At 40.6% G+C, this 60948-nt stretch overlaps 1 protein-coding gene across 4 annotated transcripts; it reads left to right on the forward strand.

Moving 5' to 3' along the window:
• Positions 1-7443: 7443 nt before the first annotated feature.
• On the forward strand, positions 7444-60729 carry si:ch211-247n2.1 (calcium-activated potassium channel subunit beta-2). Of its 4 annotated transcripts, none has more exons than XM_060941570.1 (6): positions 7444-7512; positions 51618-51716; positions 53370-53540; positions 57124-57319; positions 59275-59555; positions 59657-60727. In XM_060941570.1, the coding sequence occupies exons 1-6, from the start codon at positions 7469-7471 to the stop codon at positions 59739-59741; spliced, it is 876 nt and encodes a 291-aa protein (XP_060797553.1). In that variant the 5' UTR covers positions 7444-7468; the 3' UTR covers positions 59742-60727. The 4 variants fall into 4 exon arrangements, with proteins under 4 accessions (XP_060797553.1, XP_060797552.1, XP_060797555.1 ...); XM_060941569.1 differs by lacking the exon at positions 7444-7512 and adding an exon at positions 34853-35402; XM_060941572.1 differs by lacking the exons at positions 7444-7512; positions 51618-51716 and adding an exon at positions 34853-35402 and having other exon boundaries at positions 59657-60729.
• The last annotated feature ends 219 nt before the right edge of the window (positions 60730-60948 follow it).

The following is a 60948-nucleotide window of genomic DNA, read 5'->3' on the forward strand; positions in this document are numbered from 1 at the left end:
GTTAATTTCTGACGACATGCTCAGAGGACGTGTCAAAAGAGCTCTGGGAACTTGTGGCAGTCATGATGCATGTGTGGAAGTGTACATCACACATGCGTTCAAGTATATTCCAGCCCTAAGGGGGTTTAAGGGGGTGCTGTTCTACAACATTGACAGGTTTAAATCACACATTATCCTCAAGGGGAGCGGCACGGTGGTGTAGTGGTTAGTGCTGTCGCCTCACAGCAAGAAGGTCCTGGGTTCGAGCCCCGTGGCCGGCGAGGGCCTTTCTGTGCGGAGTTTGCATGTTCTCCCTGTGTCCGCGTGGGTTTCCTCCGGGTGCTCCGGTTTCCCCCACAGTCCAAAGACATGCAGGTTAGGTTAACTGGTGACTCTAAATTGACCGTAGGTGTGAATGTGAGTGTGAATGGCTGTTTGTGTCTATGTGTCAGCCCTGTGATGACCTGGCGACTTGTCCAGGGTGTACCCCGCCTTTCGCCCGTAGTCAGCTGGGATAGGCTCCAGCTTGCCTGCGACCCTGTAGAACAGGATAAAGCAGCTAGAGATAATGAGATGAGATGAGATTATCCTCAAGGGTGGCTGAAAGAAGTGGATGACCAAAAATACAGCATTGTACTGATATTTTCTCAATAAGCAAACATGGTCATTCAGTTAATACTGAAATTGTGCACATCATTATTCAGACCTGAGGTGTTGGGTATTCATTTGGGATGGAGATTTCCAAAATTAGATCCAGGTCCCAATTATCCATGATTCTGACCTTGGATTTCAGTAGATTTTCCTTGTGCAATATCTTCTCAAGCAAGGAGGTATATTAGGTTCAGCCTGACTGTCTGACAGTTTGATATAACCACAATGTTGTGCTGAAATTCATATTTGGCTTGGAAATACCTTTGAAATGTATTCTTTTTGTTTTATAGATAAAATGAATCTCACGTACTTGAGGTGGGCTGTAAGTGTAGTGGATGAGCACCAAATTAACAAGAGACTTCCCAAAATAGCACATTTAAAGAACATTTCCTGCTTAAAATTTGATGTAGCAGTTATGGTTAAAAATTTACGGGTACTATATCATCCTCCAGTAATTTGAATATTGGACCAGAATTAGTTCTCTACTGAAGGTGTGAAATGAGTAATGTGTCGACATGTGATGATTTTGAACTGCAGCAGGTGCAAAATGTTTCATCTCAAAGCCCGACTCAGATTGATGAGGATGGATTCAGGATTACATTAACAAACCTCATGCATAGCCTTTGCTTGTTAGAAGTGAAAGTCTGCTAATTTTAGCTTTTTAAATAAATTATGTACATTTGGGTTCAAATATAATATGCAACTAAAGTATTTCTACAATATGAAACCGGCAAGTTCAGTAATTCAGGTGTTTGTTTATCATTTATATTTTAAATTACATAAAATTTAATCTCTAATCTCTTCAGATTTTACTCACAAATTCACTGCTATGTCCATGAACATTCTTGTGCTTATTGAACCTGTTAATGAGAAATATGTAAGATGTTTAACAAATAAAGGCGCTGATCAGATCATCGTATGACATAAGACAACATACAGATGCTAACCTACTCCTTATCATAAGCTAAATCTTCTTAACCGATCATATGAATAGTCTGTCAATAATGAGGAATATTTAAATAATATTGGCTCGCGTTGAGTGGTATATCAGATATATTCCATTCAGCTAGCATGATATTGAACGAGTCGAAGATGAGTTCAGTATCATGCTAGTTGAATGGAATATATCTGATATACTACGAGAAAAGCCAGTCATCATCTCATCTCATTATCTCTAGCCGCTTTATCCTGTTCTACAGGGTTGCAGGCAAGTTGGAGCCTATCCCAGCTGACTACGGGTGAAAGGCGGGGTACACCCTGGACAAGTCGCCAGGTCATCACAGGGCTGACACATAGACACAGACAACCATTCACACTCACATTCACACCTACGGTCAATTTAGAGTCACCAGTTAACCTAACCTGCATGTCTTTGGACTGTCGGGGAAACCGGAGCACCCGGAGGAAACCCACGCGGACACGGGGAGAACATGCAAACTCCACACAGAAAGGCCCTCGTTGGCCACGGGGCTTGAACCCGGACCTTCTTGCTGTAAGGCAACAGCGCTAACCACTACACCACCGTGCCACCCCATTATTATTATTATTATACATACACATTCGATGGAACAATTATAGATTTGTTTACAAATGGTCACAGTCGCTCGCTAGCACGGAAATTTTACGTGTAATACGTATCTTATGGCATTTTCAATTCACTGGGACAGTTTACTGTGGGCGCCGCTGGCGAACAAAGAAATGCTTTTGCACATGCAGCAGAAAACTTTCTCATTGAATATTCACATCAGCTCCGACGTGTGGTCATGTTGACTTGACAACCACGCAATATCGTAACCCATATTCAACGCTCATTCTTCATTGGGTAGAGTGACGTAATACACATAGGATAAGCGATATGCTAACAATATTCCCTGCTATCAAACCAAATGAATGAAATCCGCGATAAGGGAATAGAACACGTTTTTATTCCATCGAAAAAGTGTCCTGTATGTATCATAATTTAAGATAATGTAATGCATTGCTTGTCCCTTTTGTAACACATTTTCGAGTATTTTAAATGGCTTGCAAACAGGTATTTCTGGCTCAGTTTTGCTCAGTTGAGTGCCCTCTTTGAGACACAACATGTGTACATCATGATCACTATTTAGTTTGCCAGTTTTTCTGAGTTAAACTCCTTCTCGGAGCATCTCAGCTGCTTCTTTCTCACTTGTGTCATTACAGTTCAGGTTACAGTCTCTATGGAACCTCTACTACATTCTCTCTCTCTCTCTCTCTCTCTCCCATCCCCCTCACTCACTTGTTTAAACCACCATGTCTGGACGTTTTAATGGTAAACAGGAAATTGTATAAGGATTAGTGTGTGGTTGTATGCACATGGGCCATGTATAAAGATTACACTCCTCCTTTATACTACATGGGCTGAAGGGACTATCCCAGACACAGCACAAAAAAAATGACTGCATATTCTGCCTGCTTTCTGTACGTTAGTGTTGAATGATACTATAAAACATCTGTGTATATTATAAGGGTCCAGCCAGCAGGCTATTTTTGCCCTGCTCCCTCTGAGCAATGTGGTTAGAAGTCATGAGGGATTTGGAGATCGCTCTATCGTTGTGTGAAAGAAGATTGCTGACTGGATTTGTAGGGACAGAGCTAAATAGATTGATCCTGTCTCTCCCTTAACATCATGTCTCGTTCGCTGTTGGACTCCGTCTAGAATCTATTGATTAATGTCTTTGACAAAAGACACATTTTAGCCTTGTGTCGAATCATTATCTATAGTGTGGGATGTTTTGCTACTTTCCAAGCACAGCACCGGTTGAATAATCAAGCCATGTGATTAATCATCGACTCTCCTGGGCACTCAACATAATTACTATGTGATTCACACTAAGTAAATGTTTAATAGTAGGAGCAGGTTAGAACATGCCCTTATAGAAAAAACAACAACAACAACAACAACAACACAAAAGGGTGCCCTTGAATGATTCTGGGACAATGTGATGCTTGTACATTTATAGCAGTTTGTATGGATTATATGATTTATATGAAAAGTTATGAAGATTAATGTGAAGGGACCAACTTAAAATTCATACCTTTAATCACATCATCATTCATATGAAATCGAACCACAACCTTACAATCTCTCTCATCTCATCTCATCATTTCTAGCCGCTTTATCCTGTTCTACAGGGTCGCAGGCAAGCTGGAGCCTATCCCAGCTGACTACGGGCGAAAGGCGGGGTACACCCTGGACAAGTCGCCAGGTCATCACAGGGCTGACACACAGACACAGACAACCATTCACACTCACATTCACACCTACGCTCAATTTAGAGTCACCAGTTAACCTAACCTGCATGTCTTTGGACTGTGGGGGAAACCGGAGCACCTGGAGGAAACCCACGCGGACACGGGGAGAACATGCAAACTCCACACAGAAAGGCCCTCGCCGGCCCCGGGGCTCGAACCCAGGACCTTCTTGCTGTGAGGCGACAGCGCTAACCACTACACCACCGTGCCGCCCACCTTACAATCTATAATTTCAATTCAAGTCTAGCCAGTAGATGGAAACAAATATTCCTCCCACGAAGCAATGTTTTTTTTATTTGAATGATTAAATGTACCTTGTATAGAGCAAATTCTGCATGCACAGGAATAAACCGTGTGTCAATTTATATAATTTTGCGATTTATTTCAGCAAAATATTCAGCAATCCCTCAATCTCTGATTGAGATACCAATGGGTACATTTCCATTTACAATTCCAAGTAAATTCTTTCAAGAACCATGTATCACTCAAACAAAAGAACACCCTGAATCAAAATAGAAGGCCAAACCCAAGGGAACATTGCTCAAGAACAGGAGAGAGAGAGAGAGAGAGAGAGAGAGAGAGAGAGAGAGAGTGTGTGTGTGTGCAAGATAGAGAGGTAAACAAGGTCCATGGCTGTGTTTCTATGGAAACAGAGACACCAAATGGCAGCCTGCATAAATACAGTCTGCATAGTGAATAAGGAGGGGGTGAGGGGACAAACAAGGAATTTCAAAAAGTGAATGAATGAATGAATGACACCACTCTGGACTAATCTCTGTCCATAAATATTGAACGTATTTGAATATTTATGATATCCATTCTACAGGAAATGTGAAATAATGTTCTATAGATTTTTTTAATGATGGTGTTGACCATGTGAGATCAGAATCAGAATGACTTTATTAATCCCCAGAGGGAAATTCAAATTTGCTCGCAAGCTCCTGAATCAGAGAAGATGTAAACATGTCTAAAAATAGAAGAGAAAATCGTCTGGAAAAAAAAGAATAAATAAAATTAAATAAATTTAAATAAGTCCAATCACTTAAGTAAAAACAAAATGAAGTGATTTTATATACAATGATTCCTATACACATATATTGCACCTGAGTTAAGGATACAGTATACATGGTAAGACAGTGTACCACAGTTATACAGATGTTTTTTTTTTTAAACAAAAGGATTTACTGTAGCTTGGAAGAAATTATATATGTTCATACCAATTATATTAAAATAACATCTTAAAAAACTGATTAGACTAGCTAACAAGACCACTTCATGTAAGCATGCTGTCTTATGCTGCAGGTAATGTTGTTTACACTAAAATGGAAAGTATTGAATATCTCAATACTTACACCTAGTGGCAGGAAGTGGCCATGACTCTAAACATTAAAGACCCAAGCTTACTACGTGGCCCATAGCAGGAGTATTAATATTACTCATTGCTAAGTCAAGCTGACAAGCGCACCAAGCAACTGAAACCTAGGGCAATGTTTACATATCTGTAATATAGCCATAGCATTTGTAACTTTATAGAATTTACTTCATTCTCATCTCATCTCATTATCTCTAGCCGCTTTATCCTGGTCTACAGGGTCGCAGGCAAGCTGGAGCCTATCCCAGCTGACTACGGGCGAAAGGCGGGGTACACCCTGGACAAGTCGCCAGGTCATCACAGGGCTGACACATAGACACAGACAACCATTCACACTCACATTCACACCTACGGTCAATTTAGAGTCACCAGTTAACCTAACCTGCATGTCTTTGGACTGTGGGGGAAACCGGAGCACCCGGAGGAAACCCACGCGGACACGGGGAGAACATGCAAACTCCACACAGAAAGGCCCTCACCGGCCACGGGGCTCGAACCTGGACCTTCTTGCTGTGAGGTGACAGCGCTAACCACTACACCACCGTGCCGCCCCTAGTTATGTAATATTGGATAATTTTCCTCAATAAATAAATGACCAAATATAATATTTTTGTCTCGTATGTTTAACTGAGTTCTCTTTATCTACTTTTAGGACTTGTGAGAAAATCTGACAATGTTTTAGGTCATATTTATGCAGAAATATATAAAATTCTAAAGGGTTCACAAACTTTCAAGCACCACTGTACAGTTTAGTGGATATGTAATTATGTAATGTTATAACTGTGTAATAGCTCGTGCATGGCGTTTATCTCTTATTAGATGCACAATTTCATACTATCAGCCTTTTTTCCCCTCCTTCCCCCCTTCCCCATATCTTATTCTTTTTATATTTGTATATGTAAATAATTTATTTTAATTTATCTAGAAGTTTTCTCTATTTCTTTTCTCTGTTTATCTGTAATGATGCTGCTGGAATCTTAATTTCCCTGAGGGAACCCTCCCAAAGGGATCAATAAAGTTTTGTCTAATCTAATCTAATCTAATCTAATCTAATCTAATCTAATCTAATCTAATCTAATCTAATCTAATCTAATCTAATCTAATCTCATCTGTGCTGGATTCACAACATTTGAATAATCTCATTGTGCTATGTGTCATCCATCCATCCATTATCCGTACCCACTTATCCTGTTCAGGATCATGGGCAAGCTGGAGCCTATCCCAGCTGACTATGGGCGAGAGGCGGCATACACCCTGGACAAGTCGCCAGATCATCACAGGGCTGAGACAATTGAAATATTAATATTCACTATTAATTTAAATATTAATTGAAATATTTTTTTTTCAGAGAAAAACAAATCCCTTATCAAGAAATAATTATTTTCAACAAGAATGCATGTGCAACAATTATTGGCACCCCTGCATTTAATACTTTTGTACAACCTGCCTTTGCCAGTAAAACAGCACTGAGTCTCACCAATAACATTTTATAAGGTTAGACACAGTTAGTCATGAATTAAAGCTTGAAAGTTCCTACACACTCCATTCAACTCAGAAATGTACAATTTAAATAGGAAACATGCTTCAGCTACATTGTGCTCACTATAATTTCCAGGGGTGCCAATAATAGTGGCATACATGTTTTTGTTGAAAATACTTATTTATTGATAAGGAATTTGTTTTCCTTTGGATAAATGTATTTCAACTAAAGGTTGGATTTTTCTCATTTTTTCAGTGTGAGATGAAATGACTTCACCAAAAGGTGGATTTTTCCCCCCCAATCCTTTTTAGTAATCTTTACAAGGGGTGCCAATAATTGTAGAGGGGGCTGTACATGTTGTGTAACATTACTACTTTTCTGCCAACGTTGATTTTCCAAACTTTACTGGAACTAATCACACTAATGTTGCATGGAAAATGACAATTTTAGAGACAATATTTCTTTCATTCGGGTTTTTATTTAATTTTAGTATGTCATTTCTTTCAACTTTTTTTCTTCCTAGGCTTTTTTTTTTAATAAAGTTTAATTTGTTCGGTGAGATGTTTGTGTGAAAAGTTGGTTGTTTTCACTCATAGCTCAGACTATGAACTTCCTGTGCCAGTAGAACATAAACACTGGCAGTTCCTTCCACTCTTTCCTCCTTTGGACAAGGACAAAAAAGCAGCAAGGGCCAAAAGCACAAACAGGGCACAATGCTCCATGAGAGATATGTGAAAAGATCTGTGAGAAAAGACAGGTAAGGTGTTTTTTTCTTCTATCTCTTTGTCTAACCTTTGTCCTTTTGAACTCTTGTCTTTTTTTGCATTCATTTCATTTCAGCTGATCTTTATCAGGTTGTTCCTGTGTGAAATTCTGCTCAGCTCAGAACTACACTGAAGCTTTTTTTTCTGATGTTTACTTTAATCATGTTCGTAATGTGCTGTGTGATCATTTATATGTACATAGTAATGACTGTACACTTCGAAAATATAACCGAGTCCTACAATGAACTGAATAGATTCATTTACATTGGAGATTTTAGGATTTGTTTTAAAAAAAAAACCTTAACACAAACATACTGTATGCACACTCACAAAGACACACGATGGGAGACATACCAACAGTAGATGAGGGATGGAATAAAAAGTCAGTTAAATTCCAAACTTAGAGTCAAGGAAGGCAAATAACAGTCATTAATCACTTTCAAAGGTAACAGCATCATAAAAGAGATGCCTGGATAGACACAAATGAGAAAAAAAAATAGGGCTGTGTGTAAGTGTTCTCCAGACAGCAGAATCCTCAAATACGTCTACGAGGAACACTGACTGGACTTGTCAGAAGACTACATTTTCAGCACAATCAAAGCTGAGTACTTAATTCCACAATTAAAGAAGTGAAAATCTAGTCAATTGTCATTTGATATCTTGTCCTCTAGATGGCAGGTACATCCCAGAAAAACAAAGTACTGCTTGACTACTAGAGTTTGTTAGAAGAAATATCTCATCTCATCTCATTATCTCTAGCCGCTTTATCCTTCTACAGGGTCGCAGGCAAGCTGGAGCCTATCCCAGCTGACTACGGGCGAAAGGCGGGGTACACCCTGGACAAGTCGCCAGGTCATCACAGGGCTGACACATAGACACAGACAACCATTCACACTCACATTCACACCTACGGTCAATTTAGAGTCACCAGTTAACCTAACCTGCATGTCTTTGGACTGTGGGGGAAACCGGAGCACCCGGAGGAAACCCACGCGGACACGGGGAGAACATGCAAACTCCGCACAGAAAGGCCCTCGCCGGCCCCGGGGCTCGAACCCGGACCTTCTTGCTGTGAGGCGACAGCGCTAACCACTACACCACCGTGCCGCCCTTAGAAGAAATATAATTCCTCTAAAAAATTAGTCATAGTTATGTCAGATGAGGATTGCTTGCACTGGTATAATCATGTAAAAAGTAACAAAGTGTCTATAATCTGTACTGTTACACTCCATCCAGATGTTTTTAATGGATGTTTTTTCCTGTGCTTGTCTCCATAACATAGCTGAAGTGCATTGGTCAGGCCTGAATATTAGGGTGGCTCTGGATAATTGATTCCTGCCTTTGTTTAAATGTGTAAGTTAATGAGGGGGGGGGGGGGGGGGGGAATCAGTTTTTAAGCTGTTAAAGACTCAAAGCTTGTTTTAAAGCTTGTTTTAAAGACCATTTTTTTCTGCACTGAATAATCACTTGCTTTGGTCAGACAGCAAAAAAAAAAAAGGTATAAAAATGCTAACACATTTATCCACAGCGGCACGGTGGTGTAGTGGTTAGCGCTGTCGCCTCACAGCAAGAAAGTCCTGGGTTCGAGCCCCGGGGCCGGCGAGGGCCTTTCTGTGTGGAGTTTGCATGTTCTCCCCGTGTCCACGTGGGTTTCCTCCGGGTGCTCCGGTTTCCCCCACAGTCCAAAGACATGCAGGTTAGGTTAACTGGTGACTCTAAATTGACCGTAGGTGTGAATGTGAGTGTGAATGGTTGTCTATGTGTCAGCCCTGTGATGACCTGGCGACTTGTCCAGGGTGTACCCCGCCTTTCGCCCGTAGTCAGCTGGGATAGGCTCCAGCTTGCCTGCGACCCTGTAGAAGGATAAAGCGGCTAGAGATAATGAGATGAGATGAGACATTTATCCACATCAAGAAATCAAGATTCTGTAAGTATACAAATCGCAAACAGCTCCAACTCTATAGATCTCATACCCTTGGTAAACCAGTGCTGAACAGTTTGTATAAATTTGCAATTTGGAACATGTCTAGCTTGAGTTTTATGACTCATTATACCATGGTGTTATTCAATTCAATTTCATTTATATAACGATTTTAAGAGTGGACATAGTCACAAAGCTGCTTTACAGATAAACATAAATTTTAAATTTATAAATTGATCCCTAATGAACAAGCCAGAGGTGACTGTGGCAAAGAAAAATTCCCTGAAACGACATGAGGAGAAACCTTAAGAGGAACCAGACTCAAAAGGGAACCCGTGCTCATCTGAGTAACACCGGATAGTGTGATTATAAATAATTTCTCTTTCTATAACTATATACGATATAGTCAAAAAGTGCAATTGTGTAAACAGAAACTTAGGAGCAAGTTATGAGTATGTGCATCAGTGCCATTTCTGAATTCATTATAGTTATAACTTAAAGTCTGATTAATCATCATTCACAGTCAAGGCTGGCAAAAGGATGTGAACCCTTGAATTTAATCACTTTTTGTAGCAATAGCCTCCACCATTGTACCCTTGTACTATTGCACCCCAGTAACATACGTACCTCAAACTTGACTACATTTCTGGAACTACAATTCTGGACTACATTACCTCAGACTTGACTACATTTCTGGATCACTGTGAATATTCTGGGAACTGTATGCCCACTGTCTGTCTATATGTTGTGTTAATTTGCTTATCTGTTGATGTCTGTGTGCACTTTTATGTTTAGTTGTGTGTCAAATTTTTAATACCGCACATTTGGAGTTTGGGGAAACGCAATTTCAATCCTCTGTGTAATTCTGTTACATGGTCTGATCATGGGCGCCGCCAGGGGGGGAAAGGTTAGAACAATTCTAGGGGCCCAGCACTGCCATGGGGCCCTTTAAGGGGCTGATAATATGCTTTTAATGATTTTAATAAGACTTTTGAAATAACAACAATGCAATATTCCATCTGGTAAAAATGAGCTAATTGAACAAGGTTGTCTATTTCTTGAGTTCTTCAACATATTGTCATTTAACCCTCCCCCTTTTGCGAAATGGTACGGTCCAGTTCTGGTAGAAGCGCGATGCGTTAAATCTGTGTGCTGATCAGTGCAACGCTACTTACTGCTGTGTCGCAGTGCAGCAGCCAGCCAGCCAGCAGTGGAGTGCGTACAGTCTATGATCGCTAAATATGAAGAGTGGCTGTCAAAAACGTAAAGAAAGGCAGCTGAAAGCTGAGAGGGACCGGAGAGGCAGGCAACTGGTCACTCAGTTTTTCCCAAAGAAAGGTAGCTATCGCTCACATGTGTGTTCAAAATATTAGCGAATGGTAAATGAACAGTATGAACGTGGTTGGATTAGCCTATCAAGAGAACACTTTTACAGTTTGTACAGTGACATTTTTTCCATTTTAATAAATGAACTGACTTGTGTGATAAACAAGATGAAATATTACGTTATGCTGGTGCTAATAACTAGTGCTAATAACCAGTTTCATAACTAATGGTGTGCCCTAAATATGCACAGATTCAGCCTCAGGGGGACCTCCGCCCTACCAAACCACTGAACCCCCCTTTGGAGAAGGAGGTAAGCAGCAATACAACCCATAAATGCTTTAGGATTGCTGCTTTTGTTGAAAGTTGGGGGGCCCAAAACTCTAATCTTTCATGGGGCCCAAAATTTCTGGTGGCGCACCTGGGCCTGATTGACAATAAAGTTCACTTTGACTTTGACTTTGACCAAACATCTCCTCGTCAGACTTGTACAATGATTAGATATGCACAATGGTGAAGAGGCATTTTAGACCACTTCTTCTGTGGTTGAGTAAAACAAAAACAAACTTAAAACTATTCAGCTCCTTGAACTTTTCCACATTTTGTAGTGTCACCTGGAACTGAAAAGTATGTGGACATTGGACCAATCACGCCCATATGTGCTTGTTGAACATCCCATTCCAGGTTTAGTCCCCTTTTTACTATTACAACAGCCTCCACACTCCTGGAAAGGCTTTCTACCAGAGTTTGAAGAGTGTCTATTGGAATTTGTGACAATTGAGCCAAAGAGCATTAGTAAGGCTGTGAATTGATGATGGGCAGGCCTGGGCCACAGTCAGTGTTCCAGTTCATCCCAAAAGTATTCAGTAGGGTTCATTTCAGGGTTTGGGCTACTCAAGCTCTTCCACACCAAACTTGGAAAACCATGTCTTCATGGAGCTCTCTTTGCACACAAGGTCCTTGTCATGCTGGAAGAGGTTTGGGATTCTTATGTGCTTTTTACATGGGCAATGGGAACAAGTTGCGCCCACTTTCCTTCATGCTTACATGCTCACTCTCTATCGGTGGCAAGCTGGAGGTTAGACATGTAAACAAAAAAGTGCACATATGCAAATCAGTGATCAGAAGCTTGTTTTTAACTTGCTTTATTGTTCTCTCACTGCTTGTTTCTGTTTAAATGCTTAGTGATTCAGCAGTAAATCCAACTGTCACTTCTGGATACTGACTCACTCCCAGTGATGTGTCATTCAGGGAATGAATTGACTCTTTGAATCTGCTCTTTTAGATGAATTTTAAATCGAAAAAACAAACAATGATCTGCATCTCCCCACAATTGGATGAGGGTAAGAACTTCTTCTTTAGTCTAGTTATCACTGTGATTGGCTTGGGAATCACTTGACTTCATTGTTTAAAGGTGGAGAAGTTTGACACGGAAAAGCACTCGAGAAGAACTGACCATTGAATTTGTTGTGGTTTTGTCCGGATGATAAATGACCTGGAGGAACACTACCGCGCGCACGTAAGCTCTCCTACTTGCCACCGATTGTGTTGAGGCAGTAAGCAGGAACAAGTTGCATCCCCTTGTAAAGTGGAGCAAGTTGCGCCCACCGGTGTCAAACTGTTCTGGAACAAATTGGGATTAGACGGGCAGTTGCACCAATGCAACTTGTTCCGGAAACAACTTGTTCCAGGCCAAGTTCCTGTATAAAACAGCTTTAGTTACATTGAAGGGAAATTGTAATGTGAAGCAAGCAAAGACATCCTATACAACTGTGTGTTTCAAAATTTGTGGCAACAGTTTGGGTGTGATGGTAAGGTATCCACAAACCTTTGGCCATATCATAGATTCAGATCATGAATCTACACAAAATAGCCCATAATATTAAATCTGGAGAAAAATCTATGTAGTTTGCAAAATTATTTCCAAATTTAAAAAAATTCTGTGATTACAAAAGTATTCAGCTTCATTACATCAGTATTCAGCTTCGAGGCGGCATGGTGGTGTAGTGGTTAGCACTGCCGCCTCACAGCAAGAAGGTTCTGGGTTCGAGCCCAGTGGCTGATGGGGGCCTTTCTGTGTGGAGTTTGCATGTTCTCCCCATGTCTGTGTGGGTTTCCTCCGGGTGCTCCGGTTTCCCCCACAGTCCAAAGACATGCAGGTTAGGTTAACATGGGGTGGCCTTGGGCTGAAGTGCCCTTGAGCAAGGGACCTAACCCCAACTGCTCACTGGGTGCTGTAGCATAGGTGCCCACTGCTCTGGGTATGTGTGTGTGCTCACTGCTCACTTGTGTGTGTGTGTGTGTGTGTGTGTGTGTATGTGCATGTGTGTGTGTTCACTACTTCAGATGGGTTAAATGCAGAGGATGAATTTCACTCTGCTTGAGTGTGCATGTGACAAATAAAGGCTTCTTCTTCTGGTGTGAAACCCATAAATTAATTTTGGTGTCACGTCATCACAGTATTAATACAGCTGTTCCTGAAAGGCCCAGAGTTTGTTAGAGAATATAAATTAACAAATAGTATCATTGAGACAAAAGTGCTATTAAAACAAAACAAAAAAATTTAACATTTCATATCGCACCATGAGGGTGGCACGGTGGTGTAGTGGTTAGCGCTGTCGCCTCACAGCAAGAAGGTCCGGGTTCGAACCCCGTGGCCGGCGAGGGCCTTTCTGTGCTGAGTTTGCATGTTGTCCGCGTGGGTTTCCTCCGGGTGCTCCGGTTTCCCCCACAGTCCAAAGACATGCAGGTTAGGTTAACTGGTGACTCTAAATTGACCGTAGGTGTGAATGTGAGTGTGAATGGTTGTCTGTGTCTATGTGTCAGCCCTGCGATGACCTGGTGACTTGTCCAGGGTGTACCCCGCCTTTCACCCGTAGTCAGCTGGGATAGGCTCCAGCTTGCCTGCGACCCTGTAGAACAGGATAAAGCGGCTAGAGATAATGAGATGAGACGAGATATCGCACCATGATTAAAAAATGGAAAGAACATGGCACAACCATGATTCAGTCAGTGACCGGTTAAAAAGGTTATTAGCCAAGGAAGCAACCAAATTATTTTGCATCTAAAAAGACTACCTTATAGTTAGTAAGCCTAATCATAGTGTGCTATGTAGACATGCAGACAAGGTCTAGCACACAGTAACACTATAGTAATGTCATCATCAAATCAAATAAAAATTGAAAAAAAAACCCCAACCCCCCCCCAAAAAAAAAAAAAAAAAAACAACCAACCATGCTGTATTCACACATTTAACCCACTAGTACGAAGGTTTTTTGTCCCCATAAACACATGCATACACTCACATACAGTGACTAGCTAATTTTAAGTCTGGGAGTGAGTCTATTGTGCTTGTCACTCCTATTGCACTACATGCTATGTGAACTGTTTTGAGCATGTAGGCTTATACCCATCATTAGCACAACAAAGTGACTCTCGGCTAAACTGCTGCTGACACCAGGAGGTAGGACAAGTTCCTTGGCATGGAAGTACTGAAACAGCAAATTAATAACCAAAACAAATTGTGTCCTGAAATGTTCCTTTTCTGTCACAAGTAATTTGCCCTATTAGATTACTCAAAAGCTTGAGGTGGAGCTTGTGGTTTTATAAAAACATGGTCGTGATGTTGATAGTTCATTTGTTAATTGATGCAAAGCTCTTGAGTTATTGTGGCATAAGTTCACAAAGAATGGGAAGATTATTTCTGAAATGCTGTAGCGTGATGGCACAGACTGGTGGGTTTGGGTTTTTTTTGAGGATTACATGAAATAAAGCACATTGCACATTGTTACAATCATGGGTTGCAAAGCTTTAGTGAAGTAAAAATATCTCATCTCATCATCTGTAGCCGCTTTATCCTGTTCTACAGGGTCGCAGGCAAGCTGGAGCCTATCCCAGCTGACTACGGGCGAAAGGCGGGGTACACCCTGGACAAGTCGCCAGGTCATCACAGGGCTGACACATACAGTAGACACAGACAACCATTCACACCTACGGTCAATTTAGAGTCACCAGTTAACCTAAGCTGCATGTCTTTGGACTGTGGGGGAAACCGGAGCACCCGGAGGAAACCCACGCGGACACGGGGAGAACATGCAAACTCCGCACAGAAAGGCCCTCGCCGGCCACAGGGCTCGAACCCGGACCTTCTTGCTGTGAGGCGACAGCGCTAACCACTACACCACCGTGCCGCCCCAAGTAAAAATATGTTTTACATTCATCAGGTTTTATTATCAAGTTTTATAATTTATAGGGTTTCTTGTTTGCTTTTCTTAAACTGAAGCTTGTAATTATTTTTGCAGTTAGGCACTGACTGGTGCTGGATTGTTGTGGGTGTTTGAATAAACGTTGTCAGGAAAAAAAAATTCTCGCCCTGAGACAAAGTCTTTACACACCATTAAATTGTACTTTAAGTCTCTGTTTACCAAACTTCACATCATTTTTACTGATAACTCTATATCCTCATTGAGTTTATGTAACATTCAGTATAACTGTGCTTGACTGATGCACTCATTTAATGATAGTTTAGTTCTGGTGATTTAAAGAGAATTTAGATTAAAATTTAGAGAACATTATACTAATGACAAATGGCTTTATTGACCAGGAAGACATCCCTGCTAGTCTGTATGTATTTCTGAGTACACATCTATTCACATGTATATCTCCAGCGCTTTCTTATTTTGCCCATCTACCCTGAGCTTTAGTCCTATTCCAGCTATGGTGTCTGACCTTCAGGTTGATCAGCAGGAGCCCACCCTCCCAGCACTTCTGCTTGATGCTAATTTTAGCACTATTACACTGTGAATCATGGCAGTACGAAGCACAGTGACATCCCGTTACCAAATAAAACAGCAGGCAGACTGTTGAGTTCGAAATGATGAGTACATTAAAGGTCCCATGGCATGAAATTTTCACTTTCTGAGGTTTTTTAACGTTAAAATGAGTTCCTCTGACCTTCTTAAGTCACCCCAGTGGCTAGAAATTTCATAATGTGTAAACCAAACTATGCCCAACATTTGAGAATGGCGTGTCAAAATGGAGCGTTGATAAACTCTTCCCTTGCCTACGTCAGCAAGGGAGATGATCCCCACGCCCCCCCTCTGGATTCCCACCCACTGTATGGATTGCCCGCCCAGCTCAAAAGTTGCCACCAAACATGGAAATTGTGCTGTACATGGATGTGACAACACAGAAAAGAGTCTGTTTTTACTGCCGACGGGAGAGCCCCTGAAGACGCAGTGGCTTAATTTTATTTACTCCAATAATACGCCGTCGAGTCTACCTAAGACGGTGTATGTTTGTCGGAAGCATTTTCCTGATGAATGTTTCCACAACTTGGGACAGTACAGGGCAGGTTTTGCACATCAACTGTCACTGAAGCCTGGGTCCGTACCAAGCATCCCTGCCGCATCAGCAACAAACACCGAACAAGTAAGTGTATAACTGTTAAGTCGTTTTGCCGTGTTTTAAAATCGGTGCCATGTTAGCCTTGCAATGGCTACATTAGCTGTGCAGCTAACCGCTTCCTGCAGTTAGCCAGGTACTCTGCGCTACAAAACCAAAAAGCATGCAGCATGCTCTGTTATAATAGCCAATCAAAATAGTTTTTACAAAGACACCCACATTCTTTTTTTTAAGTCACTCGTTCATTTTATTTGTTTGTTTGTTCAGTAAAAACCCAAACATTTGTTGAGTTTATTTTATTTCCTCGCGTCGCACCTTAATGACGTCAGCGCGCGGTATTTTTCCCTTCGCGGTTTGTTCCTTCTCTCTCGCCATAGTAAGACACCCACATCCGCTTGTTCTGACCCACTGGAGGTAGCGTCACAGTGCTGTTAGCCAATCAGAGGTAACACGTTTACATGTCATGAATATTAATGATAAGACCCGCCCCCACCCTGTACCCTTCCCCGCCTCCTGCTTCTCATTAGCAAAATGACGCACTGGGAAAAGCGCTGAAATGGGGCTTTCTCCCAGGAGGCTACATCTACGTGCCGAGGGTTCATTTCGAGAAAGGCTGCGGATATAACATCCGGAAACCTCCACGAGCCCGTTTAAAGCATCAACAAACCACCATGCCATGGGACCTTTAAGGAATCTATAAGTGTGTTAGATAACATATACTATTTCAGATCCTTGTTAAGACTATTGGATTGTGTAGGACTCTTTTGGTAATTGTAAGAATGGCAGCTATTTATCCTGGATCTCCACTTTATCCATGGCTATAATATAATTAGATCTTGTTGGGTATGGGCTCAACTATATAGAGCAGTTCCATTATACTAAATGATCTGTGTTTCTCGTTCCATGCCTGTGCTATAATAAGACTGATCTGTCCCAAAAGTTTACAAAAGTTTGCGCCTTTGTCTAGTGACACAATAGAAAGCAGATTTGTGCAAGACATAAGGTTTCATACAGCATTTTGGCTACAGTTACATTACAAGCTTGACGTAGGACAAATCCATTTTCTAAATGGGACAAATCTGACATTTTTCAAAGTGGCTGAATTCTGAAAAACAGCCAGAAATATAAAGTTCTCATCAAAATCCAGCTTTTCCTGCCAATAATATATTTTCTACTTTAAGAATGCATACAAATGTTTTTATTTAGGTTACTTTCTAACTTGCTAGCTGCCTCAGCATTTTGCCTGCAGGGATTGCAGTGGAAATGTTAACTACAGTATAGGAAATGTGGAGACACCAAACTCAAGCAAAACACATTTACCTTTATTCAGATTCTTAAGAACCAAGTAGCATCTTGACCAGGTCAACGTAACCACTGCCTTAAAGTCACTTACAGAAAATATTTATACACTGAAAAAAGGATGGCATATGCTGAGAAACATTTTTCCATAGACGATGGAAGCTGTCATCTGGCTCTTATCTCAAGTGTGTTAAAGACTAAGAATGCGTTAATACATGGGGAAAACAGGAAGTGGTCTCCTTCTCCGTCATAAAACAAAGTGTCAAAGAATGTGAAGTCTTAGGCTGTAACTCATCATGTGGTCAGTGAAGCATAAAAAGCATTGTTCCTTGTACAAAGTTAGATGTAAACACACAAGTTCACCTCGAGTACTAACTCATACAGTATACACAAAAAATATAATAAGAATAAAGTATATACCGATTTTAACTTGACTTACTTTCATTGTTGATGATACTGATTAATGATTACTAACTACAGTGGCATGCAAAAGTTTGGGCACCCTTACTGAAAATGTCTGTTACTGTGAATAGTTAAGTGAGCAGAAGATGAACTGATCACCAAAAGGCATAAAGGTAAAGACGAGACATTTCTTTTCAGCGTTTTCTGCAAGATTTGTGTATTATTTTTGTTTTGTGCAATTGGAGAGTGAAAAAAGAAAAGGAACACCTTGCAAAAGTTTGGGCACTTCAATACATTTGAGTTCTCAGGTAACTTTTACCAAGGTTCCAGACTTTAATTAGCTTATTGAGCTGTGGCTTGTTCAAATTCTTCGTTAGGAAAGGTCAGATGATGCAGATTTCAAAGCTGTATAAATTCTCTGACTCCTCAAACTTGTCCCTAAAATCAACAGCCATGGGCTCCTCTAAGCAACTCCCTCACATTCGGAATAATAAAATAATTGATGCTCACAAAGCAGGAGAAGGCTACAAGAACATAGCAAAGTGTTTTCAGGTAGCCGTTTCCTCAGATTGTAATGTTATTAAGAAATGGCAGTTAACAGAAACAGTGGCGATCAAGGTGAGGTCTGGAAGATGAAGAAAACTTTCTGAAAGAACTGCTCGTTGGATTGCTAGAAAGGCAAATAAAAACCCTTGTTTGACTGCAAAAGACCTTCAGAAAGATTTAGCAGACCCTGGAGTGGTGGTGCACTGTTCTACTATGCAGCGACACCTGAACAAATATGACCTTCATGGGAGAGTCATCAGAAGAAAACCTTTCCTGTGTCCTAGCCACAAAATTGAGCATCTGAAGTTTGCAAATTAACATCTAAATAAGCCTGATGCATTTTGGAAACAAGCCCTGTAGACTGATGAAATCAAAATAGAACTTTTTGGCCACAATGTGCAAAGGTATGTTTGGAGAAAAAAGGGTGCCAAATTCCAGGAAAAGAACACCTCTCCAACTCTGAAGCATGGGTGTGGATCGATCATGCTTTGGGGTTGTGTTGCAGCCAGTGGCACAGGGCACATTTCACTGGTCGAGGGAAGCATGGATTCAAATAAATACCAGCAAATTCTGGAAGCAAACATCACACCATCTGTAAAAAAGTTAAAGTTAAAAAGAGGATGGGTCCTACAATAAGACGATGATCCAAAACACACCTCAAAATCTACAATGGAATACCTCAAGAGGCACAAGCTGAAGGTTTTGCCCTGGCCCTCACAGTCCCCTGACCTAAACATCATTGAAAATCCATGGATAGATCTCAAAAGCCTTAAAGTCACTTACAGAAAATATTTATACACTGGAAAAAGGATGACATATGCTGAGAAACATTTTTTCATAGACGATGGAAGCTGTCATCTGGCTCTTATCTCAAGTGTGTTAAAGACTAAGAATGCGTTAATACATAGGGAAAACAGGAAGTGGTCTCCTTCTCCGTCATAATACAAAGTGTCAAAGAATGTGAAGTCTTAGGCTGTAACTCATCATGTGGTCAATGAAGCATAAAAAGCATTTTCCATCTGTAAAAAGTTGAAGTTAAAAAGAGGATGGGTCCTATAATAAGACGATGATCCAAAACACACCTCAAAATCTACAGTGGAATACCTCAAGAGGCACAAGCTGAAGGTTTTGCCCTGGCCCTCACAGTCCTCTGACCTAAACATCATTGAAAATCTGTGGATAGATCTCAAAAGAGCAGTGCATGCAAGACAGCCCAAAAAACTTGTAGAACTGGAAGCCTTTTGCAAGGACGAATGTGTGAAAATCCCCCAGGTAAGAACTGAAAGATTATTAGCTGGCTACAAAAAGTGTTTACAAGCTGTGATACTTGCCAAAGAGGGTGTTACTAGGTATTAACCATGCAGGGTGCCCTAACTTTTGCTTCGGGCCCTTTTCCTTTTTTGTCATTTTGAAAATGTCTCATCTCATCTCATTATCTCTAGCTGCTTTATCCTGTTCTACAGGATCGCAGGCAAGCTGGAGCCTATCCCAGCTGACTACGGGCGAAAGGCGGGGTACACCCTGGACAAGTCGCCAGGTCATCACAGGGCTGACACATAGACACAGACAACCATTCACACTCACATTCACACCTACGGGCAATTTAGAGTCGCCAGTTAACCTAACCTGCATGTCTTTGGACTGTGGGGGAAACCGGAGCACCCGGAGGAAACCCACGCGGACACGGGGAGAACATGCAAACTCTGCACAGAAAGGCCCTCGCCGGCCACGGGGCTCGAACCCGGACCTTCTTGCTGTGCGGCGACAGCGCTAACCACTACACCACCGTGCCGCCATTTTGAAAATGTAAAAGATGAAAATAAAAAAATTGTTTTTGCTTAAAATATTAAGGGAATGAGTCATCTTTAACTTTATGCCTTTTGGAGATCATTTCATCTTCAACTTGCTTAACTGTTCACAGTAACAGCAATTTTGACCAGGGGTGCCCAAACTTTTGCATACCACTGTATGTGTATGCATAAGTATGAATAAATGTTCAACTAAAAGAAAAAGAAAACACAGCGATCACAAATTTATCACCACAAGATAATGCTGTGACCTGGCCACTTGTCCAGGGTGTACCCCGCCTCTCGCCCATAGTCAGCTGGGATAGGCTCCAGCTTGCCTGCGACCCTGTAGAACAGAATAAAGCGGCTACAGATAATGGATGGATGGATGGATGGATGGAAGATAATGCTGTGTAAGGAGCCAGTCTAAAAAGAAATGCAGCAATAAATGGCGAATAATAGTAATACTAATAATAATTTGCCGAAAAGTCAAATTGAGTTTGTCAATTTGCTTAAAAATGCCCAAAACTTTGCTTGAAAGGTGTACTTTTTTCACAATGTGATGATTGATAACTTACTGCATATGCACATCCACATATCTCCTGGCAAAGAAGTGGCAGCAACAGCTGAAAGCCTCTACTTTCATCCATTATTTACCTTGGATGAGCTTTCAGCTGTCCTTTACAGCACATAATGTCCTGATGTTTTTGTCATTGTTCTATTTTTTTCACCATGTCAAAAATAGATTGTCAGTAGATTGTCACAAATATGCCATTTGTTGTTTTTCATGATTTATTGTATTGGATATTGACAGGCAGAAGTCTACTAACATATATGAGTCACTCATGAACACCAATGTGAGCTGTCAAGGCAGTAAGGCCTAATCTGAGCAAAAAGAAAAAAAAATCTAAACTGGAAAGCATGTAATGCGAATGTAGCTCTTGTTTTCTCCCTTTCACCCTCCCAGTTGTGTGCATTGTGCAAATGGGCATTTGAAGTGGCACCTGAAGACAAACAGGCCTGATTGCACTACATGCAATCTAAATCTCTCTCAGTTGAGGGCATTATGCTTTCCATTCTTGTTCACTTTGGCCTTCTGATATCCTCTGTGTGCTTGAGATGAAAAGAGCACCATTGAAGAACTGAGCATGTACTTACAGAACAAGCAAAGTAGCACTATTTATTCATCAAAATTTCTGTGTGGCAAGGAATTTGTATTACAGTATTTACATCCAAAAAGTCCATGAAAATGTTGAGATTTATCATCTTCATGCATCATACACCAAAGTGATTTAGAAATGTGTAAATATGGGAGTGTCGTGGCTCAGGTGGCTAAGGCGCCATACCATAAATCCGGGGACCCGGGTTCGATTCCAACCCGAGGTCATTTCCCGATCCCTCCCCGTCTCTCTCTCCCACTCATTTCCTGTCCTGTCTCTACACTGTCCTATCCAATAAAGGTGAAAAAAGCCAAAAAAAAATCTAAAAAAGAAATGCGTAAATATAATATGATGTGGTACGAATATGGTGGCTTAGAACTGTGGCATTAATCCAATTCCAGTTTGTATGACACTTAACAATGGATATTGTCACAAAGGAGCTTTATGGAAGTCTTGATGTGGATTTAGATCCCTCATGAGCAAGCCAGTTGTGACAGTGGCAAGGAAAAACCCCTGAAACAGTATTTGTTACATGAGAATTTGGTCTCAGTAACCTCTGATCTAAGACCTGTGGAGAGCATTCCTGTTTCTCTATACCTTTGAGGAATTTGTGAGGTTAATATCATCATAAGGTGCTTACAGGATTTATAGATTTTTTTTTCTTATAAAATTTAAGGGGCAGCACGGTAGTGTAGTGGTTAGCGCTGTCGCCTCACAGCAAGAAGGTCCGGGTTCGAGCCCCATGGCTGGCGAGGGCCTTTCTGTGCGGAGTTTGCATGTTCTCCCCGTGTCCGCGTGGGTTTCCTCCGGGTGCTCCGGTTTCCTCCACAGTCCAAAGACATGCAGGTTAGGTTAACTGGTGACTCTAAATTGACCGTAGGTGTGAATGTGAGTGTGAATGGTTGTCTGTGTCTATGTGTCAGCCCTGTGATGACCTGGCGACTTGTCCAGGGTGTACCCCGCCTTTCGCCCGTAGTCAGCTGGGATAGACTCCAGCTTGCCTGCGACCCTGTAGAACAGGATAAAGCGGCTAGAGATAATGAGATGAGATGAGATAAAATTTAAGGAAGGCCCTATCTTATTAAAGGGGAACTGAAGTCATTTTTAAACTTGCTTTATTTCTTAATTAACATGTTATTCAATTACATTTTCGGTTTTATTAACCTTATATCATGACTCGTATTGGCATATTATATTACACTCATCAGCCTTTTCGGTTTTTAGCCATGTTGAATGTAGTTCGTATGGTCCACGGCAGGCGTCGCTTATCCGCGCGATCTTCACAAGACTTGTGCGAGACTTCAAACGTGAAGTGTCAGCGCCACCATTTTGAAAACTGTTTACACAGCGGTCAGATCGCCATATCATTCCAATTTAGATTAATTTCGAGATTTGCCAGCTTCATCAGTGATGGAGTGTCAGTCCTGCACACTGTGGCGTGTGCACCTGAAGGCCTGCCTCAGGCTGCGCGTGTGCCGAGTGGACTCCAGCACACGCGCCGTGAACAAGACGCACCTGAGCTCAATTAAGGAACTATGTGTTTGCCTATTTAAGGACTGTGCTGATGCATTTGAATCGCAAAGTATTACGATACGCATGTACACATTACCGAGCCTTTCTGCCCGTTGTCTTGATTTCCTGTTTCACGATCCTTGCGCCTGTTTCTCATTCTTGTCCTCGCTTAGCCTTTGATGTACTGTTTGCGCCTCGACCGACCCTTTTGCCTGTATTCTCGTTTTTTATCTAGCCTACTGTTTTGGATTGTTTGCCTGTGTATATATTGTCTCACTGTATATATATTCTGCACTTTATTAAACTGTATACTTCTGCACATACATCTGCCTCCCTCGCATATGTGACATGGAGATTATTCCATACGACTTTGAACCAATGTGGAGTAGAGAAGAGTTGGAAAGACAACAGGATAAGGACGAGTCCGTCACGCTGGTATTTACGTCATTACTGTCGCACAATTAAAACGTGCCAGATCAGGCGGCTGGTGGGGTTTCAAAATAATAAATACATGCATGTATTTTTGTGATAAATACATATTATACTGAGCGCATTTCCCACATAATCCTCAATAAGGTTTCAGACAGCACTACAAAATGGCGTCCCCACTAATATAGTGCCTTGTATAGTGAGTAGGGAGCGATTTCGGACACAGGGAAAACTTCCGGCTTGATTACGTCAGCATTCGAAAGAGGGCACGCACGTCTTTTGACAACGTTGGCAGATGTTGGTCGCTTTGATTTCCGCTGTACGTTTTACTTCCCTCCTACGAAGTCTCGCACAGGTCTCAACGAATCTTGTTTACGGCCATCGCTTTGACATATCGACTGACATAGCATATTTCAAACACTCATAACTTGCTGTAGCAGTGACAAAATAGCTGTCAGAAATGCATTCCTACATTTTATAAAATGAGATAGAATTTTGATAATAAAAAATTTGCCTTCAGTTCCCCGTTAAAGGTGCCCTTCCACCAAAAATGTTTAATACTGGATCTTTTTGAAATACCATAGTTCACTCCGAGTTGCATATGCATGCTGCATCTGAAAATGTGATTCTACTCCCATTCCCTGTATTAGCTTATGAAAGAAAATAGTCGGAAAAACGAGCGGATCCGAAAAAGCCATACGATCTTACGTCACTTCGTAAATTAGTATTCATGGCCTCGCCCACCTTGGTTTGTGACTGGCCATGGGAAAGAAGTTCGGATTTAAGCGCGAGGAGAGATAGCAGAGCCAGTGTTGCCAGATTGGGTGGTTTTGAACATATTTTGGACTGGAAAACATCAGCAGTATCTGGCAACACTGAGCAGAGCCCATCTCGTCAGTAGCTAACGAAGAGGACCTAACAGCAAGTTGAAAATATGTCTGAACAAGCTCATGCCTGTGTTATTTGTGGCAGTAAGACGACAACGTTGCATTTCTTGCCCAAGATAGAAGAGCTGAAGAAGAAATGGTTGGCATTTATCTTTGGAACACCACCAGCGAAGTATAATGCAGCGTTAGTACTGTGTTCTGATCATTTCAACCACAGTGACTTTTCAAACTTCGGTCCCTTCAGTAGTGGTTTTGCTTCGAGGTTGTTTTTAATCCCTGGATCTGTGCCATCAAGACGATCGACCACCAGCTCACAAGCTGTAAGTAAAACATGAACTTTTTGTTCAAAGGTTTTTGTTACAAAATAGGATGTTCATATTCTCCACGTTAGCATGCATGACATGGTCACAAGCTAGGCAGGGATGAGAGTTTTCCGCTTTTTCTGAGTAAAAAACGACCTTTTTATATTATGCCAAATCTGTTGAGAATTTTTTTAAAATTAATTTCAGGGGGGGTTGGGGTATGTTCCTTCATGCTGTTCAAACTTTATTAACTCCAACGATGTTTACACATTATTTGTAAGTCGCCATCTTTAGTCTCGTTTAAATCTCGTTGAATGTGATGTAAAATTCGTGTTATCTACATTGTTATTGGTCAAAACATTGACGTCGAGACCATAATAGCCAATCAAAACAGATTTTACAAAGACACCCACATTCTTTTTTTTTAAAGTCACTCGTTCATTTTATTCGTTTGTTTGTTCAGCAAAAACCCAAACATTTGTTGAATTTTTCTTATTTCCTCACGTCGCACCTCAATGACATCAGCGCGGTATTTTTCCCTTCGCAGTTTGTTCCTTCTCTCTCGCCGTAGTAAGACACCCACATCCGCTTGTTCTGACCCACTGGAGGTAGCGTCACAGTGCTGTTAGCCAATCAGAGGTAATACGTTTACATGTCATGAATATTAATCAGTAAGAGCTGAAATCCTGTCGTTCTCCCGCCACCCACTCCTCCAGCAAACTAGAACAGCCTGAAACAGGAGAACCACAGCATTTTTTTCACCAAAACCGGCTCACAGGGCATTCATTCATACTAGAGACCACCGCACAATTAATGAAAAAACGATGCAAGGAGACCTTTAAGGGAGACACATTATGAAAAACTCACTTTTTCAGTGCTTATTCACATACTGACACATTTGACACATACTGGTATCTGCCTACCAACCCACAAACTCTGAAATAAAACAACCCAGTCAGTTTCTTTTGCGCTGCCTATTTCAGAAAACATGCTTCAACAAGCCATTCAGATTTGGCTCCCCTTTCTATGTCATAAAGTGGAGCTCATTAGAGTTATGCCACTCCCTCATCTGAGTATCTCCACTCATAGCTTGAGAACTGCATTTGTGAATGAATATTCATGAGAAAAGTGCTACCTGATTGGCCAGCGGAAAGGGAGGAGGAGAGGTGGCTCATTATCATTTAAAGGAACAGGCACTCAAATTGGCTGCTGTGAATAGGGCTGTTTAGACAGGGTGAGAAGGGAGTTGTGGTGCTTTATTCTTGTGATATTTTGACCAAAGCATGTCACAGAAATTTCATTAAGACTTCAGGGAACTGTCAAATCGTGGAAAATGGGTATGTCGTTTTTATACTCTTTTTTATCTCATCATCTCTAGCCGCTTTATCCTTCTACAGGGTCGCAGGCAAGCTGGAGCCTATCCCAGCTGACTACGGGCGAAAGGCGGGGTACACCCTGGACAAGTCGCCAGGTCATCACAGGGCTGACACATAGACACAGACAACCATTCACACTCACATTCACACCTACGGTCAATTTAGAGTCACCAGTTAACCTAACCTGCATGTCTTTGGACTGTGGGGGAAACCGGAGCACCCGGAGGAAACCCACACGGACACGGGGAAAACATGCAAACTCCACACAGAAAGGCCCTCGCTGGCCCCGGGGCTCGAACCCAGACCTTCTTGCTGTGAGGCGACAGCGCTAACCACTACACCACCGTGCCGCCCTCTTTTTTATTTATTTATTTATTTATTTTTGTGTGTGTACTGCAGTAATTGATACTGGTTCACTGTATCTCATGCCTTTGTGTGGGTAGTTGGAGAGTGTTACATAGGTAGTTATACTTGAGTGTCTATCGAACCTAAATGACATGGTGTGTGTCATTCAAGTATGATTTTGTGATTTAAAAAATCAGTGTAGGGCTAAGCATGTTGAGGCAGCAGGTGTATTTGCATCAGATATGTGAGATTTAGGTTCAGGAACCCTCCTCTGAAGTATCTTCCCTGGGAACTACAGTAGTCTTAATGTAGTCCTGGTTGTATTAGAATCCTTGTGACAGTCCAAAGTTAGAAATGTAAAATAAAACATATACAGGGGTGGCACGGTGGTGTAGTGGTTAGCGCTGTCGCCTCACAGCAAGAAGGTCCGGGTTCGTGCCCCGTGGCCGGCGAGGGCCTTTCTGTGCGGAGTTTGCATGTTCTCCCCGTGTCCGCGTGGGTTTCCTCCGGGTGCTCCGGTTTCCCCCACAGTCCAAAGACATGCAGGTTAGGTTAACTGGTGACTCTAAATTGACCGTAGGTGTGAATGTGAGTGTGAATGGTTGTCTGTGTCTATGTGTCAGCCCTGTGATGACCTGGCGACTTGTCCAGGGTGTACCCCGCCTTTCGCCCGTAGTCAGCTGGGATAGGCTCCAGCTTGCCTGCGACCCTGTAGAACAGGATAAAGCGGCTAGAGATAATAAGATGAGATGAGATGAAACATATACAGCTCTAGAAAAAAATTAAGAGACCACTTCAATTTTTTCTTAAATCAGCAACTCTATTTATGACAGCCATTTCATTCCAGTGTCTGTGGTGGAATTCCAACACAAGCACACCTCATTCTACTTAATGAGGTACGAATTAGGTGATCACCGGAACCAAATCTTATTTAACGAGGAAAAGTATAAAAAACACTGCTGTATTATCACTATCCTCTTGCAATAGGACCAGTTTGGATGGCAAAAACATTGCTAGTAGTACCTTAAATTTAATTGGAATACAAAAATATCTATTCACCATGCAAAAAGAGTTAAAAAGAAAAGTTTTGAGTGAGAAAAAGGAGGATTCAATTATGGCTTTACTGGCAGAGGGATATAGTGACCGTCACGTTGCTTCCATCCTCAAAATTTCAAAGATGGCAGTTCATAAGAACAAGGTCAAGCAGCAGACATTGGGGACAACAAAGTTACAGACTGGCAGAGGGCAAAAATGACTCTCCACTGACCGGGATGATTGTCAACTCCTTCAAATGTCACTCAATAACTGTCGGTGACCTACAAGAAGAATGGCAAATGGCAGCTGGGGTTAAGTGCACGGCAAGGACAGTTTGAAACAGGCTCCTCCAGATGGGGTTGAAGTCATGCAAAGCTGGAAAAAAGCCCTTCATCAGTGAGAAGTAAAGAAGAGCCAGGCTGAGGTTTGCTAAAAACCATAAGGATTGTAACGTAGAGGACTGGAGTAAGGTCATCTTCTCTGATGAGTCCAATTTTCAGCTTTCCCATCAACTGGTCGGCTAATGGTTAGACAGAGACCTAGAGAGGCCTCAAGCCACAGTGTCTCACACCCATGGTGAAATTTGGTGGAGGATCAGTGATGATTTCAGGGTGCTTCAGCAAGGCTGGAATGGGGCAGATTTTTGTTTGGGAAGGACACATGGATCAAGCCATGTACAAGGTTATCATGGGAGAAAACCTGGTTCCTTCCGCTCTGACAGTGTTCCCCAACTCTGAGGACTGGGTTTTCCAGCAGGACAATGCTCCATGCCACACAACCAGGTCAATCAAGATGTGGATGGAGGACCACAAGATCAAGATCCTGTCATCGTCAGCCCAATATCCAGACCTGAACCCCACTGAAAATCTCTGGGATGTGATCAAGAGGAAGATGGATAGTCACAAGCCATCAAGCAAAGCTGAGCTGATTGAATTTTTGCCCCAGGAGCGGCATAAAGTCACCCAAGAGCAACATGAAAGACCCCTTACAGAAAAAACACATGAACTTTACATGTGATTTCTCACATGTGAAATATGTGGAAAATGTGTTTTGCACATGGGAAGCATGTAGTTTTGGCCCAATTTTATGTGAGTCACATGTGGGAATGTTTTACACATGTGGTAACATGTTTTCCACATGTGCTCTACATGGTAACACATGTGGTAACATGTGATCATGTGAAATACATGGGAAATTCATGTGTTTTTTTCTGTAAGGTGGGGAGCATGCCAAGACGCATGAAAGCTGTGATTAATGTCAGGGTTATTCCACCAAATATTGATTTCTGAACTCATCCTAAGTTCAAACATTAGTTTTGTGTTGTTTAAAATGGAATATGATCTTAATTTCTATGCATTATTCAAGGACTGAAAACAGGTAATCTTTTTTGTTATTTTGACCAGTTGACATTTTCTGAGATTAAATGCTCTAAGTGACAATATTTTTATGTGGAATTTGGGGAAAATGTTGTTAGTAGTTTATGGAATAAAACAAAAATGCTCATGTTCCTCAAACACATACCTATAAATAGTAAAACCAGAGAAAATGATAATTTTGCAGTGGTCTCTTAATTTTTTCCAGTATGATCATGTAGAAGCAAAAGGGAAATGAATAGCATACAGGTTCATTCCAATGGAACATAAAAAGCCAAAGCATGCATGAAGAATTTTTCCATTTGACCTTCCCAACCTGTAGCCATACCAACGCTGACAAGCCAGTGTTCTGAGCTATATCAGGAAGTGTATGTGAATAAATGGCATATCTCTGTCAGAGTCCCAAAGTTATCTCTCTATGACACCTGGCATACTGTGACTTTTTTTTTATTTAATAGAGTACATTACGTACATTACAGGCATTTAGCATTTATCCAGAGTGACATATAACAAGTACACACGCATACCCAGTGCCTGGGGAGCGGTTGGGGGTTAGGTGCCTTGCTCAAGAGTTTTCCTACCAGTCCTGGGAATCGAACCAGCAATCCTTTGGGTCCCCAGGCTGCTTCGCTAATCTTTAGATCATGGCTGCCCCCTTGCAAACAGATATGCATTAAAAGTAATATGTGCATTTGTTTTTTTTTTTTTTATTTATCTTGAATTAAGTCATGAAATAGCAATTACTACAAACTTTATTTATATCACCGTCAGCAAAATTTGTGCATGGCTCATTAGGAAAATTATTATGAAGTGTGTGTGTGTGTGTGTGTGTGTGTGTGTGTGTGTGTGTGTGTGTGTGTGTGTGTGTGTGTGTGTGTGTGAAAACCCAGGCTAAACCTTCCAAAACAAGCATTCCCAAAGTCCATCATGCCATTTAAAAGAATAAGGACAAGTTAAACAGGATGCTCTGGTGCCAGTTGCAGCACTCATTGCCAGTGGCCTGGGGCAATTCTGTTACAACAAATGAATGCTCATAATGGCTCAGTAACATCCCACACTTAATCACATTCATCTGGCTTCCATACCATCATAGAATGATTGCAATTAATTCTCATTAACCTGGATGATACAACACAGCTCCAACTTATCCTTGATCTCAGGCAGAGTCTCTTTCAAGCAAAATATGATTAATTAGTATAGCCAATTCTTGAACCAGATTTCAATATATAAAATACATTTCCCCATAATATCTACATCCATCCATTATCTGTAGCCACTTATCCTGTTCTACAGGGTTACAGGCAAGCTGGAGCCTATCCCAGCTGACTATGGGCGAGAGGCAGGATACACCCTGGACAAGTTGGCAGGTTACTGCAGGGCTGACACAGAGACAACCATTCACACCTACGGTCAATTTAGAGCCACCAATTAACCTAACCTGCATGTCTTTGGACTGTGGGGGAAACCGGAGCACCCGGAAGAAACCCATGTAGACACGGGGACAACATGCAAACGCCACACAGAAAGGCCCTCGCCAGCCGCTGGGTTTGAACCCAGGACCTTCTTGCTGTGAGGCAGCAGTGCTAACCACTACACCACTGTGCCACCCCATAATATATACATAATACATATGTATATATGTATTATGTATATACATAATATATCGCTGGTGGGTTTTTAGGCTAATAAAGGCTACAAGTAAGAGCATTCAGTTTCCTTCTCCATACACAACTAATAAATATAATAGAGAGAGAGAGATGTCATTTACTATTTAATTTCTTAATGAGCACTGGTCTTTCATTTAAATGTGAGGAATGTAACTGGATATGAATGCATTGTAGATTATAGATCCATAAATAATGTGCTCTATACAGATATGAACAGGAGACACATTATTCAGATATCAGACAGATATGAAGATTGCAGGAAAAAGAAAAGCCATAAATGTATGGTGAAGTATTTACAGCATCCTTAGTAACTGCCTGGTCAGGGCCCTAGTGCTAGTTTGTTTATATTTGGGGAAATAGAACCAACTAAATTATTAGAAAATATCACTAGTAGGTACAAACTAAAATAATAATTGCACAAACAGATATATGGATATGGGATATATGGATATGGATATTTGGAGCTATAAGCAGATGCCTATGAGCCATTGCACTCCTGGTAATTGCTACATTTTTAGAAAAACAGTTCCAACAATGAAATGTTCTCCTAAAGTCAGTTTTAAAAGCTGGAACCAGTCCAAAGAACACTTCAAGAATAATTTTTCAGCAAGAGGGCCCAAATCAATGTAGTTTCCTGCTTTTTCTAACCAGGTAGCAAATATACTGTAGGTCAAGTGCACTGTTGATATATTGAGACAGTAGTAGCTCCTTAGTTAAGGATCCAAACTAGTGAATGGAAGGTGATGAATTTGAATTGTTCATCAACTCAAATGATGACAAGTTGTACCACTGCTAGTGATATTGAGCTAAATAATTATAGCTATTTCTCTGTATCGAAATCTGTATCACTTATAGTTGTTTAGAACCTGAGCTCTGACATTCATGCGGCAATCAGTTTTTAAATTATTTTTTTAAATGTATTGGTCATTTGTTTGATTACATGAGGAGGCTTGGGCACACATGGGCCCAGCTGGAAACAGTGGCGGTTCTAGACCAAAATTACTAGGGGGGCCGAGGTGGGGCCAGTGTTTTTTCAGGGGGGCACATATGGGCAAAACATGGCAATATTTAAGCGTTCAAAATGTTTTGTTTAGTTTATTTAAAACCAAAACAAAATACATTGAGCATAAATACAATGAGATAAACATTCTGTCTCAATAGCCTAAAAATAAAATAAATTGTGCTCAGTAAATCTTAAAACCATGTTTCTCTTTTTTGTAAAATAAGATTTCTATTTTTGCATACAATGAACCTTTTCTTCAGACGTGGCTGCACTGGAGTGTTGTCCAAGCGCTTGCTGATATCTGGAGAAAGATGAATACAGTAAATATGAGAGTGCGACTGAGAACAACATTTATTTATCATTATTCATTTATTAATTTATTATTATATCTATTATTTGTATTTTATATTTATTAATTATTATTCAGACTTCACACTTTCAGGGTAGGCTATATGAATTGTAGGTCGACACTGCTCACACACATACATTTGTTCAACATCACAAACCTGATGGTGCTGTACTTGATATGCATGGTGAATCTGGCTGTCCCAATGACTTGTTGGGTTGTCCCTCATTCTGTCCCTCAATCTGATCCTGAATGTCTTCATCCTCACTCTCAGATTGCTTTTCAGATGCCTCACTTTCCACCTCTCCAACCACCACCTCTGGCTCTCTCTCCACCTCTGGCTCTCTCTCCTCTTTCATAATCTTCATCTTCCTTACTCTCTCTATGTTGCTTTTTGCCAACAGGGGCAAAAAAGGACATAATGTCCTTCTTGCTCCTTTCCATGATGATAGCCCACAGTAGGTCTATACTAAAAAGTAAACGGAGAGGAATGTAGCCTCTACATATCAAAAGGCCATTAAAGTTTTACAAGAAGGTTAAACACTGTCGGTTATTTTACCCATTTCCCAAAAATATTAAGTTAGGCTACTTATTGCTGTGCAACGCACTTTTAAGAAAGCGCAATAAAACGGATTTATTATTGTAGTGAACAACAACAGTAAAACACGGATATGTGCAAACACTGACGTTACGAAATTGAATAATTTTCCTTACCTTCGCCTCTTGGCAGTAGCCTAGTCCTTGCAGGGCCGCAGCTGTTATCTCTCACGTCCGAAGTTTACAATTCGCGCTGCTGCGGGTCTTTCTGCTGCAGGTAACAGTGCGCGTGTAGCGCTTTAAGGAGTCCGTGTAGAACACTCCGTCATGTCAGTTCCGATCTTCGAGCCAGCGCACGTCAAAATTAATAAATCTTGTTTATTAAAGAGAACCCAGTTAAACAAATGAGACAAAAATATTATACTTGTTCATTTATTTATTGAGGAAAATGATCCAATATTACATATCTGTGAGTGGCAAAAGTATGTGAACCTCTAGGATTAGCAGTTAATTTGAAGGTGAAATTAGAGTCAGGTGTTTTCAGTCAATGGGATGACAATCAGGTATGAGTGGGCACCCTGTTTTATTTAAAGAACAGGGATCTATCAAAGTCTGATCTTCACAACACATGTTTGTGGAAGTGTATCATGGCACGAACAAAGGAGATTTCTGAGGACCTCAGAAAAAGCATTGTTGATGCTCATCAGGCTGGAAAAGGTTACAAAACCATCTCTAAAGAGTTTGGACTCCACCAATCCACAGTCAGACAGATTGTGTACAAATGGAGGAAATTCAAGACCATTGTTACCCTCCCCAGGAGTGGTCGACCAACAAAGATCGCTCAAGAGCAAGGTGTGTAATAGTCGGCAAGGTCACAAAGGAACCCAGGGTGACTTCTAAGCAACTGAAGGCCTCTCTCACATTGGCTAATGTTAATGTTCATGAGTCCACCATCAGGAGAACACTGAGCAGCAATGGTGTGCATAGCAGGCTTGCAAGGAGAAAGCCACTGCTCTCCAAAAAGAACATTACTGCTCGTCTGCAGTTTGCTAAAGATCACATGGACAAGCCAGAAGGCTATTGGAAAAATGTTTTGTGGATGGATGAGACCAAAATAGAACTTTTTGGTTTAAATGAGAAGCGTTATGTTTGGAGAAAGGAAAACACTGCATTCTAGCATAAGAACCTTATCCCATCTGTGAAACATGGTGGTGGTAGTATCCTGGTTTGGGCCTGTTTTGCTGCATCTGGGCCAGGACGGCTTGCCATCATTGAAGGAACAATGAATTCTGAATTATACCAGCGAATTCTAAAGGAAAAATGTCAGGACATCTGTCCATGAACTGAATCTCAAGAGAAGGTGGGTCATGCAGCAAGACAACGACCCTAAGCACACAAATCATTCTACCAAAGAATGGTTAAAGAAAAATAAAGTTAATGTTTTGGAATGGCCAAGTCAAAGTCCTGACCTTAATCCAATCGAAATGTTGTGGAAGGACCTGAAGCGAGCAGTTCATGTGAGGAAACCCACCAACATCCCAGAGTTGAAGCTGTTCTGTACGGAGGAATGGGCTAAAATTCCTCCAAGCCGGTGTGCAGGACTGATCAATAGTTACCGGAAACATTTAGTTGCAGTTATTGCTGCACAAGGGAGTCACACCAGATACTGAAAGCAAAGGTTCACATACATTTGCCACTCACAGGTATGTAATATTGGATCATTTTCCTCAATAAATTAATGACCAGGTATAATATTTTTGTCTCATTTGTTTAACTGGGTTCTCTTTATCTACTTTTAGGTCTTGTGTGAAAATCTGATGATGTTTTAGGTCATATTTATGCAGAAATATAGAAAATTCTAAAGGGTTCACAAACTTTCAAGCACCACTGTGTATATATATATATATATATATATATATATATATATATATATATATATATATAGTAATGCAGGAATCTTATGTGCTTTTTATATATGGGCAGTGGGAACAAGTTGTGCCCCGAACAAGTTGCACCCACTCTCTAAACACAAAAGTGAACACATGCAAATCAGTGATTAGAAGCTTGTTTTTAACTTGCTTTACTGTCCTCTCACTGCTTGTTTCTGTTTAAATGCTTGGTGATCTGGTGGTAAATCCAACTTTCACTTCCAGCAAACTGTCTCGTCTCGTCTTCTTCCGCTTATCCAGGACCGGGTCGCGGAGGCAGCAGTCTAAGCATGGAAGCCCAAACTTCCCTTTCCCCAGACACCTCGGCCAGCTCCTCGGGAAGAACACCGAGGCGTTCCCAGGCCAGCCGAGAGACATAGTCCCTCCAGCGTGTCCTGGGTCTTCCCCGGGGCCTCCTCCAGCAAACTGATTCACTCCAAATGATGTGTTATTCGGGGAAGATTTTAGATTTTAGATTTTTTAGATTCATTTTAAATTGAAAAAGCAAACATTGATCTGCATCTCCCCACAACTGGATGAGGGTAAGAACTACTTCTTTAGTCCAGTTATCACTGTGATTGGCTTGGGAATCACTTGACTCCATTGTTTAAAGGCAGAGACGTTCAACACGGAAAAGACTCAAGAAGAACTGACCACCGAATTTGCCACAAAGCGGTCTTGTGCAGATCATAAATGACCCGGATAAACACTTGCCACTGATTGTGTTTAGATGGTAAGCAGGAACAACCTGCACCCGGAACAAGTTGCACCACCTCATAAAGTGGAATAAGTTGCCCCCACCGGTGTCATTTTGTTCTGGAACAAATTGCATTTACGGTAGCTGGGCATTGGGGCAACTTGTTCCAGTGCAAGTGCCCATGTAAAAGCAGCTTTAGTACAGCTCATAATGCAAGCCTTTTTGTTTGGCATGTGCATCAGACTCTAATTTATCACAGTTATTATTTAAAGCTTTTTACTCTACTGCCTCAGAATGACTTTGGCCTAAATGAAGAAGATTAACAGCCTGCTGAGAGGATTCCTAACCAGAGGCTGGAATGGAAGAACCAAATGATAGCTGCTGTCAAAAGCCCTCCCCTTCTGCCCACAAAACAATATTGACAAACGAGTGTGGGGCGCTTGTCCCAGGAGTGGCATGTCAGTCTTTTATTGCCAGTTAGCCTGGCCCTGCTGAACAATCTGTAGACAGAAGCCTGACCATGCTTAAAGCGCTGGAGTAATGGCTGCTTCTTACTGCGACTGCACCTCATCCTATACCTGCCAGAGACAACTAAACGAATGCAGGTATTTCAATATACAACCCCACTTTTGGATAAAACTAAAATAAAAAGGATAAATCTTTTGGATAGATGTAGGAGGAAAATTCGCTCAGACTTCTCCAGTTAGCGGGCTGCTCTGTCAGTGTAGAGCAAATATTTGCCGCGAGACAGCTGGCAGGAATGTTTTCCTTAACAGTAAATGATGTTAAAAAAAAATCACTGACAGTGTGAACAAATCCTCAGTTAGTGATCTACAAGATAAGAACAGCAGAAGGACTTATTTATTCAGTGTTTATAGGACTTAATATTGCATGGACGGTGACACTATCCATGATGTTCTATGGATTTTATTGCCTGTAAGTGGGGGAATTAATCAAACAGCAGTTTGGGTGGAACTTCAGTAGTTTAAAATAATGGGTTTTTTTTTTTAAGAATACATATAACTTAAACCAAGAGCTGAAAGCAAAGTTGGTGTTTTGTTTTACTTTAGAGTATACCGTGCCCTAAAGGTAAGGTCTTTGAAGCTTCTTTATTAAATTTTAAGTTTATGCTGTCCATATGTAAGTTATTCAGCATATGGACTTTATAAGTTACAGGCTTACAATCCTCGCTCTTGTAACTGTACACTTCTTCTTAGTTGCACTGTAAATATTTAATACTTCATAGTAGCTACTGAATAGCAGGCTTTAAAGTACAATACTGTCTGAGGCCAAATCTTTTAATGGTACCACGTTTAAAAATCTGCTGATATGTTTCAGTGATCATTGCGGAAACATTTGTTTTATAGCCCAGAGTAACAGTATTTCTTAGGTAATTATACAACTGTATATTCTTAGTGGATTATGCAATTGTCTTGTCAGTTATATGGGGTTTTTGTACTTATTATAGTATTATAAAAGGAGGTATTGTGTTTGTTTTATGAGGAATTGACAGGTGGCAATTTTTCTATTTCTGTTTTGAGTGTTTTTTGCCTTTGAAAAAAAAATTACAAGATTGTTAGGATCCTGCTACAATGAACAGTTTCCCTTTGGAATTGCGACTGCTTATTCCTCCTCTCTAACCATGTAATTTAGAGGTGAATACTGGTCTGGAAAGAGTAATTTTAGTGTGACGATCTGTGTTTAACTGGGAGTGATTGATGCTAAAATTACATAAAGATCAGAAAGAGGACATCATGGCAAAAAAGGACTGTTTGTAGAATTGCAATGATCCAATAGCTTTGTTCCTCCAAAATCACATCACTGTTTAAAACATAGCCCCAGCTGGAGGGGGAAAAACCCCAAAAAACAGAGATTTGCACTGAGCTTTTGACAGTGCCAACAACTATTATCCTTAGATTATCCTCTGTCACTGGGTTGCACCCAGAAATGTTTATTTATCATACTTATCATTACACACTCCTGTAACAATTAAATAGTGTCGGATTCAAAATGGGGTACTCACAAACTCAAAACCAAATCAAAAAATGCTTTAGTTCCCTGTCCTCTCTTGTACCATGTGACTGACCTTGTCACGCATTTATTGCAGATCAGAAAAGCAACTGGTTGTAAATTACATGTGAGAGATACCTCTGGATTACAGTGTAAAAGACACATTGACCTTCTCCAGCCAGATGTCATGACTTTTGGGAAACTGATCCCTTGCTCAGCATCAAGTTTATTTTATCCTTGTGGGCACATAAACCAGCTTTTCATAGCTCAATGCATTGCATTATTATCAATGTCATCGATGGCATACCGGTAATAAGAATTATGTCGGGCAAACTATTACACACACTTAAAGACAGATAGGCAGCTGCATTCGTGATTCCTAAAACCTTTTTTAAGTGTTTCAAGTCCATAATGCCATACTGGGTTCATTCCGTGTTATCCAAAACAGAAAAATCGCAATTCTTTTTTTAAAGCCAGAAAAAAGCCACTAAACTTCCAGTTTTGTCTTCTATTCTTTTGTGTAATTTGTACTTTGATTGGACAATGTGTGTACAGTCCATCTATGCTTAGTTTCTTCTCCAAAGCCATTTTCTGTTGAGGGGGCATTTGTGTAATCACTTGACACGACTGTCACTGATAGGCTGCATGAATCTGCATACATCTGGGCTAGAAAGAAATCAGCCCCAGCCTTGCTTCTTCATAACATTCCATTATGGTTTTTTTTTTCAATCATTAATGATGGTGGTGGTGTACATGGTTCCATGAAACCTCATATTAATGTTTTATTTATTTTTGAAAAACAGGAAGGAGCTTAGACCTACTAGCTCATTTATACCAGCCACGCCTGAATATCTCTTGATAAATGTTCTGTTGCTGCGAGTACTTTGATCATTGTGTTTTGGACAGCAAGGAAAACCTATTATTAATTCATAAAGTTCACACACACAAAAAAAATAATGAGCATCGCTAGCATTGGAGACAGCAAATGCTTACCTCAAAACTAACCTTTAATGTTATTAATGATAATATATTGCAGGATTATATTTATATTTATAATTATATTTGGCATTTGCCTTTATTTAACAAATATTCTCTGAAACTAACTGACACAAAGCCAAGGTTATTATTCACCGATATTCACTGAGCCTGAGGTGGATAATTGTTTTCATATATACACAGGTGATTTCATATATACACAGGTGTGTATTTCATAAATACACAGGTGATTATTAAAAAAAAAATCATTGTAGAACGTCCCTGAGAGTAGGTGGAACACTGAAGCATAGACAGGCGGGTAGTGATGGTAAATTCTGTCTCTTTTTATTTTTACAATAGCTTTTCAGCTCAAAGTTATGTCTTATCTTGTGCGTGCGCGGACACACACACACACACACACACACACACACACACACACACACACACACAGAGCATCAGTTAATGACAGGTGTGATCACTTTCCCACTCACCTTCCCCTGCCTTGTCCTCCATTCACAAATCGATGCTTGACCACGCCCCTGCTGCCATAATCGTATTTAAAAAAAATAATTTATTTCAAACTTCAAAAGTGGCATGTAAATTTAATAATGGTGCGGCGCAGACTTGTGTCACTTATCTATGCCGACTCACATAAAATACTTTGTTTGAAATAGATAAAATAAACCACAATTCCACCTTACCTTTGAATAGTTTTAGACCAAACTTCATAGCAGCTTTAGTACTTTTAGGAACAGCATTTTCTTTCATAATTTCTAATTCTTCCTCACTTACGGTGACAAAGCGATTGGCCGCCATTTTGCTGAGTCACTTGAGGTGATTATCAAGAAATAGTCTGAATTTCTCGACCAATCAATCAGCACATGATTTCCTATAATCACCTGCCTATTTATGGTAAAAAGTATTATAAAATTTAGTGGTGGATGTATTATTTTGGTTTTGTTTCTAAAAGCCTCTGTCAGAAGGTAAAGCATAAATCAAATTTAGAGCAACTACGACAGGCTATGTCTTTTGCAAAGTTGATTTTGCAAAAGACTTTACTTAAACCAAACAGAGAATATGTGGGTGAGCAGGAAAGGAGAGTAAACAATCAATGACCGAGACATATGGGGAAAAAGGTTTCTGTGGTCGGAAGTGTGTACAGAGTGTTTCATTAGGGTTTTTCCAACACTCACAGTTGGGTACAAGCAGGTTGGGCAAACACACACTGAAACAGTAATCATGAGCAAGTACTTTATCATAATCTATATTCAGGCAGACTGAGCTTGAAATACAAACAATAAAAACGCAAACAGAAGGAGACTAGAAAACATAGTTAACATGTGAAATAAGAAATGTGATATTAGGTAAAGAAATGTGTATTGGATGAGTGGGATAAGAAATAAGAAAAGTGTGATACAAGTAACTCTTCAACTATTGGATTAAAAAAACATTTATTTGATGGTGACAAATTTGGACTAAATGATAAACTGAATAGAATATCCAAGAAAGAAAGAAAGAAAGAAAAGGATAATGATCACAAGACTACCCAAAATGCCACACAGTTGGACAGTTGGAGTAAATGTGTATTGTTCTGTATTTTTTATAAACTTTTTTTTTTTTTTGCCAGAGATATATAACATTTAGGATTTTGAATATAATAGGTAACCAGGTTAGCTATTTTAGCCTTTAACATCTCCATAATTCTGTTTCATGAACAGGAACAGAAGGTCTCTCAGTGTGGAACCCTCAGATCTCAGATCAGTTTGGTTTACATAGCGACCGCTTTTGTTTATCCACCTGCATTTGCATCAGCAGCACAGTGGAAAGCGTTTAATATTCCATGCACTTTTATAAGCATGTGTTTAAATAGCATCCCATTCTAACCAACAGAGTAGAAACTTTCCATAATGAATCTCTCATTAGATCAATGACCTGAAAATGCTCTCATTAAAAGGTAATCACAGTTGTCTTGATGAGAATGGTAAATTAATACACAGGGGAAATGTCGTTGGAGTTTAAAACAATAATTGCATAGGGAGCTTTTTGTATAATGTGTTTTGCTGGATCTTTTTAAAGAAATTTTATACTTTTAACGAGACACAACCACTTCTAAAGGCCTCGGTCTACCTATGCAATAAAAGCTGCCAGAGTGCTGATTATGATAACATTTTTAATGTCATGTCAGTCATGCATGGCTTGCTGCTTGGTGAGCTTTTAGACAGCACAAGGACAAAGATGGCACAATGCAGGGACATACTTGTGTCTCATTGGTGGGTATGTAGTATATTACCAGAAGGTCAAATATCAAAATCGGATGAAAGTGGATTCAGTAACCACAGTGAGAATTTGCTAATTGAAAGAATTAAGAATGGAAAATTAACACACACACACACACACACACACATAGATTTAAGCACTGTGTAAAAGCAGAGTTACAGATGAGTGTATGCTATTTGTAAGGGCACAAAATCAACCTGAATAGAAAAATATGATAGCATATGAACCATCAAATTGTGTAATGTAGCGTATTTTGCATCAATAAATTGCTGTATTGTCTTGTGACAGTGATACCAATAATGAGATACGCATTGCAGTTATGAATACATATTTATTTTTTTCTTTAACACTGCATGCCATGCACCAGAAACAACACCATGACATTTATTATAGTGTGACTCTGCTGGGTGCCTGGTGGACAGCAGTGAACCAGCGCTTTCACTTTACATCATTACTATATAGTTATGATAGAATATTATGAGGGTGGCACGGTGGTGTAGTGGTTAGCGCTGTCGCCTCACAGCAAGAAGGTCCTGGGTTCGAGCCCCATGGCCGGCGAGGGCCTTTCTGTGCGGAGTTTGCATGTTCTCCCCGTGTCCGCGTGGGTTTCCTCCGGGTGCTCCGGTTTCCCCCACAGTCCAAAGACATGCAGGTTAGGTTAACTGGTGACTCTAAATTGAGCGTAGGTGTGAGTGTGAATGGTTGTCTGTGTCTATGTGTCAGACCTGTGATGACCTGGCGACTTGTCCAGGGTGTACCCCGCCTTTCGCCCGTAGTCAGCTGGGATAGGCTTCAGCTTGCCTGCGACCCTGTAGAATAGGATAAAGCGGCTAGAGATGATGAGATGAGATGAGAATATTATGAATATTATCGGACATAAGAACTAATTGATATCAATCCACAGTAGTTTTAGATTATCTAAAACACTTAGGAAAGATGTTCAGACTTGCTATTTAACTACACAATAATGATGTTTACACGAGTGTGCAGAGTAAGAAATCGTTCAGGTAAAAAAAGCATACAATGCAATGATATGCTGCCCACTCTGGAAAAAAAAAAAAAAACAGTAGGATAAAAATCTTCAGGGAAAAAAAACCTACTGGAAAACATACTCCTCGACCGAATGCAGGGTATGAGCTCCAAGGGTTAGAGCTGCAATCTTTATATTTCAAACTTGATACTGTATGTCAAACAGTTGTCTGGTTACAACTGTCAGTTGTCCAACAAGCTAGTGGACTGATAAAACTGTTTTAACTAGTTTTATATGAAACTGCTGTGAATATTTTCAGTAAAATGGTTTAGCAAATAATCCCACATTATTTAAAAAAAAAAGCAAATTAAAAATAAGTGCGGGCGGCACGGTGGTGTAGTGGTTAGCGCTGTCGCCTCACAGCAAGAAGGTCTGGGTTCGAGCCCCGGGGCCGGCGAGGGCCTTTCTGTGTGGAGTTTGCATGTTCTCCCCGTGTCCGCATGGGTTTCCTCCGGGTGCTCCGGTTTCCCCCACAGTCCAAAGACATGCAGGTTAGGTTAACTGGTGACTCTAAATTGACCGTAGGTGTGAATGTGAGTGTGAATGGTTGTCTGTGTCTATGTGTCAGCCCTGTGATGACCTGGCGACTTGTCCAGGGTGTACCCCGCCTTTCGCCCGTAGTCAGCTGGGATAGGCTCCAGCTTGCCTGCGACCCTGTAGGACAGGATAAAGCGGCTAGAGATAATGAGATGAAATGAAAAATAAGTGCTGGATAAAACCCCATCTATCTTATGTAAGTAAACATACACATTTCGTTGTCTGATGATCAAGTGTTTATGAGATACACTGCCTTGCACTTATGATTGGGTTCCCTGTGGTGCTACCTGTACATTGTTTGTACATACGCACGGACGTCAGATGGTCATAAAAGCTACCAAAATCAGGTCGATGCATTATCATATTCTCTTAAGTATGGCGCTTCACTTCACATGCAGGGAGCTCCACTATGAAAGTTGTATCCATAATAACTTTTATTATTTGTACATAATAAACTCATTATGTAAGGACTATGACACTTCCAGATGTGCTGTACTTAGAACATAATCAATGACAGGTGGTGTGATACCAACACCAAGTTCATTATTTACCAATAACAGCACATCTTAAAGTATTATATTTGTCTTATACCAGAAGAAATTGCCAAAGTTTACTTTTTTTATTTATTAAAGAATAACAAGCCATACTTTTTGCCCATTTATAGTTATGCTTAATGGTGTGAAACGTCCATGAAACAAGTTAGTTCCTGTTATGACCTACATTATAGCAGCTATAAACACTTGGTCTCTCTGTATGCCTTGAATTTAATAAGACAGAAAAATGCAGCTTATGTTACAGAGAAAGTCCTCTGTCCTCAGACTTTTCTATGGTGGAAAACTAAAAGAACAGCTTTACCTCTTACAAAGCATGACACTGGAGGCTCCTTCTAAAATGATAAATAAATGTCTCCTGCTAGAACAATCAATTCTTACATGTCTGAGGCTACATCCACACGACAACGGCAACGAGATTTTTTTTTTTTAAATATCGCGTCCACATGGGCAACGGATCAGTAAAATATCAGATACATATGGCAACGCAGCGCTTGCTGAAAACGATGCAATACACATGCCACACCTCTACGTGCGCTGTAAGACGGTCCCAACGGAGACACCAGAACAATAGAAGAAGTAGACGGATGCGCATAAACCCCTTCTTCTGTAGCATCAGCCACATAAAGTTTTGATTATTAATCAGTAGCGTAAAACGAAAGACGCGGAAAGAGGAATGAATGGGGGTAGATGGAAGCTGGTACGCCAACATTCTGACATCCTCCAGAATTCTTTAATGGTCCGGAATAAATTGAATGCTACACGTTGATGGATTACTTTGTTCTTCTACGCCCTTTTTGAGGAATGTATTGTCGGACTTAAACCAACATCTGAAGAGGTGAGATCGCTCCTTTTTTTTCCTATTTTTGCTGGCGGGATTGTTTTTGTTTTTGGAAAGCGCACGGGCGGTGCGCGGTTTGGTACTGCTTCCGCAGTGTTTGGACTAAAGACTCTGCCCTAAGGGCTATTTTCTCTCTCTCTCTCTCTCTCTCTCTCTCTCTCTCTCTCACTTTGCACCATTACACAATAAATATTCACAGTGAAAATATTTTGTAAGTGCGTTTCATGAACCAAGTTATAGGATTTGTTGACAACTCGCATTGAGTTCGTTACACTTCTACCCAGTGTGAAGCACTGACAGTCATGTGGTTGTGATGTCATCGTAAACAAATCCGTTCTACTCATCCAGACGACTTCGCAACGGCGCTGTTGCCAGATTTTTCCACTCTGGAACCCGTTCTCAAAAGATTTCGTTTTGGGGCACCCAAAACGCCGGTGCCGTGTGGACGCCAGGCCGAAACGATAAACAATTTTATCAGATTCACCTGAATCCGTTGCCGTGTGGACAGGGCCTTAAATAACAACAGAGTATAATAATATACAGTAATTATAAGCATTAGGCTTATATCATGGGGAGTTTTTACTATAGAAATAATAATATATTAGAATAAGTGTATTCATATCAACTTTAATATAAATTATTTGTCTTGCAGCCTTGCTATTGTTAGAACTGTTGTCATAGAAAACCATCAACCTTTTAACCGATCAAATTTGGGAATGCAACACTGTGGTATAACCAGTGCTACAGGCCATAAATAGTAGTAGTAGTAGTTAAAGAAAGTAAAATGGGATTGTGATTCATAATCATTCTGCAGCATGGTCACATTCTTTCCAGAAACCGAAATTATTTTATTTTAACCTCATCAACAACTTGTGTCACAATTTCATGCAAAATTAGACATGTAATTATGCATTAAATAAATGTTGTGAGCAGGGGATTGAAGAACTAATGAAAATAACATTGCTAACGAGGCCCAGTGGACACAGTGCACCATAAAAACACACTTTATTTTTATTTTCTCCTTCATAGCTTTAACCAGAGGAAAAAGGTAAATCAGTGAGTCCTAGACACTGCTTGGGGATTCATTTTCTTTTAAATGTGGAGATACCTGTTTTTCTTAAGCTACTAATTTATCAGTTTGGGTGGTAAAACAGAAATTGATGCCGTTCAGTCTTCAGTGCTTAAAGCAGATATGCAGAACCTTTATTTTTAAATAAATTTCTGAGTGGATAGTATCTCCATCCTTGACTCTTGTATGCTGCATAAATGGGAATAAAAAATATATATTTTTGAGAGTTAAAATCGACCGCAAAGTTGGCATTCGAGCTGCCCCGCTGAGCCAGCCAGCCCTGAGTGCGTGACGTCACAGTGGTAACCGGTTTTAAGGCCGAGGCCTTTGACAGCTATAGACCAAAGTCATATAAATAAACATTTATGGTGAAGGTAAGAAATACCGTCACCGACTTGCTCAACTAAGACTGATTTGACTTCACTGATTGTGAGTTGACTCTCATTAAAACAGGATAGGTATTATAACTTATGCAACATACATGTACATGCATGCATTTTCACTGATAAAACGTAAAAGGCGAATTAAATAATCAGATGAACTGAGACAATCACATTCTGAAGCAAATTAAATAATCTTATACCGGTAACTAAACACACAATACAAGTTACATGTATTAATCTAAATGCAGGTAAACAACGTGTTGTTTTATCCAAATGAGAGTTGGAGCTTACCCGTCTGTGTTCTCGCTTCTTGAAGGCCAATATTGTGGCCGATTGTTTTTGAAACAATCTGACTTTTAGTTGTTTGTTCAGTTCTTCGTTCATTCACTTCTTCCATGTAAGGGCGAGATGGCAGCAATATCCAGTTTAGAAATCAGATGGCTGCTCCACTCATTCTCTCCATACTGTGTAGTCCGCCATTACTGCTGGGCTCAGGCAATTACTAAAACCCGAGACGGAACGGGACATCACCGGTTTTAGCAACAACCGCGGGGAGGTCACTGCCCGAGCGATATGTTCCGTCCCGTTCCATCCCGGGTTTTAGCAGCAACCCTTGGCTCGCTCTGGGAGGACTGGTGCAACTGAACTCACTTTCCTTTTAAAAATAAATAAATAAATAAATAAATAAAATACTTTCCTTTTCTTGTTTTCTTTTCCTTTAATTGTTGGTACTGCACCCTCTTTCAATATGGGCTTATAGCCAATGCTCCTCAACAGATCAGAGGTCTCGTACGAGTCTTCAGTAAAATGAGCAGAGGAGAGACCACTTCATAGGCGTTCAATGTGCCCGTGAACTTCTCGCAAAACTCGTCCAAATCTTTGCAGTTTGAACATTCTTGAACCATGAATGCAACATAAATCCACCTTCTGTCATGTTGCTGCACCGGCCAGCAACACATCTATGTGGCATGGCGATAAATTAGCTCAAAATGGAGAATCGGAGTTGCAGTCAGCTCTGTGTTTTAGTATAGCGGAAATGGCAGTGAGACCGATAGCCTTCCTGCTGTGACGTTACGAATGTCAAGGTCATTCACTCAGACTGTTACCTATATGAATCATTTTAAATTATAAAAATTACTATATTAGATTTATTGTTAATGCTTAAAACTATTCCTTTGCCATTCTTGAGGTCTCAAGGCATTTGTAAACGAAAGTGAGGCCATGGCTCTGTGTATATGCTTTAAGTAACCTTCACTGGTAGCTGCATGGTTTCCACAAACAGTTGTGAGTAGGGAGGAGTTATAGAAGAAGAAGAAGAAGAAGAAACCTTTATTTGTCACATGCACAGTGAAATTCATCCTCTGCATTTAACCCATCGGAAGCAGTGAACACATGCACACACACACACACACAGAGCAGTGGGCAGCCACACTACAGTGCCCAGGGAGCAGTCAGGAGTTAGGTACCTTGCTCAAAGGCACTTCAGCCCAAGGTCACCCCACATCAACCTAACTGCATGTCTTTGGACTGTGGGGGAAACCGGAGCACCCGGAGGAAACCCACGCAGACACGGGGAGAACATGCAAACTCCACACAGAAAGGTCCTCGCCGGCCACTGGGCTCGAACCCAGAACCTTCTTGCTGTGAGGCAACAGTGCTAACCACTACACCACCGTGCCAATTACTATAATCAGTTAAGATTTTCAAGTGCTAGGCCTCTGGAAGGCAACTTTAACATGTTACTTAGCTACATGCACATTCACATATGGGCTCCGCCCTCTTAAGAACACTATATTTTTGTCTACACTGCACTTTATTGTCAGCCCAATAGGAATACACCTCAACAAGCATCCGTTTGCCCATAAAATGTCTTGATTAATCTCACAAAAAAGAACCTCATCTGCAAGCACGTAGGTACTAATTTTCTGAACACATCATCGCTATTTATAGCTGAACTTGGATGCTCGAGGGACACCAAAAACAAATAGCAGGGCATATTTGTTTTTAGGACTTGGTCAATTTGATGATGCATGCCTCGATTTTTTTTTTTTTAGAAAGATCCAGATGTTTTGGTAATGCTGTAAATGTCCCTGCTGATAAAATTCCAAAACATAATTGCACTTCAAGGGAATTACAAAGGCATATAGCATTTGGCTAAACTATTAAAACAATTATTTGTGATTCTGTTCAAATAGAAAATACTGCCACTAGCTCTCGGCCTACGCTATTATCCCAGTAATTCTCTCACTGCATCACTTACTTCCGTCATTCACTAGTACTCCAGTTACTACAGCCATCTACCAATTGACTCAGCTATGACCTCAATCAATCTGATTCCCTTAGTCACTCACTTACTCACTCATTCACTCACCTACTCCCTCACCCAGTGCCTCTGTCACTCAATCATTACATTACATTACATTACATTACATTACTGGCATTTAGCAGACGCTCTTATCCAGAGTGATGTACAACATACCCAGAGCAGCCTGGGGAGTAGTTGGGGGTTAGGTGCCTTGCTCAAGGGCACTTCAGTCAGTCCTTCTGGTCCCAAAGTTGCTTCTCTAACCATTAGGCCATGGTGTCCCCAATCACTCACCACAAACTTCATTGGAATTTTTCACTCATTCCCACAGTCATTTTCTCATTCACTCAGTAATTCCTACAGTTATTCACTCCTTAATTCTCCATTTCCTTCACCAAACCCTCATTTATTCATCAGTTATTGATTCAACTAATGCCTTGCCTCGACCATGATTTTTCCCTCAGTGTTTCACTCACAAATTCGTATAACCAGACAATCATTTATCCATCTGTCATTCTTTCACCTGATCCCTTGCCCAGAACCCTTACCCACTTATCTCTGTCATTCATTCACCCATTCACTTACCGAGATGCTCATGTATAACTCATTCGTTCACTCACTCACCCATTTCCTTACTCATGCCTCATTTACATGTTGCTAACTTACTTGCTCCCTCAAATACTCACTCACTCACTCACTCACTCACTCACTCACTCACTCACTCACTCACTCACTCACTCACTCACTCACTCTCTCACCAGGCCCATTTCAAGCTATTTGGAGGCCCTAGGCAAAGGGGGATCTGGGGCCCATAATTATCCCCCCCTCGACGAAAGGCCTTATGGCCGCCTACCCACTGAAGACTTAATAAATAAACATCACACATATTGTAATCATTCTTACGATTTTTACTTAATAAATGAACTCTTTACATCAGGGCTTTTCAAAGTGTGGGGCTTGCCCCCCCTGGGGGGCGCCAGAGTTCTTCAGGGGGGGCGCAACGTGAGAGACAAAATGGATCGATTTTTAGTACCTGAAGCTACAGGGAGTGAGGAGACAGAGTTTGGGCCAAGCAAAAAAACAGAGCCTCCAGGATGTTGCGATTTGCAACTTCAGCGCAAATTCAACCAATCCCCGCGAATTCAGGGCGGTGCTGCAATTATATCCAATCACCACAGCTTTCCCGCAAATTTGACCAATCGTTGGCATCGTCTTGAGGTGACATCGACAAACTACCTTCCGCCTTACTTCCGGATGTCTATGTTCAAGAGAAGCAGCATGCGCGCAGTGTTGCCAGATTGGCGGTTTCAAGTGCATTTTGGCGGGTTTTGAACATATTTTGGAATGGAAAACGTCAGCAGTATCTGGCAACATTGCATGATGTGCGAGACAATGTTTATATAGGCTTAAATTCTGTTGCTGAAAGTGTGTTATGTTTACAGTGAAGCACTGTGTGCACTTTATTTTTTTTTTTACTTAATACAAGAAATTAATAGATGCCAACATTTTTGCCAAAATGGTATTTTATTTTCCATTGTTTAGGCAGCTTCAGCATCATACTGTGAGATTCTGTTCAAATTGTTTTTTTCTTCTATGACGCCTGAGCCATTTATTTTATTAGTTTATAATTATTGTTTAATTTAGTCTTCAGGAGAGACTGCCTGCACACGGTACTAGTATTAATAGTTTTTTTTTCTTACATGAAAGCTGAGGCATTTATATTATATTTTAAGGTAACTTCATGTTGTGCTGTGAGGTTCTCTGCACTTTAACTTTTGAACCAACAGGAGCATTTGGATCAGTAAAGCCTATTTTTCTTCATTTTGTAGTCCTGGTAATCTTTTATATTGGTAAAGTTGTTTATAGGACCATTTCTCAGTGTCTTTGTTTTTTTTAATCAATAGTTTTTCAGTAATAACTTAATATTTAACATATCACTCAATTTTAATCACAAAAAGAGAAAATCGCAACAATTTCTCGCAACTTTCACTTCCTCCCGCAATGTAATCACAACAAAAACCTAAAAAACACCGCAACTTTCATGGCAATTTTTTTGGAAAAACCCCCGCAACATCAGACATTTTAGCCCACAACAATCACAAAAAAGGCCCACGGAATCCTGGGGGACTGGAAAAAGAAGGAAGTATGACCACAATTATTTAAAGTTTGGATTTTCATGGACTGGATCTGAAGATGCTCCACTGCCACAATGTGTTGTCTGCCAAGAGGTGCTAGCTAACGATGCTATGAGATGTTTAAAATGTGTAAAACAAGATGTTTTAAAAAGCACAGATGTTTAAAATGTGAAAAAGAAAAAAATAATGTGTACAACAACCATTTTTTTTTAAATACGAATGGAACATTAAGTATAGCAACAACAAAAATTGTAAGGGGGGGCGCTGTTGTTTATTTGCTCTCTGGGGGGGGCTGACTCTCCCACACTTTGAAAACCCCTGCTTTACATTATTATAAATAATTATCAAACCCAATTAAACACAAGAATAGACAAAATATACACACACACACACACACACACACACACACACACACATATATATTATGGTGCTTGAAATACCTTCAGGTGCATCACTGCTGGAAAGTGGGGTGGACTCTGCCATGCTGATGTCGTCTTCCTCTTTGTCCTCCTGATGAAGGGGAGATGGAGTTGATGGCACTGCTGAAAATAAATAAACAAATAAATAATATAAAGAGAACACAGTTTTCATGTGTTAAGTACAACAACTGAGCACTTACGGTAGGTATGTGATCTTTTTTAAATAATTTCACATGCTATGACTGCTATGCTGCTGTGACTTTGGGTCACTGTGCTGGGTTATTAGTTGTATTTGTGATGCTTGTGATACCTTCTGTTGGATCAGTGCTGGGAAGTGGTGTGGACCCAATGTCTTGCTCATGAGCCTGGAGTGAAAATGTTGAAGTCGATGGCCCTGCTGAAAAAATAAATAAAAAGAAAGAAATAATTATATTGCACGTTTTGTATGCATAGGGTGAATAGAATTTTTAGCCAGTCCTTGCAAGTTTGTAAGCCTGTTGTGCATGACAACGTTTACATCACTGTTATAAACACTGTCTACAAGATAACTACCATTAACATAAGCTAGCTACCAAATTTGCTTGTCGACCCGCTTGGTATTAATGAGTGTGTACATTCTCACTTACCAGTGTCTTGTTTTTTTCTGTCTTCCTCTTCCCTTTTCTTCTTTCTCTTCTGGCTCCCTGAGGGGTAATTTCGCTTCATATTTGATTTTGGGGTTTTTTTGCCACGGAGCTCTGCAACCACTTGACTGGACAGAGATGGGCATTGAGGGGTTGACAACAGACTGTCATTGCACTTTTCGGCCAAAGCATGTAGGGAGGCGCTGTTGTGCGTTAGGGGGCCCCCCTTGGAACTAGGGTATTTCAACAAGTATCATTACGCGCTGTGCTGCCACGCTCAAAAAGTTGTCATTGCTATTGAATACATAACCAGTCGTTCGGCAGTGGGGGCCCTTTGAGGGCTGGGGCCCTAGGCAATTGCCAAGTCTGCCTACCTTGTTGCAACGGGTCTGTCTCTCACTCACAAGAACCAGTTATACACTCGTCGAAAAGATGTGTTACTGTAAAACTGACACACTTCATTTAACCTGTTGTGTTAATTTTGACACATTCACTGTGTTAATGATTTTAAGACAGTGAATGTGTCAGGAAGGTTAACATGAAGATGTGTAAACGTGTGTACTATTAACCCATTGTGTGCGCAAATCAGCTGACACACATTGTGTTGAATGCTGTGAACAAAGACACAGGTTGTGTTCAGTTGGAAACTGCACATAACTATGGGTAAAACAGCTGACATTGACATGAAATGTGTAAACTAGAGTGCTACATTTTTTTTCTACAAATCATTTGAAGAGTGTAAACAAATGAACTGGCAAATAAAGGGCCATTTTAAAATGAACTGAATGAGTTTTCATTTCGACTGTTGTACATTAACCCCCCCCCCCCCCCCAACACACACACACACACACACACACACACACACACACACACACACACACACACACACACACGAATTTCAAGTAAGCCATCCTTTGTTACCTGCACAGGCATGTGCAGCCAAAAGACAAAAACAGCGGTGTCACCGATGTGTTATAAAGGCCAATCAATGGCCAGCTGCTGGGGACAAGAAGACTCTGAAGAGTGCTCACAAATATAACGCCCCCCCACCCACTGTTCCCTTTCTTGCTTGGTGAGTCAGTAAATGAGGCAGTGGGTGAGGGAGGGAGGGAGCCACTGATGCTATTGGGGATCAGTAACGTGGTGGGTGCTCCTCTCCCTGCCCAGCGCTCTGCTCATTATTCCCCCATCCCGCTGCTCGCTCACTACCTATGAATAGTCAATAACAAACAAGCAAGCAGGAAATGAGGGAGCAGATGAAGGCAACCCGCCAACTGATGTCAGCTATGTTTCAAGAGAGCTGCTTTATTCAGGTAGACACACTTCACTCCTCCCTGAGGACTATGGCTTGATCATCTTCTCTTGCTGTGTTCTACAGAAGAAGATCCCTTAATTTGTTTCCTGGCTCTTGGAATTTTTCTCTAAACTTTCCTGATGAAAAACACTTCCCTGATGTCTTAAGCTGGTCTTGTTTTCTAACCTCTGTGCATGATGAAACGTCTCAGAATGTTGTGAGTGATGCTAGCTCTGAGCTCTGACTCAGAAAGAAACACTTGCTTGTGAGAGATTCATGTTTCCCCAGCTTTTGTCATCTAATAGTGGAAACAGTGTCGAGATAAAAGACCTGTGCACTCATGGTTGACTGAGAGTGTGTGTGCCCAATAGAATATCCCAACAGTCCTTGGCAAGTACATTAGAGAGTGCTGGGAGGATGTTCCTGTGGGCTGGAACCAAAGGACCTCAGGGATCAGGAAATGAAAGAAGGTATGCTATCTGTTCAATCCAAAACATTTTAGTTTTTGGTGTTTATTGTGAGCTATCCTATTTTTGTTTTGGTATTTTACTTTTTTTCTTTGCATGTTTATAAGAATCATTATGACTCAAGTTCTTCTTGAGTTACTGTTGTTTGTGCTAATTTTATGTTTACTGTTGCACATTAATTCAGACACTGTTGTTACTATATCACAAAGTTATATTAGAGCATAAGGGGAAAAATTGGTCTTCCGTGCAAGACGTAATTCCTTAATCTCTACTAGTAAATCTCTAAAAGTCCCATTTATAGTTAATAAACCACATTTTCATGCATTAAACATATTTGAATTTACCGTGGTTGAACTGATTTTGGTTGAATTTAATACTTAATTCAATTTACTACCACCAAAATAAATTCCTCTTTTACTGTTGGGATTCAACCCAGTCTGAAACGGTCAATCGGTCAACTTATTTCTCGGGACCCCCGCCCTCGTACCATCTGCAGAATTCTGGGACGGAACACCACAACAAAAAACAGAGAACCAGAGATCGGTTTCACTGCTGTTTAATCACAGTATTCTCGCCAAAGATGAAAGATTACAAACACCTTTTATAACAAATCATAATCTCTCCAAACGGCTATTGTGTCTGTATGTGACCTCAGAGAAGGGTGTGTGTGTGTGTGTGTCTATGGGAGGGTGTGAGTAAGTGACATCATTTTGATATCTGTGTCTATGTGTGTGTGGTTGACTTGCGAGCAAGTGAGCAGCTTGATCTTGGGGCAGGTCAAATAATCATAACATACAGTCATACGAAACATAAAGAATATGTCTGGCAAAACAAAGAAATGCTACTTCACCAGAGAAAGGTCAAACAGGATTTAGGATTAAACTCATGAAGTCTTAACATTAGAATCATAAGATCTTAGCAACCCTAAATTATATTCTGTAATTATAAAACTAACTTAAATTATTGAATTTAAATCACTGCCATAGTATATGCAATAGTCCAAAAATATAAAGTCTTAACTCTTTGTTCAGCAATAAGGCTACCATTACATCCAACATTAAAGCGTGTGTGGGTCGATCTGACATCAAAACAGACCTTGGTATCGTTCAGACACATCTCTGATCAAAAATACACATTTCATATCAAAATAAAATGTTCCCAAACAATGTCCAGCCGAGACAGAAGGTCATTTTAACTGAACTGAAGTTAATCCTTAATTTTGTCACCATTTTAATAAATTACTGCCTTCTTGGTCAAGAATAATACTTATATAAACCTAACATTTACTTTGCATCATTTATTATTGATGTTCTTTAATCCATATGGACCTCAATAGAAGTCTTTATATTTGTTTGATCTTTAAGATGAAGTCCCATTAGCATCCATGCAGCTTTGTTAACTGTCAGTTTTATGGAGATTAGAGGCAAAGTAGTTAACAAAGTAGTTTGAGGTGTGTGTGTGTGTGTGTGTGTACGCGTGCGTCCATGCTCAGTATATTGTGACCTTACTATTATAAGGTTCCATTATGGTTAAGAATGAATCACAGAGGAACTTTTTAATACTAAGGTCATGATTTGTCCAATTGTATGGAACCTGTGTGTATTCTTTTGTCTGTAGAAGATGCCATTATGCTTTATGCCTATCTCTGATGTTCAGGACCATTTATCAGAAGATCAGAGAATATGACATTCTGGACAAGAGGAAGACTGTGACAGCACTGAAAGCAGGAGAAGACAGAGCTATTCTCCTTGGCCTTAGCATGATCTTCTTTTCTATCATGATGTACTTTGTCCTGGGCATTACAATGGTGCGGTCATATTCAGACAGGTATGACTATTCAGTAGCATTTAAGGTTTGTATGTGTAAATGCTTTTATATATACAGCAATGTTTTGGACATGCATGTACTGTATAAAGTTATGAATGAAGCTCCGATTGGTAGTTCTTGGCCAATCAGAAATGTGCATTTGATTCATTTGTTTTAGCAAAAATGGTCATATCCTCTTTTTCTGTCCAACCAAGCATATTCAGGCCACCGAATGACATATAGGCAGTATAAACTCAGATTCAACAAATGTGCTAATAGGTTTTGAAATTATGCACATATGCCAAATATTCCACATGTTGAATGAACATGCAATGGAATTAATAGGTGATTAATATGGCAGATACAGTGGTGCTTGAAAGTTTGTGAACCCTTTAGAATTTTCTATTTTTCTACATAAATGTGATCTAAAACATCATCAGATTTTCACACAAGTTCTAAAAGTAGATAAAGAGAACCCAGTTAAACAAATGAGACAAAAATATTACACTTGGTCATTTATTTATTAAGGAAAATGATCCAATATTACATATCTGTGAATGGCAAAAGTATGTGAACCTTTAGGATTAGCAGTTAATTTGAAGGTGAAATTAGAGTCAGGTGTTTTCAATCAACAGGATGACAATCAAGTGTGAGTGGGCACCCTGTTTTATTTAAAGAACAGGGATCTATCAAAGTCTGATCTTCACAACACATGTTTGTGGAAGTGTATCATGGCACGAACAAAGGAGATTTCAGAGGACCTCAGAAAAAGCATTGTTGATGCTCATCAGGCTGGAAAAGGTTACAAAACCATCTCTAAAGAGTTTGGACTCCAGATTGTGTACAAATGGAGGAAATTCAAGACCATTGTTACCCTCCCGAGGAGTGGTCGACCAACAAAGATTACTCCAAGAGCAAGGCATGTAATAGTCGGCGAGGTCACAAAGGACCCCAGGGTAACTTATAAGCAACTGAAGGCCTCTCTCACATCGGCTAATGTTAATGTTCATGAGTCCACCATCAGGAGAACATTGAACAACAATGGTGTGTATGGCAGGGTTGCAAGGAGAAAGCCACTGCTCTCCAAAAAGAACATTGCTGCTCATCTGCAGTTTGCTAAAGATCACGTGGACAAGCCAGAAGGCTATTGGAAAAATGTTTTGTGGATAGATGAGACCAAAATAGAACTTTTTGGTTTTAATGAGAAGCGTTATGTTTGGAGAAAGAAAAACACTGCATTCCAGCATAAGAACAACCTTATCCCATCTGTGAAACATGGTGGTGGTAGTATCATGGTTTGGGCCTGTTCTGCTGCACCTGTGCCAGGACGGCTTGCCATCATTGATGGAACAATGAATTCTGAATTATACCAGCGAATTCTAAAGGAAAATATCAGGACATCTGTCCATGAACTGAATCTCAAGAGAAAGTGGGTCATGCAGCAAGACAACGACCCTAAGCACACAAGTCATTCTACCAAAGGATGGTTAAAGAAGAATAAAGTTAATGTTTTAGAATGGCGACGTCAAAGTCCTGACCTTAATCCAATGGAAATGTTGTGGAAGGACCTGAAGTGAGTAGTTCATGTGAGGAAACCCACCAACATCCCAGAGTTGAAGCTGTTCTGTACGGAGGAACGGGCTAAAATTCCTCCAAGCTGATGTGCAGGACTGATCAACAGTTACCGGAAACGTTTAGTTGCAGTTATTGCTGCACAAAGGGGATCCTTTTCCTCAATAAATAAATAACCAAGTATAATATTTTTGTCTCATTTGTTTAACTGGGTTCTCTTTATCTACTTTTAAGACTTTGTGTGAAAATTTGATGATGTTTTAGGTCATATTTATGCAGAAATATAGAAAATTCTAAAGGGTTCACAAACTTTCAAGCACCACTGTAAGTATCTGAACCTGATGTCTAACATATATTGAGTGTTGTATAAAACTTAGATAACAGAAATAGTCAAAGCACAAGTCTGAAAAAGTCAAGTTCCAGATTGGCACTGTGCACACTGATAAATAGAGAAGCACAAACTGTGTATACATCTGTCATTATCACTGCAGATAATAACACTGCTAATGATATCAAAGTTTTTAAAGCAACTCTAAACATGTGCAGCCTAAATAAAAAATTTAAAGTGATAACAAACTGCTCTATATCTCAGCAAGCTACAAATATAAAGATATTTGACTCTGAAGAGAAGTTTCTGGATTAAAAAAGGAGGACTTCTGTAAAATAACTATATTACACTGATCTACCCAGGAGCAAAATGGAACTAACTGGGGAGTTCCTCAAAAGTAACTGGAATTGATAGTATTTCCTTTCACACAAAGGATATTTAGAAAGGTCTATATATAAAATATGGGTATATACATGCTATAGTGTGTATAGTGATATTTATTTGGGGAAGTCATGGCCTAATGGTTAGAGAAGCAGCTTTGGGACCAAAAGGTTGCTGGTTCAATTCCCTAGACCAGCAGGAATGGCTGAAGTGCCCTTGAGCAAGGCACTAAACCCCCAACTGCTCCCCAGGCTGCTCTGGGTATGTTGTACGTCACTCTGGAAAAGAGCGTCTGCTAAATGCCATTAATGCATTTAGTTTTGCACTCAAGTTTCCATCAATGAAGAGTTATAACACCAATGAGACTGACTTAATGTTAAAAATTTTATTATCACGTTGTCTGTTATCACCCAAATGAGGATGGGTTCCCTTTTGAGTCTGGTTCCTCTCAAGGTTTCTTCCTCATGTTGTCTGAGGGAGTTTTTCCTTGCCACCGTCGCCACAGGCTTGTTCATTGGGGATAGATTAGGGATAAAATTAACTCATGTTTAAAGTCGGAGGCATGGTGGTGTAGTGGTTAGCGCTGTCGCCTCACAGCAAGAAGGTCCGGGTTCGAGCCCCGTGGCCGGCGAGGGCCTTTCTGTGCGGAGTTCGCATGGTGTCCGCGTGGGTTTCCTCCGGGTGCTCCGGTTTCCCCCACAGTCCAAAGACATGCAGGTTAGGTTAACTGGTGACTCTAAATTGACTGTAGGTGTGAATGGTTGTCTGTGTCTATGTGTCAGCCCTGTGATGACCTGGCGACTTGTCCAGGGTGTACCCCGCCTTTCGCCCGTAGTCAGCTGGGATAGGCTCCAGCTTGCCTGCGACCCTGTAGAACAGGATAAAGCGGCTAGAGATAATGAGATGAGATGTTTAGTCATTTAAATTCTGTAAAGCTGCTTTGTGACAATGTCTATTGTTAAAAGCGCTATACAAATAAACTTGACTTGACTTAATGCAATGTAATATTGGAATAAAAAAAATAGAGTTCAACAAAGATTATTTGGACAGGTTTTAGGGTTCCTAGCTTCCTATAGAAGTCATGTTAGGGAAAACTTCTGTTGTGGAATTTTACATAAAACTTTTTTAAAATTTGTTTTCCCTAAAGAACCCTTTCCTCAGCATGTACACCTCATATTTTTTGTTGTGCCAATTAAATGACATACTTTCCATGTTGGTTTCTGTCTCGAATTACATGTCTAGAGAGCTGTACAATGGATAAGAACATACAGGATTAGTCAACCTTTCTCTCTTGTCCCACCCCTTCCCCTCTCTGTCCCTCAGTGTGTGGACAGAGGAGTCAAGCTGCACCGTGCTAAATTCAACTATTATTGGGGAGATTAACTGTAGCTACAGCTGTGGTGCAGAGTGCTGGAAGAGTTCCAGATACCCATGCCTGCAGGTGTACGTCAGCCTGAACTCATCAGGACGAATACTGAGACTGTCCCACAATGAGGAAGCCCAGGAGGCCAATCCTGTGGTATACACAAAGCACAAAACACACAGCATAATGGGAACATTATCCAGAGCTGTTATTACTTCCTGGAATATTCTTGTGGGAAATGTTTTGTTTTGACTGAGGTCATATTGAATGTAGAGGTCTTTCTCAAAAGAAGAATTTATTTATTTAAAGGGTCAAATTACATACAGACAGGGTGAGACAAACAGGGCAACATGGGGGAAAAAAGATTAGATTTAAAAATGCACTATATAATTGTGTGCTGCTACAAAGAAAAACTAGGGTATACATACTGTAGATATATATAAAAACTAATCAAGGGCTAACACAGAACAGAACAGAATGAAGGAACAGACCATTTGCATTTACAGCTTTCAGAAAATGCCTCTATCTAGAACAACTTACTAAAGTGCTCTGTAGTCCCCAAAAAACATATCCTGATGCTACTTAAATAGGTCAGGGTCTAAGAATACCATCAAGCAAAAATCCTGTTAGAGGGAAGTTAGAAGTTTGTACAGCAAGAAAAGAAAACACACAAGTCGTGAGATTTGAGGATGTGGGGTGGAGATAAAACAAAACAGAAACACATGGCATAAAAAAGAGCCACAGAACCATACATAATGAAAACATACACCCATCCCAATAAGATTAAAGTATGGACTATTACTTTATAAGTACATTACATCAGTGCTTCCTTTTTTCAAGACTTATTTCAATCCAACAAGTGACAATGAGCTGACACTGTTGACAGGAAGATCTCATCTCATCTCATTATCTCTAGCCGCTTTATCCTGTTCTACAGGGTCGCAGGCAAGCTGGAGCCTATCCCAGCTGACTACGGGCGAAAGGCGGGGTACACCCTGGACAAGTCGCCAGGTCATCACAGGGCTGACACATAGACACAGACAACCATTCACACTCACACCTACGGTCAATTTAGAGTCACCAGTTAACCTAACCTGCATGTCTTTGGACTGTGGGGGAAACCGGAGCACCCGGAGGAAACCCACGCGGACACAGGGAGAACATGCAAACTCCGCACAGAAAGGCCCTCGCCGGCCCCGGGGCTCGAACCCAGGACCTTCTTGCTGTGAGGCGACAGCGCTAACCACTACACCACCGTGCCGCCTATATGAAACTCATCTCATCTCATCTCATTATCTCTAGCCGCTTTATCCTTCTACAGGGTCGCAGGCAAGCTGGAGCCTATCCCAGCTGACCACGGGCGAAAGGCGGGGTACACCCTGGACAAGTCGCCAGGTCATCACAGGGCTGACACATAGACACAGACAACCATTCACACTCATACCTACGGTCAATTTAGAGCCACCAGTTAACCTAACCTGCATGTCTTTGGACTGTGGGGGAAACCGGAGCACCCGGAGGAAACCCACGCGGACACGGGGAGAACATGCAAACTCCGCACAGAAAGGCCCTCACCGGCCACGGGGCTTGAACCCGGACCTTCTTGCTATGAGGCGACACCGCTAACCACTACACCACCGTGCCGCCCCTGACAGGAAGATTAAAGCAAATAATGTTATTTAAATTTAAAAAAAATACGCACAGAGATTATAATACAATTGTTTAATGCAGTTAAATCAAGATCATGAAGGTTCATTGTTATATGAAACTGTAACTACTAAAATAATTTTTGGCCTTTTTTTTTCAGTTTCTGTATATGTTCATATGGACTGTGCGTTTGCCAGTCTATTTTGTCAGTAGTTATTGTGTGCTGACTGAATGGTCCAACCAAAAATGATTTTAATTAAATCTCATTAATTGCTATGGAGTCATTATTGTAACTTCATCTATAAACATTTATTAGTTTTCCATGTTCTGGTGAACTGATTGAAAAGTGGCTGCTCCAAACCTACAAGACCTCTGAGACAGCAATAAGTACTATATTTCTACTTTCACCAAAAACAAGCTCTGGTTTCTGCAATGGTAATGGTACTTTCTCTCTTTTCTTACAGTGTTTCTTTGTCCCTAAGTGCCGTAAAGATCACTCAATGATGCATGCCTTGGTAGTGAACATCTCCGAGCGCCTGAAGGCCCAGCAGCAGGTGCGTTGTTACACAGACCCAGCAGAGCAGCAGGACAGCGCCATCCTTACACGCCTCTATGGTCGTGCCGCCATTCTCTCATCGCTGCTGTGGCCCACGTGCACTCTTGTGATTGGTGTGCTCATTGTTGCCATGGTCAAACTCACACAATACCTATCCATCCTCTGTGAGCGGATAAGCCGCATTAAGAGGTGAGCCAGACTGCCATTGAGGCTTGTGATGGATCAATGGAAAGAGAGAGAAAATAGAGTGAAAGAGAGTGACAACTCTCTAACCACTATGTTCCTCACAGGACTGGTCTCTCTTCACTTGCATCTGCCTCACACTCCACAGAGGGCAGCAAAACGTGCAGCAAAGCCATGCTGGATGGGATTTGAATGGAAAAGGGTCCAAACAGGAATGATGGACAGATTCTTGGTCTGAACCCGGTTTTCTACACCTCTATAAGCAGCACAATCTTTTAAGAAACAGAGAGACTAATGGCCAATGGTATTTGATGTGCCTCTATCCTCCTGTCAACTTTGCTAATCAATCCATGTTGTGTTGACAAGGACAGACATTTGTCTTGGACAATGTTGAACGTTCAGAGACTGAAATTGGACAGCACAGGTTGGATGAAGTCCAGCTCTCTGACCTACGAGTCAAAACAAGCGTGCATGATGTGGCGTGTCGATTATATTCAGTTACTAGCGGAGCCTGTATTAAACTTTTGATGCCTGGACTTTTTCCATGCCTGGTCTGGTGAACATCTGATTTGCTGGCTAGCAAAATGTTACCCCCAGGACCACTGAACATGATTGACCCATTCGTGACTCTATTAAAAAATTACATTTATGAAAGTTCAGCAGGTGCGCTGATAAATGACTCAAAGCATAAATAACACATTAAACTTAATAAGCATAAATTTGTAACCAAGTAATAACATGGCTGAATGTGCAACGTCCACTTAGTTACAGACTCATGTTCTATTTAGTTCTGATCAATATTATTAATTTCCACATGAAAGCAAATTTCACAGCTCTGCTTATCTTCAGAAAATCAATAGCTTAAATTACTAAAGCATCAATAAGCCCTAATGGAGTCGTACTTTGTCCTCGATGCCAATTTTAGTCTGTAATTAATTTTTTAATGGGTTCTATAGTTTGTTAGTGGAAAACCAATAAATGTAACACAGACCAATACTGTTTTAACCATTTATATCACGGAACCTCATTAACCTGGTTTTATTCTTAAATGAATTACGGAGGTGTTACACTGAAAATTATGTTCTATTTGTCACCATCAAAGTGCCTGAGAGTTCACTTTAGAATGTGTCTAAACTTTAGTGAACATGTACATTTCCTTTTGATAATCTGAGGACTTGTTAAATCTACTCTCAATATATTAAGTGGTGTGTAAATGACTTATTTACTACATTAAATTATTTTTTGGGGAAAAAAAACAAGGACTCAATGTCCTAAAATAAACTAAATAATATATATTTTTTCCATTTGGATGATACTGTAAATTCACTGGAGAAATTTCAACATGATTTTTAAACCATATCAAAGCACTGGATGAACACATTGAGAAACAATCTCCCAG

Source organism: Neoarius graeffei, chromosome 15 (genome assembly GCF_027579695.1).
Source record: "Neoarius graeffei isolate fNeoGra1 chromosome 15, fNeoGra1.pri, whole genome shotgun sequence".
Lineage (NCBI taxonomy): Eukaryota > Metazoa > Chordata > Actinopteri > Siluriformes > Ariidae > Neoarius > Neoarius graeffei.

Excerpts from the sequence above, each read along its gene's own strand:
- si:ch211-247n2.1 (XM_060941569.1), top strand. The coding sequence starts at position 35,338 with ATGGCTGCTTCTTACTGCGACTGCACCTCATCCTATACCTGCCAGAGA. Across the intron at positions 35,403-51,617 it reads AGACAACTAAACGAATGCAG|AATATCCCAACAGTCCTTGG; the intron begins GTATTTCAATAT and ends TGTGCCCAATAG. Across the intron at positions 57,320-59,274 it reads CCCAGGAGGCCAATCCTGTG|TGTTTCTTTGTCCCTAAGTG; the intron begins GTATACACAAAG and ends CTTTTCTTACAG.